The 66,205-nt window shown below is 44.3% G+C and overlaps 1 protein-coding gene across 1 annotated transcript; it reads left to right on the top strand.

Annotated features, from left to right (window-relative positions):
- Positions 1 to 12,856: 12,856 nt before the first annotated feature.
- Positions 12,857 to 59,211, top strand: LOC142592662 (uncharacterized). The gene is made up of 6 exons (XM_075704229.1): positions 12,857 to 13,003; positions 30,588 to 30,725; positions 36,704 to 36,889; positions 44,407 to 44,868; positions 56,959 to 57,210; positions 58,774 to 59,211. The coding sequence occupies exons 1-6, from the start codon at positions 12,877 to 12,879 to the stop codon at positions 58,782 to 58,784; spliced, it is 1,176 nt and encodes a 391-aa protein (XP_075560344.1). The 5' UTR covers positions 12,857 to 12,876; the 3' UTR covers positions 58,785 to 59,211.
- The last annotated feature ends 6,994 nt before the right edge of the window (positions 59,212 to 66,205 follow it).

Here is a 66,205-nt window from a genome sequence, read left to right as displayed (position 1 = left end):
ATGAAACCACAGTTCACTGCACTGGTACCCTGTGTGAAAATTTTGAAATAAAATGTGTTGACTGATGTGCTTAAACATAGCGTAAGTGAAGATGTTTTTGCAGAGGCAAGCAAGACTGCCTTCTCGAAGGTCTGCAAGCCAAGATTTGGTGTATCCTGATAGTCTTGAAGGATTGAACTAGCTATCTTCTGAGAAGCTAATGAGCTTTTCAGCTAATTGGTTATGTGTAGAAATTTATCTTTGTCTGCCGGTATTCTAGCCTTTGTTATGACTATATGCGCATTGCTGCTCTTTAATGCATTGTTTTTCATCTTGTACGTTCAGTATTTACAGGGATTAACAGTTATAGAACAATGAATGTGGTTGAAAACAATGTTTTGAAAAGCGAACTCGTCATTTTTAGGGCAGCAATTACTTTCCTTAGTAGTGTTAATGTACGTGCTGCTCACTATCACCACTCTTATGGGGGTAGGAGGAGGAGGAATTTAGTCATCATTATCAGCCTTATTATGTCCACTGCACAATGAACCTTTCTCTCAGTGACCTTCACTTATTCCTATCTTGTAGGAGCTGGTACCATCTTATTTTATAAATTTTCTGATTTCATCACACCGCCTAGTTTTCTGCTGTCACTGACTGCACTTTTCATGTAATCTTAGTATCGCGAGCAACAAGTACAGCTTGGCTTGAATAAGTTGTCGAAATGGGCAGATGAGAATGGTTTTCATCTAAACCCTCAAAAAAGTATGTGCATCCTTTTTTTGAGCTACAGAGGTGCAATACCAGACCCAGTTATTGATATTAATAGAGAATGGCTATCTGTGAGCCATGAACATAAATTTTTAGGTCTCATTTTGACCCAGTTATTGATAGGTAATAGAGAATGGCTATCTGTGAGCCATCAGCATAAATATTTAGGTCTCCTTTTAGACTCTAAATTAACTTTTATCCCACATTTGAAATATTTTAACACGGCGGCCACATTTCGGTGGGGGTGAAATGCGAAAACACCCATGTATTAGATCTAGGTGTACGTTAAAGAACCCCAGGTGGTCAAAATTTTCGGAGTCTTCTACTACGGCATGCCTCATAATCAGAAAGTGGTTTTGGCATGTAAAACCCCATAATTACATTTTTTTTGAAATATTTTAATGAGAATGAATCTACATAAGCTCTTGTCCCGCACAGCTTGGTGAGGTGACAGAAGGTGCCTCTTGAGCTTGTACAAAAGTCTCATACAGTCACGCCTTGACTACAGAGCCATTGTCTACTATAACTCTGCTATGCCTAGGGCTTTGAAGATGCTTGATTCCATCCATCACTTAGGTATTCGCCTTGCTACAGGTGCATTTAGGACTATTGCTGTAGAAATCATGCATGTTGAATACAACGAATAATCTCTACATCTCCTAAGGACATATTTAAGTTTCTCCTATGCCATGAAGGTGAAATCAGATGTACATCATCTATGCCATTAATTATCCACAGCTTGTCCATGGCAAGGCTAGTCCACAACCACCCATCCACTAGGCCTCCTCTGTCCCTCTGGTTGGGTGCACTGTCAGAAGAAATAGGCATCCCTCTTCTAGAGAATGTCCTCATTTCTTCTACTCGGCTTCCACTGCCTTGTCAGTGGCAGACTATCCAGTGTGACATCTCTTTCATAGAAATATCAAAGTGAGCACCTGGAGCAGATATGCATTCACATTTCCTTGAACTTCAGGAGAAGTATTCCTGTGCTGAATTTTATACCGGTGCTTTGAATTGTCCTGCTGGTGTGCCTTACTCAGCTCTGGGACTATTGTTTTCAATATCCAGTGCATTGAATCCACCCACGTGTATTTTTACAGCGGAAGCATATGCAATACTCTGCAGTTACACACATCAAGCAAACAAATCTTACTAGGGCTATTGTGTTCACGGACTCATTGAGTGTAGTCTGAGCCCTAATGAGTTTACAAAAACATAAAAATTCTGTCTTTAATGAACTATATACATTGCTGTTTTGAGCTTATATGGTAAACATGTCATTGTCCTGTGCTGGATACCTGGCCACAGTGGCATAAAAGGCATTGAGGCTGCTGATGAGAAGGCTACCTCAGTAGCTTGCAGTGACAGCAGCAAACATACCCATTCCAGTCACAAACACTAAACCATACTTATGGCATATGTTGAAGAAACACTGGCAGTAACAGTGGGATACCCAGGTATCCAGTAAACTACACTTGATTAAACCTAAGCTATGGTAGTGGATATCGGAGGAAATAGCGCAATACAAGGAAGTGATTGCTTGCAGATTAAGAATAGGACATACTTGCGGTACTCGCTCTCACCTCTTGACAGGCAGCAATCCTCCGATATTTGGTAAGTGTGGCAACAGTTATTCATGTCCTTCTACTTTTTTAAAGAATTTATGCCTACTGTTCAGCACATTATAGCCTTAAGGTTATGTGCTATTGAACTCAAGTCATGTTCTCCAATGCCCTGCTATATAATCAGAGAGGAAAAAGTTTTTCTTTTCCGCATATTGCGAGCACATCTCTCTGCGCCTAGCATTTTTTTTTTGTAATAAACTGCCTTTTAACTTGAAAACTGTTTTAAACTTTTTAAGCAAAGCAAACATCCTGGAAATCATTTGGCCAGGAGAATATTCGTAGCACATGCCTATCAGCCCTTGGCATTTAGGTACTCTTAGGGCACTGTTGCTACTGTCACTTATGTGTTTTATTACATGACCTATTAATGAAATTCGATTTGTCATAGCCACATCAGTCACTGTCATTATTTTAGTAGTTATGCATCTTAGGAAATTTACAGTGACTGATTTTAAGGCATTTTTATGTGAATGTTACTCCAGCCATTAGCACTTGATTTTCCATTTCATTCAGCATTCATTGACAACACATAATTTTATGTCATGGCGCTGTTAGTCATGTCTGGACCTTGTGCCATTAAATACCACACATCATCAATAGCATATCTTATTTCCTGTTTTGTAGGAAGACTGGGCATGCTGTATTGTCAGTGCCGCGGGGTGTCTACCAACCGGGAAAACTGGAAATTCTCAGGGATTTTGAATAGTACGGAAATACTCAGGGAAAACTCAGGGAATTCTTGCTTCTATCAGGGAAAATAACCTTTAATTTTATTGAAAGGGAATGAAAGTCGCGCAAATGCTGGCTCGAGTAACAAAGAGGTATCGTAAGGAATCGTCTTTGATTCCATGTCGTCGGCTGGAGGAGCTGCCATTGTACAGTCAACGACCGATTTTCGGGACGCCTGAGTTTTGGGACATGGCCGATAATTGGGACAGATTCGCGGTACCACCAACGTACCCCACAGAGTCAGTGTAGAAGAGCGTCTGAAATTTCAGATGCAAAAACCCTTCGCCATCCGATTTTCCAGACTTCTTGCCGCGACCGCAGGTCCGAAGTGGCACTAATCAAAGCCACCACTTCCGCCGTTTTGATTACCTCGCCGCCTGGAACCAACACTCTCGCACGCAGATCCGCTGGCAGCGGTAGCCACTACTGCTTCAAACGCTAGGTGGTTTGACGTTGGCTATTAAGCTTCTAGCCGTTTGGTGCCGCGTTTTCCATTGAAAGCATTCGCGCTGTTAGCAATGGCACTGACTCCGCCTTTGTAATCCTCGTGATTGGCTTCGAAGCTGGGAAATGCCGTTGCATAATGCCGGTTTTCGAAAGTCAGCTTCGCCTCAATACAACAATGTCATGCGGCGAAGATACGCGAAGTATTGCGGTGAAGCTTAAGCATGAGAAGGGGCAACTGTGATGGGACACAATATGTATTCCTTAACTATACACACGTGCACTCGCCGTCTCCTGTCACAGCACAAGCACCGATATGCCTGATAAGTGTACTGGCAGGCCTTCAGAGCTTTTTCGGACGTGCCTGTGGCGATTTGAACTCTTAAGGGCAGTAAAAAACATGCATTAATTTTTTTTGATGTTTTCGCGGCCCCTAGGGAGTCTGAAAAATCGGATGTTGACTACAGCTGACCAAGAGAATGCTACATATGGTCCATGGGGCAAACGTGGGGCAGAAAGAGGATAAGAACAGAAAGGACCGACGCTTTCAGGAATGAACGGGCAAGGGAGTGCGCCGCCCCTTCTTTGAAGGAGCTTGAACTCGGAAAACGGAAGTGTTGGCTGATGCAGAGATGCAGGTGTCCCTCATCCAAACCAAAATAAACTCTTTAAAGCAGAGAACTGCAACACTGAGGCGTTGTGCGCAGGCTGAGTATGTCAGGACAGTTGATGCTGACTTTCCAGCTGCTTAGAAAGAATCTTACTTGTGACAAAGTTCGGGCTTCATACCAATGAGCTTGCTATCACTTGATAGAAAAAGCTGACATTCGAAAACATTTGCTTCTGTATGCATCTCTTTTTATTCATATTTGAAAAGTTCAACTAGATTTGCAATGGGCCTTACCATATTTATAAAGATATTCGCTGTGCATTTTGCTAACCCCTCCCTTCTGTTTTCTTTTTGAATGAAATAAACACTACTGCTTACTATTCAAACTGGATTGTCATTTATTATTTTTTAACATGCTTACTAGAGATTTACAACATTAGGTGACATGGTGTCAGCTCATCTTGACATAAAACATAGTTCTGTGTCACTCAAGGAACTTTGCAAAGGCACTCGAGGGAAAAACCTGGAAAACTTGGGGAATTCGGAAATGTCATCTTGGTAGACACCCTAGACTGCCTGCTTGCACCTGTGCATATGTTTCAGATTCTGTCTGACCAGCCTCTAAACCAGCAGCAGAACCCCTACATACTGTCTCTAACAACTAGACATACAGCCTTTTTTATTTTTTATTGAGACCTTCCTTCCCCTTTTTTGAACACTTTGACTTCCCTTATGTCATTCTCGGCACTGAGTTGTTTTTCTCCTCCATTGAGGGAATGGGGAAGGGGAGGAGAATGAGCTATGCATACATAGATAAAAAAGGTGCTAAAGAAAGCAGTTGCTGCCCTGATGAAGGCAAGTCTCCTTGCTAAACATTTTCGGCAACATTGTTTGTTCACCACTGTTGACTATTCAACCTGCCATCATTGTGGATGGAGTATTTGCAGCGTGATGTGTGGAAAATATGTGGATGCTCATGTGTGTGAGGGCCACTAAAGAAGCTGCTGTGAGTTAACTTCATTGAGTGGCGATTCTTTTGCGGTTTTTGTGCAGTAGCTTTGCTTGCCATGCAGTTGGAATATTACAGGAGCTTTGGAAACTTTACATACCTTTACTGACATTGTTTGTAGATGTGTGACTTTGTACTTGTGTTGTTGAGGCATCCCTTGTCAACTATTTGGAAAAATTTATTAAGCATAGTAATGTGCTTAACTTCAGTACGTTGACAATGTTGCTACGGGTGCCAAATTTAAAGCACTTCTCAAAACTTTAAAAAAAAAAAGAAAAGAAAAAAAAGCTGGACATTGAAGGGTCACTTTTGTGGCTTGCTTCTGACAGGGAGCACATTCTTTTTTTAGGAGCTTCATTGGGATGAGTTCCTTTGTTAAAATGAATATTTGCTTCTTTTACAGCGGAGGCAAAAGAACACTAAAGACTCTCTGCAATGGCATCTTTGCATTTGTACACTGCTTTTTGTTCTTTTTTTATTGTATTGTGCTGAAAACCATTGGATGCTTCTGTTATTCATCACTGCAGTGGCTGTCCTTGTATCTGCCTTTCATATTTAAAAACACTAAAGCTGCACTGTTTGTTGCAGAAGAGCATAAAAGTGAGGCGCTTAAAGACCAACTACAACCTAATTTCATTATGCTAAATTGGTTATATGCAGTATGGGGTCATTCCATGCTAAACAAGCCAGTCAGTTCAATTTCAGTTGAAAACATTCTCATGCATTTATGGCACTGTGAAACACCATATAAGTTTATTTTCATTAAAAAATTATCTTTTTTGGTGTACTTTTAAAAATATGTTTAATTTTATTTATTTTTAAGAGGAAAATGTCAGTTTTCTTACTAGGATGAATAATTTAGTTGTGCTTTATAAGTGTTTCTAGCATCTAGGTCATTCGACACAAGATGTCCCAGGCCCCAAAAGTGACCATTGCCAATTATTTTGGGAAACATCGAGGTAGTTTGTGACTGTGTGAATGAGGTTTTGCTGAAGTAATCTTCACAAAAAAAAATTTTTTTGGTGACCTTTTTGATGACACATTTACCAGCTATATTGCTCATTAGCATTATTTTTGGGAATATGGTAGAAAATAAATATTCCAGCAGTTTTTACTAGAGGAGTGACGGTGGGGCCAGCTCAGTTGAGCTAATGACAAGGGCGGCATCAAAGGGTGCTTATGTCAGCAAAAACATTTAATGAAGAATACTTTGGTGGAACCTCTTCTACACAATAGCCAACTAGCCCAATTTTTTCCAAAAGAATCGGTGACGGTCACATTTAGAATCTGGGATGTTTCACGTGGTATGACCTATCTCGGAGTCGATCTGGTCACCGAGGTAAATTGTGTTTTAAAATTAAAATACAGTCGAGCCCTGCAATAACGAAAGCTCGAGACAAAAAAATTCTTGCAACAACGATCCCCCTAGGATTCAATGCATTTCGTATATACCACAAAAAAAGCCACTAATGTTCAGAGCTATGCTTCCCTCTAAACTGGGACCTCTTATTTAGTGCAACCAGAAAAAAAATGTGCACAGCAACCTTGTTGAGTTTTCTTTTTTTTAATAAGCACTTCCGACATACCTAGCCTTATCACTGCAGTGTCAAAATTTTGCTGCATTGTGGTACCTCGATAATGTCGATTACACTAAGTGTGGCATTTTGACACTAACCTTATGACTGAACTAAATAAAATGTCTTATGTTTCTTAACCCTCATACTTAGTGTCATGCTTTTACGTGCAAGAAGCATGCGGCAGAGTTTCTATCAATTTAATTTTTGGCAGTACTCTCCTGAAGGAGTGTGCTTTTTGTTGTTTCTTCTTTCTTTAATAACTGCATGCCAATGGACATGACTTATTGAGTGTAGTGGTTGAACAAGGTATGTCTCAGCATGCAGACAATGTTTCGTTCCTTTGTTAAAAACGTGGTTGCAGCTCGAGTCATTCCTGGTTCAACCACTGCTCATGATTTCAAATTTTCATTTTCTTGTAAGCCTCTCCCTTTCAGCAATCACAAAAGCCAAGAAGCAGTTCTTATGACCTTGTGTCTTGTTTGGAATCTTAATGAACCTTGTAATTGGCTGTTCTTTCAGTTGTAAGGCTAACTGCAAATTTTTGCTGTTGATATCTGAATTGGAAACAACCGCTGCTTCTTCCTGTGCACATTCAATACTGGCATGCACCAGTGGGCCACCATGAGAAGTGAAACTGTGTTGCTTTTATTCGTAGGTGCTCCTCATCGGTTGTGTTGTACTGTTTCTCTTCAAGAAGCACTTTTTTCAAGCTCAATTTTATGCTTGTTAGAAAGTATATGATTGAGAAATGCTCACAATCCTTACTGCCAGTTACGTGAGATGTAGGGTTTGAGGGTGTTGCTAAATTTTGTTGACATCTATGCGCTGGTGGACCCAAATCCTTGGCTGAGAATACTCAGCATGCAGCGAGCCTCCCTCCCCTGGCCTTGATTTTGTATGTTTCAATGAGGACTCTCCCTTGGAGATTATGTTAATCCTCTCCTGCATTCATGCTGTTTGCAGTGGAAAGCCAAGAACTACTGAGAGCGCTTATCAGCAGTGTTGCCATGCTTTTTTGACCTCGTGTAGGACAAGAAGATTAAATGTTTAAACAAGAGACTGCAGAAACATAGCAACTATGTGTTTAATTGCTCCTCAACTCCTCGCAGTTAGCACCTTTCCACTGCAAACACTAATGTAAATCGCTAGTGGAATCAACAACTATCACTGACAGTGGCCCAGGGGAGATGTGAAAACTGATCAAGGCAGGAGAAATAGTGAGACTATGTGACCTTGTCTGAGAATGAGCTCTGCTATCTTTCATGTGTGCGATACATTGCAGCCACTGGGCGTCCTGCATTGATCTGGTTGCTTACATTGTTGATTTTTTAGTTTCTTTTGTTTTGTCTCGATTCGTTTTATTGGACACGACATAAGATACTGCATACATATATTGTGCTCAATCATTAATAAAATTTAGCGGTTGTTCACCACAGGTCTGAGTGTACCTGTGGTTTTTCCATATTATTGCACATCTATTTACCTCAACCCGGAATTCAGGACGTTATTGATTAAACTGTTAATTCCAGGTACTTGTAAAGGTAATCACAAAACACAGGAGCTATTCATAGAGGCTTCATTTTGTACTGTATCTTTAATGGGAAAAGAATCAAGCTGATTAGCTCATTTCAGCATGTGCAGCTTACTTTAGGACTAATGAGTTGTCTTGTGGTTCTCATTGCCATTAGTATTGTTTGTTATATGATCAGATTGAGAACTATTTCTCTAAAAAAAAGAAATTCAAGAGGGTAAAAGCTAATGTTTCTAAATGGTGACACGATGTAAAAATCTGGGGCACCAAATAACAGCTTTTCCAAAAAGGAAAAGCTGACACTAACCTGCATGCTAGCGTAAAGCTGTAAAAGCAGCTTGTACAGGTTATAAAAAAATATCTACAACTGAAAAATGTACCTTTTTCCAATGATTGAACACAGTTCTGCTACATGATTCGGCTCCATCAGTAAGCTAATGAGACGTGGAAGGGGCTTTAAATGCAATGGTAAATTGATTGAAAAAATGTGCAGGAATAAATATTCATTAGGTTGTTGAGTTATGCAGTGTATCCAGGTAGGTGGCACTCTTGCCTTTTGCGATTCCTGTGTAGTCTTTTAAAACCCATTTGGCAGTGAAAAAAATGTTCAACATTTTTTATAGAAATCGCTTTGAAATCATTGTCAAAGAAAGTGTACAGTTCACTTTCACTTATTTGGCACTGGCGGGACTGTGGAACTTTAATTTTCTGTGAGTTCAAATGAAAGTTAATCAGTTTTAGAGCCCCTTTTGAGACTTTTGAATACAGTTGAATGAAATGGTGAGAGTCGTATTATCTGGCATCAAGTTAATGGAAGTCTACTGCATTCTTTTTCTTGCTTGCAGTGCATTTATTTTCTGTTGAACAAAATTTTCATTTTTTATTAATCAGGCTTTCCTTTAACTTATTTGTATTTCTTTTATTGCAGGAGCCCAAGGCATGTTTGTTGCTGAATGTGCGGTTGCCTTGTTGAATCTTGGACACAGTGCTGCATTGTGACAGCAGCCAAATGCCGAATGATTTACTTTGATTAAGATGCATGATAAAGGGCTTGAGGAGGCCAGAACTAGATTGGGACCTGCCACCCAAAGCATTCCTTTTAGCCCATTATTCAACTTTTGGATGTCAATCCTCACCTGTAATATACTCATAGTTTGCTGGTGTAGGAAGCAAGCACCATCAAGATATTACGGCCTGGCCTGCAAAGTGTAGAAGAAAATCTAAAGCATTGAAATTGCTCTTAGTTTGGTGTTCATCAGCTCTTTCTTACTAATGTATGCCATTTGATTCGTTGCTTACTTAACAGTATTGGGAAAACTTAGGACAAGAGGTGCTTGCTTTAGTTCCTCAGGGACATCTGTGGTGAAGAGGTTCTTCGGCGTCTCTTTTATGTGCTGTTTTTGAGGGATCAGGTCACACACCATATCACTGTTTTAGTGTGTTCACATTTTCAGACTTTCTGAAGCTTGCTCAGTGCACGAACTCTTGGCATTTGTGTCGTGCACGGGCACTAAGTGTACGAGGCTTGTTCAATAAATACAAAGACTGAATTATTGAAATTTATTCACCCGCACTTCTATCCATTTCTACATGCTTCCCAGAAAGCTAAATGCATGTGTCCCGCCATTTCTACCAAGCCTAGATAACATGAGTGAAGCCATCTTTTGACACCTTCAAAATTGCCTCCATTGTTTTAACTACACCTTGTTCCATGTCAAAGCCATTTATTTATTTATTTATTTATTTATTTATTTATACAATAATATATTGATTTATTTATACTGCAGCCCTTTAGGGCTATGGCAGGAGTGGGTGTACATGCGAGGAAAGCTGGTTATGATATGCAGAAACAAGAACATAGAAATATAAAAATGTGAAGGAGCAGCAATAGCATTTAAAAATTGAGAAATGGGTAACAAACGAACTTCGGCAGGCAACAAATTCCACTTTACAATCATGCGGGGGAAAAAACTGTATTTGAAAGTGTTAGTGCGTGGATGGAGCGGTCTGATATTAGAGGCATGATGAGCTCTAGATGAAGTCGGGCAAACGGGCATTAAAAAGGAGGGATCTGATAGGTGACAAAGAAAGTTCTTAAAATCTTAAAATAATAGATAATCTTTAGAGATTCTATGTACCGTCATCTAGAAAGAAACTGGAGGTTTAACTCCGCAAGAGCAGCTGACGGTGAAAAGTCTCAGTCGAAGCGACGGTAAACAAAACGAATAGCATTCTTCTGGATTGATTCAATACAATTAATTTCACATTGTTTATATGGGTTCCATACGGAGGAAGCATATTCTAAAATTGAGCGAATCGGTGTTTTGTATGCTACTAATTTAGTGTCCCTCGGAGCAGCAGACAATGTCCGGCAGATGTAACCAAGTTTCTTTAATGCTTTACTACAAATGTAATCTATATGTTTAGACCAAGACAAGGTGGGTGTAAATATGACGCCTAAATATTTGTATTGAAAAACTTGTGTTAGTGGTACACCGTTGCATATATAATAATTACATACGGGCATGTGTCTGTTAGCAAAAGACATTATAACAGTTTTATCAAAATTTATGCTCATTTTACAAGTAGCACACCAGTCACAGAATGAAACAAAGGCATCCTTAAGGCACCGATGATCAGCAAGTGAGTCAACTGGGCTGTACATAACACAATCATCTGCATAGAGGTGTATTTTTGAAGTAACATGGTTTGGAAGGTCGTTAATAAACAATAAAAATAGTAGAGGGCCAATTACGGAACCCTGTGGGACTCCTGAGGTGACGTCGACTACAGACGAATCCGCAGAATCATAGCATACAAATTGGGAACGCAAAGAAAGGAAACTGGAAATCCAAGACACTAACTGAGGGTTATTTAGAATATTATGGAGTTTCAAAATCAATTTAGAGTGTATTACTGTGTTGAAAGCTTTGCTAAAAATCAATGAAAATGGTGTCAATCTGATTACCTAAGTCGATGTAATGGGAAAGGTCATAAGTGAACTCTGTAAGTTGGGTTAGAGTACTAAAACCGCGCCTGAAGCCGTGCTGAAAGCTGTTCAATAGATTATTATTTTCAAAGAACAGTATTATATGTTTATAGATTATGTTTCTAGTATGTTACATGAGGTTGCAGTTAAAGAAATAGGCCTATAGTTAGATAAAAGCTGTCTGTCACCAGATATATATAAAGGTAGTACTTTAGCTCTTTTCCAGGAAGAATGCAGAATGCCACTATTAAGGGACTTCTGACATATAATGAACAGATATTTATATATCCATAGCGAGAATCGTACTAGAAAGGAATTCGGAATTCCATCAGGGCCGGCTGGTTTTTTAGTATCTGTTTTAGTAGTAGCCATGTCCCTTCTTACCCTGAGGTACATAAAGAAGCTGAAGTGTGCCGCTATGAACTGTAAAATGGGTAGCAGTATTGTTGCAATGCTTTGAAAAACTGAAAACAAAAGTGATATTGCTTTGACATGGAACAAGATATGGAACCAGGGGTAATTCACATATTGGAGGGGTTGTTAAGAAGGTGTCAAAAGGTGTCTTCACTCATGTTGTCTAGGCTTGATTGAAATGGTGGGACATGTGCATTTAGCTTTCTGGGAAACACCTAGAAATGTATGAAGGTGCCTATGTACAAATTTCAGTAATTAAGATTTCAGAGCACCAGTCTCAGTCTTTACTGAACAACCCTCATATTGTTTCTTTTCATGGCTTTGACGGGCATTTTTAAAGAAACCTCTGAATTGTTCTACACGGATTCTGGTTACACAAGCCTGACAGTCGCCATGTTTCTGTAAATATAGGGGATAAAGCAGTCCTACAATCACAGGCTCAGAAACATGTGCAAATGCCTTTTTTTATGAATGCATGTTTGCTCTTTGAATTTCTTTGAATTGCATTCTCAATGGGCTGTTTTATCACTGAATATTCACATCTTGTTGTCGATGTCCTGCATATTCATTGTAACAAGTTGTGATATTTTTATAAATGCCAAGGTTTGATACAACAACATTGCAAAATTGGTATAGATATCAGTAAAATATTTTCAGTGTAAGTGAGCTATCTAGCTTTAGTGTGGCAAGCGTTTTTGAGTTGCAGTGAATATAAATATAATTGTGAGCTACTTGATGCTTACTGCTTGTTGCTTCCTGCTTTGCTTTTTGCGTGTCATTTCTCTCTCTTTATCATACCTGTGCTTTTTGGAAATGATGCAGAGAATGTTTTGGAATCAACGGGCCACCAGGTTTTACAGCGAAGTGATCACTTTATCCACATGTGATTTTCTGTGACCCATTGAAGCAGTTGCTGCCACAAGGTGCCTAGGAAAGATGGTGCTGTGACGTTTGCTTTCTTGCTTTTAGGTGATCTATGCACTGAGTGCAGCAAGTGTTCCCTTCTCATGCCTGAAAGAATACCGTTCCAATACCAATAGGATTCCTATGGGCATAGGAATCCTATTGCCACAATCCAAAAGTGCCACAATCCAGTGTGCGTGGATTGTGGCACTTTCAAATCTCCAGCTTGTCAATCGTTTGTGTAAAGAGTTCTGATATTGTAGTGCTTGCAAACCAGATCTTCAAGGTGATATTTATGGTTTGTTGTATGATTGATGCAGTCAAGGCTGAATGTGAACTCACTGTGGACGTGAACGACGAATATCATGGCCTGTGCGAGATTGACGGCATGGAAGTTGAGCTTTCTGACTGCTCCGGGAATGGTATGCAATAATTCGTCTTTCTCTCTTTGTACAGTTGATCTGTTCAATTTTACCTGTGCCAGCAATGGATCTGTACACCTTGCCTAATATGATCGCGCCTGTGTAGGGAGCACTGCATCAGTCGAACTTGTTCATCACAGGTGGCAGCAGTGTGCCATTGGTAGAATAATTCCGGAGAAAATATTGGCAGGACACTGCTCTTTCATGTTGCAGAACACTGGTGCAACATTGCAAACCAGTGTGATAGATGTATTTAACATGCAGAAAAGAAGCTGTGCTTATGTGCATTGCTGCTCTAATAATAAATTGAAATTTAGCACTTGCCAGTCAAAAACCAAGCAACACTGTAGCAAAAAACAGTTTTTATTTAATTATTTTATTCCTAAAACACTATTGTGTTTCATCACCTCTGGCTTGTAGCCAGTGTTGGCTTAATGTGTTGCAAGTAATGGTATTACTCGTAATGTGTTACTTTTTTTCGGTAAATTAGTAACATATTTGTTACGTTTTCTGAACTGTAATAGGTAGCATACATTACCATTTGTTAGGGTGTTTCTTGGCCAGAACTGGCCCTTGTGCCATTAAAATCTAATAATCAATCAAGCAACCTTTTTAGTAATGTGAAGGGTCATATTACTGGCTACATGTTATTCCACTACTTTCCCCCACTCCTAACAAAGTACAGAAACTGAGAATTGTCTGCTAATGGGTAGGCATTTTATCACTCGACTGTTACTTTGATTTTGCTTACTTGCTTTTTCTAGCTTATGCATGCCTACCCATTGCTTTTCCGGTGCCAAAGAAATGAAATCCATGTACTGAAAAGTGTGGATATCAGTTGCCAGGAAGCAGCATGGCCCCTTGAGAGGACTTGTATCAAATGAGTCGGAACGCAGTCACAACCAGTTTCACCACAGTTGTTTTTCCACCCTATATTCTAGGCCTAGATGTAGAAAAGGCCTTTGATCGCATCAAGCACAGGGCCATATTGGATATCCTCTCGGAGATGGGATTGGGTAAGCGATTGCACAATATAGTCAAAGCCTTTCTCGGTGGCCGTTCTGCTTGTCTCAGGTTAGGCGAACTCCAATCGACAACCCTGGAACTTGGGAATCGTGGGACACCACAAGGGTCTGTCCTATCTCCCATGTTATTTAATTTGGCAATGTCAAAAGTGGCTCGAGGTCTCGCGCAGATTGAGGGTATCCACTTTGCTATATATGCAGATGATGTAACAATCTGGAGTGCCGAAGGTAATATGGGACAAACAGAGATCAAACTACAGGAAAGCATTAATGTGGTAGAAACAACACTTGAGGGTATGGGACTGAACTGCTCTGCTAAAAAATCAGAACTATTGGTATTACGGAGCAGTAAGCGTGGGCGCAGGCCGAACGGATATATCCCAGAGGAAGAACCCCGCATTGACATATGCGCCAAGAATGGAGAACCAATCAGGCAGGTGGAGACTATTAGAGTTGTTAGGACTTCTCCTGCAAGCGAACGGATCTAATTGCAGGATGATAGAATACATCTCTAACAAGTCAGAAGAAGTCATTAGGCTTCTGCGTAGAGTTACCAACAAGCATAAGGGGCTAGGAGAAGACAGTGCCATAAGATTAGTACATGCATTCGCCTTTTGCCACTTCTCGTACGTGGCTGGCATGCTACAATGGACACAGGCTGATAAGAACAAGCTAAACGCTTTAATCAGACGACTTATAAAGACTTCACTAGGACTTCCCATCAGCACGGCCAATGATAGCTTATTGCGCCTAGGGCTGCATAACACACTAGAGGAGATAGCTGAGGCTCAACAGGTGGCCCACCAGGAGAGACTAATGGGGACACGCCCTGGGAGGGCGCTACTTGAAGAAATTGGCGTAGAAATTAACAACCACACCAACGAAGGAGAATTATTAACACAATTGCAAGCGGGACTACGAGAAACAATAAAGACGACCCCGTTCCCTAGGAACATGCACCCGACACATAACCTCGAGAGACGGAAGGCAAGGGCGAAGGCACTCCTTCAAGACATAGATCAACATAAGCAGCAGGCGGTGTTCGTTAACGCTGCCTGGGTTAAAAATAAGGATGCGTATACCTCCGTTGTCGTAGACACTCAAGGTAACATACAGGATGCCATCACCGTCTATACCAAGGACCCCACAGTAGCAGAACAAGTAGCAATCGCCTTAGCCATCCGGGCTAATCGGTGGACACATATTTACAGCGACTCTAGAACAGCCATACGCAACTTTACCAACGGATATGTGACACGGATAGCAACAAAATTATTAGAGAAGGTCAAGAGTGAGAGGATCGAAATCCGCTGGTTTCCTGCACATCTGGGGGTGGTGGACGGAGCTCGGAGAAACCTCAATGAGGTGGCAAATGAAGCAGCACGAGGACTTTCTAGCCGTGCTCTTCAAGACCGAGCAACTTACACTTCACCCGGGGAACACAGGGATCTATTATTAACATGTAACGAAATCACGAAGCATTATTATTTAAGCAGAAGGGAATACCCATTGCCACACGGTAAGCTTTGCAGAGCCCAAGCGGTCACATTACGTTTGCTACAGACAAGAACATACCCAAGTCCATATTTTATTAACAGGATCTATCCGGAGAGGGAAATTCAAACCAACTGTAATAAGTGCAATGGCATCATTACTCTTGACCACATGCTTTGGCAGTGCCCCGCGGTCTTCACAGACCGTGACAAGGAACAAGAATGGTGGCAGCAAATGCTACACAGTGAATCACTCTCTGACCAATTACGGGCAGTCCAGAAGGCCCGCGATGTGGCTGAAGGGCTCGGCCTGACAGTCCCAACGTGGGAGCGGCCCGCGTCAACGTATGGTTGACCTTCAGGACCCAATAAAGTTCTCCATACCATACCATACCTTTTTTATTTGACCTTGACATGGCAATGTAACCAAAATTTAATTTTTTTTTCGTTTTTGACGTCACTAATAATTTATTATTATTATTATTATTATTATTATTATTATTATTATTATTATTATCATCATCATCATCATAATCATCATCACATGTACCAATCGGTTATTTTTATATCCGGCAGCCCCACAGCAAGCTTTTCTGCACACACACCTATAATGCAGGAAAGTAAGCTTTCAAGGCGGCCTGGCGGGAATGGTTTTCTGTCTGATCAATTCTTTTTGTTTCAATTGTTCCTTATTGCTTATAAAGCTACCAATAATCTACATTTACACTATCATATTGAATAAATGCCCTAACTTTGCAGATTATGCATATTTGTGCAGATACAAGGTATAACACTTTTCGCTTGACAGGCAGGTTTTGCTGGGTTACTCACCAAAGAATGCTTATGCATTAAAAAGTTGTAGAGTACATGGGAGTCGTGTGGCATGAATGAAAAATGTATGAACCCTCTCGATAGCCTTTCTCTCGGCTCAGATGCGTTCAGAAGAACTTCACTTTGGCCTAGTTGGTATTTACTGCATAACATATTGACCGCAAAAAAGACGGGGACAGAGGGAGAGAACACATAAACAGATGCGTTCCTCAAGACGTTTCCTTGACAATGCAAGCAGCAGTCTTTTAATTTAAAAAAATGTACAGAGTATTCATCAAACTTTAAGACGTACACGCCACTCCCGTACAACCACTCTCGCTTTATTTCCGTCTCACATGCACATGTGCAGGCACATCTATGAACTGTGGGGATGCGTGACTCTCACGCCTCCCCTGAGATCTAGTTTTCCCGCATGGCTCATCTCCTGCAGGGCGGCTTCGCCCGTCGCGTGGCCTGGCGCCCGCGGCGGTCGGGTGGTACAAGCGCGGTGCGAGAGATGGCGCGAGCGTCGCGCCGCTGCGGGGTTACTCGGGCGCCGGGAGACAAGGCGCTCTGTCGCTGTTGGGTTGGAGACAGCAAGCGGGACGGTCGTGCCGCACGTGCAGCGACCCTCTTGCCCGGTCGGCGCGCGGCGGGGACGTCTCCCGCGTGCGCGCCGACCCATGCTTCTGCGAGACCGCCTCGCGTGGCCGCCCTCGAACGCGCCACGATTCGCGTGACCATACACGCGAACGACCAGGCCTTGGGATCCAGCATGGGGCGAACATATTCGCTCGCTTCCGGTCGCGGTGAGTCAAGACTTCTAGATTTGTCGCGCGCCCATCGGCATGTGTTGTGGATAGCAACTCGGCTAGCAGGCATTGATTTATGAAAGGTGCAATAAATGCCCTTGTGATTGTTTGCACTACTGTGTTGTCGTTCCTTTGTCCCAAGAGCACGGGTGTGAGAGACCCCACATCTGGCTGCCCAACGTGGGACTCTTGGGGCATCGGACGATAGTTTTAACAGTTTGCTTCGTTCGAGACCTTTGTTTGAACCGAAGCGTAGGCCTAGCGTGAATTTTGATCGCTAGCGTCGGTGGCGGTAGTGTGTTTGAACATGTCAACATGCTAAGCCTTTTCGCAAGTGTTTTTTTCTTAATGGCATTCGTCGGTACGAGAGCCACGTGGTCTGCATCCTGGGAGAGCGAGGCTGAGCGCCCGCAGAGCAGTGGCAAGCCTGAAGCGAGTGAGTACGGAAGCCTCGTGGGTGATCCGAATTTCTTATGTAAATAGCTTCTTCTATCTCTTTGACTCGGATGAAGTCGCGGCTCTGGGAGCCGGGTGGCCGCGGGCCACGGGTGCCACTACGGGCTGACTGGTATTGCGGCCTGGCACCGGGCGCTCCGACACCGTCTGGGACGGTGGGCGCCGTCAACTCGGATGCTGCGTGCACCGAGCGGAGTAGGACCACCTCACAGAGCTAACGTCTCCTCGCGGCTGCCTGTTTTGCGCCTATTTTGGGTGTTGTTTTTGGATGCCGGTTGTTGTCAGGGTAGCGACGCTTTAGGCCTAAGGCTTTACGAAGCTGCCTGTCGCACGTGGAGGGACACAACCTGGTGGACCGTGGCGTTGAGGTGTTGCAATTCGCTTCCCTCATTCTATTTAGCCTCGCACGAATTGAAATTACTCGTTCGACTCAAGAAAGCGAGCTTCGTTCACGTGAACTTAGCATCTGAGTAGTTGCCCGATCTTTTGCTAGCCGAGTTGAACATCGTACCACGTGGGCGATGCGCATGCATAATTCCTCTCCCTTGCACTACTTTAGTGTTTGCCGAGTGTGTTAAGTTTACGCAGCGTGATTGGAGTCACCCCTGGTTTGCCGTCACCTGCACATCGTCTGCTGCTGCCCCGGACTACGATCGAGCCACCCCGGGCGATGGTGATGCTGTGGCCAGTTCGGCGCAGCGACTTCGGCGGCCTCCTGCATCCAGCTCACAACCCTCGGCGGCGGACAAAAGGGCCGGCGGTCACCGACAGCTACGGCGGCTCTTCCCAGCAGGGCGCGTCGGCGCGAGCGACGCTTGTTCGTACCGACTATTGCGTCGTCGTCTCCGGAGTCCTGGCCTGGCATCGTGCCGTCGAGTCTGCAAAGCTGCCGCTGTGACCGGCGGACGCCCGCGGTGCACCCAAGGACAATGTCGGCTCGCATGTTAGTGACAGCGTGTGGACATTTCTTCGGCGCGACCACTGTTTAATGTTCTACCTTGTTTGCGAAGCACAGTTTGATGTTAGACCGTGTCACATGTCTCGCCGGAATATGTAGTGATTTAAGGTTGGGGGGATGTGGGGATGCGTGACTCTCACGCCTCCCCTGAGATCTAGTTTTCCCGCATGGCTCGTCTCCTGCAGGGCGGCTTCGCCCGCCGCGTGGCCTGGCGCCCGCGGCGGTCGGGTGGTACAAGCGCGGTGCGAGAGATGGCGCGAGCGTCGCGCCGCTGCGGGGTTACTCGGGCGCCGGGAGACAAGGCGCTCTGTCGCTGTTGGGTTGGAGACAGCAAGCGGGACGGTCGTGCCGCACGTGCAGCGACCCTCTTGCCCGGTCGGCGCGCGGCGGGGACGTCTCCCGCGTGCGCGCCGACCCATGCTTCTGCGAGACCGCCTCGCGTGGCCGCCCTCGAACGCGCCACGATTCGCGTGACCATACACGCGAACGACCAGGCCTTGGGATCCAGCATGGGGCGAACATATTCGCTCGCTTCCGGTCGCGGTGAGTCAAGACTTCTAGATTTGTCGCGCGCCCATCGGCATGTGTTGTGGATAGCAACTCGGCTAGCAGGCATTGATTTATGAAAGGTGCAATAAATGCCCTTGTGATTGTTTGCACTACTGTGTTGTCGTTCCTTTGTCCCAAGAGCACGGGTGTGAGAGACCCCACAGAACTAAATACTGAATCAGCTCCAAAATTGGTGCGTGAATGTGTGAGAGGAGCAAAAAGGTTAAGACTTGTGAGTGTCACTTCAGTACCAACTTCCAGCAACAAAGAAGATCTTTGAGTACCTAGACATTTGAAGTAACCTCTTTAGGACAACTTCTTGAACTGTCACTTCTTGTTGCCAACTCAGCTTTCTAGGTGCCTTTTGGTGCAATGTAACGTTGCTCTGAGTGAGCTCAAAGAAAATTTTTTACCAGTTCAGCTCTTTCTGGAACTGAACACAGCTGTTGTATCCTGTCCATCTGCTGAGTGCTTATTTATTCAGTCTAGGCACAGACATACCGTATTTGCACAATTCTACTGTGCCACCGATTGTAACGAGCAGGTGTATTGCCACCCAAATATCCAACAAAATAACTTGGTGCCAATGCTATCGTGCACATCAAATAGCAAAACCTGAGTCAGTGTATACCGTGTTGAACCGATATTATAAAGCATACAAAGGCACACAGACATGCACACAGCTGAATCTTAGTGGCTAGTGGGTGTCAGAGTCTGGCGACACCTCCTTTTCGCTGTCTACTGACCATAGAAAGTCATCTTCAGTTCCATTTAATGCATTGTCTGCAACCGCTGTCTGCGGGAGGGCATCCAATTCACCATGAACCCACCTCGCGATGTCTTCGAGTGCCGCTTTCTTCAGACAATTCGTTCTATGGCACTGTGGCTAGCCACCTTGCATTGAGAATAAGTTACGATTGTAAGGCGCATGCATATTTGGACACGCCTTTTATTAAAAAAAGTGTGCATTAGAATCGTCCAAATACAGTATTTACTGAGAAGCAGGAAAGCTGTCTGATGCAAATTTTGAAATGTAGCTATTGCTCGAGTTCAACAGCAGGTTGTATTTGTTGGAATGCTGTTCATTTAATACTTTAGGCACTTTTAATAAATTTTTATTCTGTCTACAACTGTGAGATGGCATTCCTAGTTAATCCTGAGTGAAGCAAGGCTGACTGTGAAGCATGTTAGAATAAGAATAAAATTCTATTATTATCACATGTCGTCATTACATGTGAAATACCAGAAGAGGCTTCAGAGTCAGACTGAATTGGGATCTCCTGTGGAAAGTAAACATTAAAGTTATGCATGCTTAGAAACACAAAACTATACAATGTGCAGAAATACAAGGATGCATCTAATAATAAATTTGAATGCACAGTAAAAAATAACATGTTTATAAATTATACACATGCAGGATCCTAAATAAATGAAAAATTCGCATTAGTGCAGAGTTTAAGTGCATATTTGCATTGGTTGTACATACGTAAAAAAGAAAAGCTGCATGATGGAACAGAATAATAATTTGATTTAGGCACATAAAAGATGTCTTAGTTCTTGAATAAATCTGTGTGCTTTTTGAAGCTTAACATGTTCGCTGCGGCACAATTTACATGCGGTGTGACCCACCAGTGGGTCGCACTGCTCTGTGTCTTTCTCAGGCTCTAAAGAGATGGCACTACCACTTTTGCTGCTTGCATTTGGCGTCTCCACATGAAAGATGTGAAGTTATTTTTGGCCTTTATCGTGTGCTCCTGTGGTGAACCACAAAGTGTTAGCCATCAGAAAACAGAGGAAGTCAGCTTTCTTTTTATAAAAGGTTTCATTTGTTAAATAATTAGATGAAGTCAAAGTAAGCGAAGCTTGGCAGCTTGATACAATGTCTGGAAGTTTATCCTAAGATGCTACTTAGGTTATTGTTGAAGTTTGCTCACTTCAGGTTTCACTTTTGTGCAAAATTGACACACGACAAATGCATGAGCATCTTGCCAGGGCATTCTCCACAGATGTTGATCACTTTCCTCAATTTCACTTTTGCGTGATTTGGGCTAGTGCTGGTTCTGATAAACGCTAACAGCCAGTCTTGCTTGATGACCTATCATTTTTCTCCTGTGTGTGGGTACATTAATTGAGGTCATAGCACTGGATTCACATAGACAAAGAAGACGACAGAATGTGCGCTGTCCTTGTGAATCCAGTACTGTGACCCCAGTTAATGCAACGAACCAACTAGCCCAAAAATCCTACACGTGTGGGTACACTTTTTTCTATGAGTGCTGAATAGTGATTGAGCCACTTCCTCTCGAAATTTTATAATTGGCTTCCTTTTGCATCCGTAAACGCCATAAAACCCAGATGCTTTAGTAAGCCTTATTGCAACACAAAAACAGCATATACTAAACTACCAGGTATTTTGTGACCTGCAGCAAAATTCGCAGCTCAACACACCTTCAACTGATGACACAGCCCCATTGTTTCAACAATGCCAGCCCCCCCCCCCCCCCAATTGATACAAAAAGATGGTTGTAATAGCAGCAGCTTAGAATCATAAGTGATAGCCCAGCGTACAAGAGCTTTTAGTGTGTGGGTCACCGATGGGTCATGCCACACACAATACAAACATTTTCATTGAGTGCATTGTGGGTCACCTGTGGGTAATAGCATTTCAGCTCAGCCATATGTTCTCCTCGCTGTTTGTAACCTCATACAACAAAAATTAACATTTGTATTCTACCTTTGTACACGTTTGTACGCTACCTCACCGCCTCGAACCGGCGTTCGCGCACGCAGACCCGCTGGCAGTTGTAGACAGCACCGCGGCAGCGCTAGGCCTAGCTATTTCGACGTTCGCTCTTAAGCTTCTCGCCATTCGGTGCCGTGTTTTGCAGTGAAAGAATTCGCCGCTGTCAGCAATAGCGCCAACACCGTCTTTGTGGTCTTTGCGATTGGCTTCGAAGCTCGGAAAGCATGGCACGTTGTACAGTGCCGGCCCCTGAAAGTCTGCTTCGCCTCATTACAGAAATTGTACTCGGTGAAGCATGCGTGGAAGTATTGCGGTGAAGCATAATAAGTATGGGAAGGGGCAATTGTCACGGCACACAGTATGTATTCCTTAATTATACACGCGTGCGCCCGCATCTCCTGTCACAGCACGAGCACCGATTGCCCAAGTGTGCTGGACGGCCTTCAGAGCTTTTCTGCATGCGCCTCTGGTGATTTGAGCCCTTAAGAACCGTAAAAGACACTCATTATTTTTTTTACAGAGAAGTTGTTCAGGATTAGTTTTCCCGCGATCATGTCCATGTGTAGACACAAGATCCCGAACGAAGATAGAGAAATGCTGGACCGACCCGCGGCAAAAGTGAAGGAAGCGTTAAGCACTCCCCATACATTCGCCGATCTCGAAGATAGTGCAATACCGGGCTGACCTGCTGCAGAGGTGAAGCAGGCATTAAGCACTCCCCATACGTGTGCCGATCCCGAAGATAGTGCAACAACGGGCCGACCTGCGGTGGAGGTGCAGTTCACCAAGGCCCGCATATACAGCTTCGCTGGTCATCCTTCTTCACAGAGTAGAAGGGCACTGATTTTGCGAACTGCCCGATTTTCTAACATTCTCGCGGCCCCTAGGGAGTCCGGAAAATCGGACGTTGATTGTACAACTGACCAAGAAGATGCTTCAAATGGTCCATGGGGCGAACGCGCAGCAGAAGGACGACAAAAACAGAAAGGACCTACACATTGAGGAATGAATTGGAAAGGAGGCATGGCGCCACTTTTTTGAAGAAGCTTGAGCTCAAAAAACAGTGTTGACTGATGCCAAGATGCAGGTGTCCCTCATCGAAACCAAAAACAACTCTTTCAAGCAGTGACGCAACGCAGGGGTTGTGCGGGGGCTGAGAGTACGTCAGGACAGTTGAGGTTGACTTTACAGCTGCTGAGAAAGAATCTCACTTTTGACAAAGTTCGGGCCTCATAATACCAGTGAGCTTGCTATACCTTTATAGAATGGTCATATTCGAAAATATTTGCTTCTCTATGCATCTCTTTCTATCCATATTTGAAAATGTACGACTTGATTTGCAATGGACTTTACCATTTGTGTTGAAGTTATTTTGTTCGCTGTGCATTTTACTAACCTCTCCCTTCCTTTTATTTTTTGAATAAAATAAATGCTACATACTATTAAAACTGGATTAAGTCATTTTTTATTTTTTAGCTTACTCGAGAGTGACAACGTCGGTCGATGTGGTGTCAGCTCATCTTGACCTAAAGCGAAGCCCGGGTTCACTCAGGGAAAACCTGAAAAACTCGGGGAAATTGAAAATGTCAACTAGATAGACACCCTGCCAGAGATGGTGCTGTAAACCAGAGAAGGTGCTGTAAAAATTTGTGAAATTGAGACAAACTAGTTCCGGAACTTGTGGATGGAGTCACCAGCTGCCTTTTATTTTTGTAGCCTTTCTGGCTTTTTAAACCTCCTCTCATGGAGTGATTGGCTGCTTCGCTGTTGCAGAACTACTTTGTAGCGTAACTCTAAATTGATGTGCCTAGTTAATGTTTCTTTATAGATTCTGAAGCACACAATTATTGAACACTCTAAGAAAACATTCTCGATCTGTAAACAATGGTGAATTACACTTGCGAGCCAATTATTGTTCTGCTACATGCAGCAAGTGATCTTGCATGCAAGCAACATCTCTTGCTCTTTTGAGTGGCTTTTGAGGCCCCAGCTTTTTTTTTACCCTATATAATATCAACGATCACGTTACAATGAGAGTGCTACAGTGACTTCATGGCACGAAAACAGCCAAATTTGAATCCCTTGCTACGCAATTAGACTAGCTTTGCAATTATATAACTTAGACACCACAGAAAAGAAGGGACAAGCACAGTGCTGATTTTCAGCTGGTTTATTCTTTTCAAAGTAAGTGGTTTTATATAATTTATGGAAAAAGTACAAAAGTATGTGTAACAACTGAAAAAAGAGAAAATGTAAATAAAGAAATGAAAAAATGAAAAAGTCGCATTTTCCCCGAAAGGCTAAGCATCGATTGCGATAGCAAAATAATAGAGAGCCATACAAAGTAAAAATAGTAGTTTTATCCGCCGTGTAAACTTGCAAACATTCGCTTAATAAGTAAATTAACAAGTATGGATTCAGCGCGCACAGGCAAACATGAACACATCACACTCAATAAGCGCGGACACTTGCTGTCAAAACGGTGGTGCGAGGAAGCGTGGCAGCAGCAGCGAGCTAAGCGACCTTCATGCTCTCTACCACTTCAATGTAAACTGAGTGGCAAGAACGCAGCACACACGAGCAAGCGAGCCTACACTCTGCCGTCAATACAAATTGCTTTCTAGATAGGGTGCGTGCTGCCGCAAAATATACAGTGCAAGGCCGCTCCCCCTGCCTCCCCTCCCCTCAGAACCTAGCACGCCGCCTTCCGTCGTGTACTTCCTTCCCGCTTTCTTCCATTGCACGTGTGAGATTGAGCTGCTATCATTGGCTCCTCCTGCATGCCTTCACTCGCATATAGAGCATACAGCGCGCGGCGATGGTGTTATTGCCTGTGAACTTATTCGACTGCAGACTGTGGCCTGTATGTGTTATATAGCTGAATAGACCACTTAGTTCAGTGATCCCATATCTATTTATCAGTTATGACAGTTAAATCTGGCTGCTGGGTGCATGTGCTGAAAAAGTAACAATTGAAAAAAAGAAATGCTCAAGCTGCCACGCCCACCTGCACATCTTTGCCAACCCCACTTCTATCCCGTGCACCCCACACTTTGTAATATTCCCCTACACACCACCTCACATCACGTGCCTCTTTCCTGTCTCCCCTACACCCCTCCAACATCACCAGCACAATCAACTGGTGTATTGGAGGGGTGGTAGAAAGACGGGAGATGGGGCACTGGAAGCCAGCGATGCGTAGGGCGATACAATGAAGGCGTGTCATGCGGTATGTGTAGCACACACATGGTTCAGTGGCTCGAATATTTTTCTTTTCCTTGATTTTGTCTTCCTTTTGTTTGGACCGAACACCCACTATACGCGGATTTGTTATAGTTAATAATGCAGCTTGAGAACATTGTACTAAGTAATTTTACCATTGAACACTATAAAATTCACCGTGCCACATCTGCTAATTGTTACATCCAAGTAATGTTAACACTGGTAATGCTATAAGTGGGTTCGACTGTACTTTTTTCTGTCTAAATAAATTTTTCGAATGTTTGTCTCTTCTGTTCTTTCATCCAACCCAGTTATAACAATTATCAGATATAATGGGATTTTCTTAGCACTTGAACATTGTTATCAGTAAGTTTGACTGTATAAGGTGGTCACTATTATAATGTAAAGGTGCAGTTGGGGAACCTGAGAAAAAGAACTTCAGTATGCACACTAATTAAGCCGATAAGAATAGTCAACAGATTATTCATGCTCAGTCATGATTGTTTGAAATATGGAATATTTGGAGATCTTGGGAAAAATTTATGCATTTTATAGTATGCGAATTTCACCTCGAGGCCTGACTTCACGATAGCTCGAAGTTCACTTTGAAGTGTGATCTTATGTAGGCGTGGTGCGGGCTGCCTTAAAGCACACATAAGGCAAAATTCGCACTGTCGTGAAGTCGCACCTCAAGGTGATATTCACATATAACCTGCGACATGCCTTAAATTTTTTAAGTTAACTCCTAAATTTTTCGAGTTCTCGGTACAGGTTATATGCACAAAAGTATGGTACTGCTTCATTTGCCAAAGCTTATTATAAGTTGCAAAAGGTTGTGCTACCATATAAAGTCTTGACAGCTGGAAACCTGGCACTGCTGCCATTATATTGAAATGGTAACTGGATCTATTAGTCTCCCATATAAGGCGGCGGTCGACCTTGAGGTTGACCTTGAGACCAGTGTTGCAGCGGTGGCATAGGAGTAGAGTATCCGCCTCGCGTGCAAGAGGACCGTGGTTTGAATCCCGGTGCCAAGCAATTTTCCACTGGATTAAAAAAAAAAACGTGTATTGATTAAATTGCATACACAGGCATGGAGTGTGGCCTGATCCCGGTGACCAGAACCAGTAACGCAGTGCCTCACCAGAGCAGGATTGGCCACCCTGGTGCAGTACTTGCCCACAACCTCCTATATGAATACAACAATCAAAGTCCCTCAGTCGCCAGCAGCTGCGAAACAACTGACCACGGCGGTGGTCAGACCTGCAACGCAGCAGAGGGTGCTAAGAATCCCTGGATCCGGACAGGTCGCCATTGGAATCTGAACGTTACAACATTTGATGCTAGAACATTATCTAGTGAGGCGAGTCTAGCAGTGCTGTTGGCAGAATTAGGGAGCAGTAAATGAGATACAACAAGGCTCAGTGAAGTTGGGAGAACAAAAGAAGCACATACAGTGCTAAAAAGCGGGCACATCCTGTGCTACCAGGGCTTAGCAGAGAGACGAGAACTAGGAGTCGGATTTCTGAGTAATAAGGATATAGCTGGTAACATACAGGAATTCTATAGCATTAACGAGAGGGTGGCAGGATAATTGGAAAACTTAATAAAAGGTACAAATTGAAGGTCGTACAGGTCTACGCCCCTATATCCAGTTATGGTGACTAGGAAGTCGAAAGCTTCTATGAAGACGTGGAATCGGCGATGGGTAAAGTCAAAACAAAATACACCATACTGATGGGCGACTCCAATGCCAAGGTAGGCAAGAAGGAGGCTGGAGACAAGGCAGTGGGGGAATATGGCATAGGCACTAGGAAAAGCGGAGGAGAGTTATTAGTAGAGTTTGCGGAACAGAATAATATGCGGATAATGAATACCTTCTTCCGCAAACGGGATAGCCGAAAGTGGACGTGGAGGAGCCAGAACGGCGAGACTAGAAATGAAATAGACTTCATACTCTGCGCTAACCCTGGCATCATACAAGATGTGGACGTGCTCAGCAAGGTGCGCTGCAGTGACCATAGGATGGTAAGAACTCGAATTAGCCTAGGCCTGAGGAGGGCACGGAAGAAACTCAGTGAGTTTCTTCCGTGCTCCATGATCAATGAGTTAGCGGTAAGAGGGAAAATAGAGGAATTCCAGATCAAGCTACAGAACAGGTATTCGGCTTTAACTCAGGAAGAGGACCTTAATGTTGAAGTAATGAACGACAATCTTGTGGGCATCATTAAGGAGTGTGCAATAGAAGTCGGTGGTAACTCCGCTAGACAGGATACCAGTAAGCTATCGCAGGAGATGAAAGACCTGATCAAGAAACGCCAATGTATGAAAGCCTCTAACCCTACTGCTAGAATAGAACTGGCAGAACTTTCGAAGTTAATCAACAAGCATAAGACAGCTGACATAAGGAAGTATAATATGGATAGAATTGAACATGCTCTCAGGAATGGAGGAAGCCTAAAAGCAGTGAAGAAGTAACTAGGAATAGGCAAGAATCAGATGTATGCGTTAAGAGACAAAGCCGGCAATATCATTACTAATATGGATGAGATAGTTCAAGTGGCTGAGGAGTTCTATAGAGATTTATGCAGTACCAGTGGCACACACGATGATAATGGAAGAGAGAATAGTGTAGAGGAATTCGAAATCCCACAGGTAACGCCAGAAGAAGTAAAGAAAGCCTTGGGGGAGCTATTCCAAGGGGGAAGGCAGCTGGGGAGGATCAGGTAACAGCAGATTTGTTAAAGGACGGTGGGCAGATTGTTCTGGAAAAGCTGGCCACCCTGTATACGCCATGCCTCATGACTTCGAGCGTACCAGAATATTGGAAGAACGCTAACATAATCCTAATCCATAAGAAAGGGGACGCCAAAGACTTCAAAAGTTATAGACCGATTGGCTTACTGTCCATTGCCCTACAAAGTATTTCCTAAGGTAATCGCAAATGGAATCAGGAACACTTTAGCCTTCTGTCAACCAAAGGACCAGGCAGGATTCCATAAAGGCTACTCAACAATAGACCATATTCACACTATCAATCAGGTGATAGAGAAATGTGCGAAATATAACCAACCTTTATATATAGCTTTCATTGATTATGAGAAAGTGTTTAATTCAATCGAAACCACAGCAGTCATGGAGGCATTATGGAATCAGGATGTAGATGAGCTGTAAGTAAAAATAAGACTGCGGTGGCTCCACAGCCACCGTAGTCTTCCATAAAGAAAGCAACAAAATTCCAATAAAGAAAGGTGTCAGGCAGGGAGATATGATCTCTCCAATGCTATTCACAGCGTGTTTACAGGAGGTATTCAGAGACCTAGATTGGAAAGAATTGGGAATAAGAGTTAATGGAGAATGCTTTTGGAAACTTGCGATTCGGTGATGATATTGCCTTGCTTAGTAACTCAGGGGACCAATTGCAATGCATGCTCACTAACCTGGAGAGGCAAAGCTTGCTTGCTTTGTCCTAATAAAAGCTAGAAAGTTCTTCTCGCTTCGCACATTAAAAATTTTGTATTATTGCCTTTTTCAAAACAATATGACTTACTGCGTGGAGTCCTGGGGAGTTACGTATAACACGTACTTAAATCAAATAGTAATTTTACAAAAAAGAGCACTTCGAATAATAACACATAGCAAACACACAGATAGATCCGCTCCGCTCTTTCGTCACTTAGATATTACACCTTTCTTTGCTATGCGGGATTTCAAACTAGCTTGTGTGGTTATACATATACTAAACCATAACATCCCACTATCATCATCTGTTTTTGTATATCCATCTCGTCCAACTAGAAATTTTTTCACTTGTCGTTTTAACCTTCCAGCTGTTAATAATGTGTACGGTAAAAGAACTATCGCCTATCCCACTGCTAAAATTTGGAACCAACTGCCTGCTAACTTAAAAATAGGTCAATTCTCAATCGCCGATATAAAAAAATCTTTCCGAAGCCAGCAATATTCGACTCCACTATAAGTCTGTGTTTTTTCTTTGATGCATTCTTCCTTTTTTATTTTATTTATTTTTTATATATTGTTTTATGTTGTCCTCCGAACTATTGTATAATTTCTTGAGCATTTCGCCTGCCTTTGTGTATAACTGTAGTATAACTGCTGTTACATGAATCCTGTGTAAAATACTGAGTTGTCTCGCTATAATAATTTTTTCGCACTTCCTGCATGGGCCCAAGTCTAGCCGAGAAGGCTAAGGGCCCAGATGATTCACATGTATTTCTTATTAGTCGTTTGAATAAACTGATTTTTGAATTGAAAAAAATGGAAGGGTCGGTCTAAAAATTAATCTGCAGAAAACTAAAGTAATGTTTAACAGTCTCGGAAGAGAAGAGCAATTTACAATAGGTAGCGAGGCACTGGAAGTGGTAAGGGAATACATCTACTTAGGGCAGGTAGTGACTGCGGATCCAAATCGTGAGATTGAAATAATCAGAAGAATAAAAATGGGTTAGGGTGCGTTTGGCAGGCATTCTCAGATCATGAACAGCACGATGCCATTATTCCTCAAAAGAGAAATCTGTAACAGCTGTCTTACCAGTACTCGCGTACGGGGCAGAAACCTGGAGGCTTACGAAAAGGATTCTACTTAAATTGAGGACGACGCAACGAGCTATGGAAAGAAGAATGGTGGGTGTAACGTTAAGGGATAAGAAGAGAGCAGATTGGGTGAGGGAACAAACGCGAGTTAATGATATCTTAATTGAAATTAAGAAAAAGAAATGGGGGGGCATGGGCAGGACATGTAATGAGGAGGGAAGATAACTGATGGTCATTAAGGGTTATGGGCTGTATTCCAAGGGGAGGGCAGCGTAGCAGGGGGCGGCAGAAAGTTAGGTGGGCGGATGAGATTAAGAAGTTTGCAGGAACAACATGGCCAGAATTAGTAGATAACCGGGGTAGTTGGAGAAGTATGGGAGAGGCCTTTTGCCCTGCAGTGGGCGCAACCAGGCTGATGATGATGACCTTGAGGCTAAGGATTCTGAGAAAAAAGCCTTGCTTTACATTTGAATAAATTTGGTACATGGTTGAGCCACTAGTGTAGACAATGCATGCATGAAAAGCTCCAGAGAATGTGGCAAACCTTAATTGAACACCATGTGTTTTGTTTTTATAAGAATGAAAACAAAAACAAGAAATTATAGTGAAATCAAGTGTTCGACGAAAACTCGTCTGGTTGGGATTGCTCATAGTCAAGGGTAAAACTGATGCCAACCAATGCAACCAACCAGCTGAGCTAACTGATTTTAACAAGGCCCCCGTATGGGAGCAGAAAGATCTTGGTTTCCTATTCTTTTAATGTTTTTGGTTGGCATCTGTTTTACCCTTGACTAAAATATCAGTTTTTAATTGGTCTAATTGTCAAAAAAATTTTCTGTTCAGTTTTAGTTTATGCACTGTTTCAACCACCTCATTAGCTGACGTAAAGGTTCAGGGTCTGTAGGATCTCAGTATTGTGACTGCTGTAGGTAAACTAGCGTACTTCTAAAAATTTTTTGCAGTAAAAGTGGAGCCAGGACCTGAGACTCAGCTTGCATACCAAGCTCGCCTCATTAAGTCTGAGCTGTCTGAGACTGACTATTCTGAGACGGCTAGTTCTCAGGACACAGTAGCTGCTAACACTGAATGGTTCAGGAACGGTAAGTATTTTTGAACACTACCTCATGGCTTCTGTGCCAGCATAATTTGTCATTTGTGATTTGTACTGCTGAGTCTCATATTGAAATTTCTAGAGTGACATGTGGTGCTAGTGAGATCATTCAGCAACCGTATGAGCCTTGTTTTCATAATGTTTTCCATGGCATTGTTAAGAAAGCACTTCTTGTTCATTGGGGTCAAAATGCAAGATTGCTTGTACAGTTTAGATGCACATTGAAAAGCTCCAGGTGGTCAAAATCAATCCAAAGCCTTTCACTACAGCTTTCTTCATAAACTACTTTGGTAATTTCAGGATGTTGAACCCCATAATTTAATTTAAACTTAATAAGCATTTTTAATTCACTTAAAGGTTTCATCACATTCTTTACTTGCATTGTGGCACCTTCACTTCAGAACAGCAAGTTGTTTTATTATCGCAGACAATTATTCTTGCATTTAATATTTAGCCAATATTTATTGTAGCACTATGTCATATGTCAATCACAAGATCTAAGTGAAGTTTGCACAGCAGCATTCATGATGGACAAATAATTTCTCATGTTCAGTGCCATTCTTTCTAATTATTTTTCTGAGGTCTTGAAAACTGTTGAATGGTACTTATTAGAGCTTAATGATACAAATCATTGCAGTTGAGAAAATCAGGAAAGACATATTAATTTGTAGAAAGTGAATAACAATGATCTGCATGATAGTTTGAAGACAGAAGGGCGTAGTTTAGGTAAATTCTATAGGCAAACTCTCACTACATGCAGCTATTAGTCACCTAGTTTTCATGATGTTCATAGTACAAAGTTTTTACATGCTGTATCAGTTTATGATACTGTGCCTGTCTGCCATCACTATACCGATTATAATTCGATATGAGTGCTAACTGAGCATGTGTTAGCCCACTGAAGTGCTTAGGAAAAGAGTAGTTTAAGGCTGCTAGCACCTTAGTGATGGAAATGGTTTTCCATCAGTGCTTTCCAGTGACATATTGTTTTTGCGACTAGGGAATATCGTACGACTGCTATGCCCGGGAAGCGCTGCATTGCAGATTGTGCCCCGGCAGCCACATTTCTGCGTGGGTGAAGTTCGAAAACACCCATGTGCTGAGATATAGGTGCACGTTAAGGAACCCCTGGTGGTGCAAATAATTCCAGAGTCCCCCACTACAGCATGCCTCACAATCAAATCATGGTTTTGGCAGATAAGTTTTGTAGATTGTGCATTTGCCCCCATGGTCATGCAAGCTAACATATTGTACAGAATCTGCAAACCGTTCGTGCATATAATTGCAGGAGCTAGCATGGATCACTAGTCTTAGTCATGGCTAGGTCAGCATGCTTTTTGTATGATTTCAAATGAGGCAAAGCAAAAAGCTGACCTGCTTTTGCAGATGCGTGTTGTGCAAGTGTGCTGAATAGTTACAATGCATCTGGTTGTCCTTGCTCTTATCATGTTTGTTTTTGTTTGATATCCATCTGCTGTTATGACCTGGCAACTATAGCATCCTTCCATAAAACACATTTCTGTGCGGCCTCTATGTTGACAACTCATGTCGATGTCTATGCCGATGCATGTCCATGTCTCATGCTTCAACAATTCTCGGCAAGTGAGCTCATCAGAACTTCCTGCCAAAAAGCTCCACGCAAAGAAGCAGCTGATTCAGGTCGTATTCAAGGAGTGCGAATGAGAGCTTGTCGAAAAAATAATGCATGTTTTGGGCAACTTGGATCCTGCCAGATCTGCCTGCGTTGGTGTCTCATGCTGCAATGATTCATGCAGTACTTTGCATTACATAGCTTTCAACTACATTTGAGTCTGCCATACCTTTTGGTGACTTCGTATCATACAGTTTCCCGGTTAGTAAGTTCTTCTTGTGTATTGTTTACGAAAAGGTATGTACAAGTTTCTACTGTATATCTTGCTAATTGTCAATTACTGCATCATTCGCATAGCAGGGAATGCAACAGCACCTGTTTGGCTGCTCTACCCCACTCTGGTCTGTCTGTGTGACCTTGATAAGAGGGCTGCAAAAAAAAAAAAAAATCTCTAGCCCTGCACCTACAGCTTTATAAGCGAGCACCTAATCTCGGTGATATGCCAACAGTTGAGAAAGGGCACGGAATACGTGGGACAGTAGAGTGGAAAAGCACCACCACAATCATGCTGCTGTGATATCGATGCGTGTACGCGGCTCGCGTGGAGCGTTGGAAAGTCTTCAGAGATGTTCAGTGCATGCAAAAGCAGCAAAGCCAGTTGGATAAACCATCAGCCCCACTCACTTGCCTGTAATGGAAGTCGAATAACGTATATGTGCTGTGCGAATGGCTCTCGTATAACTTAGGGACAAGAAAAAAAAAACGCACAATGAAAAGCAAGAGAGCATGTACATTGCCGAAACCCTCTCCACTTTTAACTTGAGCATTGCTCGTTAGCTCCACCAGCTTGATGAGGAAGTGCTACAGTGACAATGTGCATGTTGCAGTTTGTACTGAACACAGTGGTACATCAATATTGTTGCCTTTACTCGTAGAGAAATTGGTCAGCATTCTTGTTAAAAAAGGTAGACCATAATTTGTTTCTTTTTTTTATGTGAGCCTGTATGTGAGAACAAGTGCATGCATTCTCATTAATGCTAGTCATACAATTTGTGGTGTTGTCTTTGATATATTTATACTTATACAGTAAAACCTCATTACCACGAACACTAAATTAACAAACTTTTCAGGAATGCCCTGCTGACGGCTTATGGTTTCAGCGTAAAACTATTTCAGTGCTACAAACTTCGGAATACCGTACTTTTCAAAATAACGATCATTATACAGTTTCTGTGTCATGTAAACAATGCCTCAATACTACGAATTAATATTTCGCAATCGGGGGGTTCTTAGATTTCCTAGGCTAGCAGATGACAAGGTGCAGAAAGGAGATGCTGCTGCGCATGAGTTTGGAAAACCCGAGATAGTGCCAGAGGAGAAAAATGCGGGAGGGGACTTCATTTTTTTTTTATTGCGGAGGTGACTTCGCATCAGGTTTTGTGAGTGCGGGCTCCGGCCAGACAAGAGTCACCAACAATGGAGGCATGTCTCTTCCTTCTTTTGCCCTTCTTTCTGTGCTCGCCTCTTCTTTCTTTCGCATGGCCATACCAGCTACGCGCGCGGGGAAATGTAACTATACGCTTGCGGGGATGCCACGCAGTGGGTCGGCCCTTCTGGATGGTGTCGTTTACAGGTGCTTGCGCATTGGAATAGTTCAGGTGTTCGCCTCTTGCGAGACAGTTGTGTATACAGCAAGGAATGTGAAAAACAAACAGACAAAAGGAAACATTGTGATTTGGAAGTGACAGGGAGCTTCGTTGTTGTCAGTAGTTTTTCTTGGCATCAGTGTCTCTTTTGCACATGCCACTCTTACTATAGGGTGCTTTGGTCGTGCACGGCGGTGGCGAAATCTATGAAAAGGGAAACAGTGTGGGCCAAGAGCCAGCAGCGATGCTTTTATGGATAGCTCATATGGCGATAACTGATAAACTGATGGATTGAAAGGCAGAATGGGTAATTTTAGGGCTTTCACTATAGCAACCTTTCAGAATAACAAACAATTTTCTCTGGTTGCCTGAAGTTTATCAGATCAAGATTTCACTGTATTGCTTGTTTGGTCATGGTATAAAGTAGTAATGTGACTACTTTTGTTTCTCTATAACTGACATTAGCATTCCTTTATTTATTGGCTTTTCTAATACATTTGAATAATTTTATATGCTATATGCTATTTTCTGGAAATATGTCATTTCTTTTCCTAGGCACTGACTGTTAGGCTGTTACAAAGGTCCTTCAAGCACATTTAAAGCGTTTGCATACAGCTGTTGATGTGATTAGCATCGTTAAGCTGCAATACAGACTTTAGGGGTCTACGTGGCTGTTGGTCTGTCTGCCTATCCATGTCTCTAACCAGTTTCCCTCTAACTTGTGTCACTAGTTACTCTATCGTCCAATGAGCAAAGTATCAGGCGAGTTGTGCTCAGGGAAAAGGGTTCAAAACCAATCGTGGTGTCAGCTTGGTTCAGTGCATATGGGGCACTGGGTTTATGTTACTCTTCAGTGGACCTCTTTGATGACGAATTTGGTCACTGAATATGTGCCGCCCTTCAGTTAAGCTCTTTCATGCAAACGTGGGTATGTGGGCATGTGTCATGAACCTCTTTGACATCAACTTGGATCGCCAGGGAAGTGCCATGGGTATGTGCACACACTCTTGAGTTACATAAATATCATTCAACATGTATCCAGGCTTGTGCAGAATCGAGCCCACATCATAAATAATCGGAAAATCTTGTCTGGATATGTATACCTGCACACATCAGGTGTGAGCTGCATGGTGCAGCTGCTAGATGGTGCAGCATGTCCAGAGGAAAGCACAAGAGAAGAATCGGGCTGCACACACACCTGATACATGATGCATCTCTTCTTTTGGAAGTATGGTGTGTAGCTACATTGCCTCAGTACTAATCATATTAACATCGACATCCATCGTAAGATGAATTCTGCAGGAAAATATTTTTGTGGGGGAAGAAATCTGGCTGAACCCATCTCACAATGAATGCCAATGTTGCTGTGATTAGCATTGAAGGAATGTAGTGACACAGGGGTGCCGCACTTCCAGCCAGATAGTCGAGATCACACATGCAAAGGCCTCGACGTAAGAGGCTCTTCCTGTGACACTGCCAATTATAGCATGTGACCTGAGTAAATAGAATGCTGAGCACGCAATACTGCAACTGTTAGTGCACTGTGCAGCTAAAATTGAAAAAGAATAAGAATAAAAGGAAGCAGGTCTTGCGACGTAGGTGTCCTTCAGCTTCAGTATGGAAGCAGGCAGGGAAGAGAAGTCACTTGTGGACGTTTGTTGAGGCAGAAGGAGAAATTGTTTGTGGAGGCTCTGAAGTTTGCCTTCTAGCAGCAAAGCAACATGGTATTTTGATTTTTGCTATCTGCCGTAATAATGAACCGATTTGAAATCTTGTGGCAAGACGCCTTTGGCTTCTAGTGTAACTGCATCACACAAAAGAAGAGGCCTGAAGTTGTGCTGTATTGCCACAGAGTAGCTCACAATCTAAAGAATATCGCCACTCGATACCAAATTCCGGTAGTGTTTTCCGCTCCTCAGAAACTGTCAATGTTGTGCAGCCGTATTTCTAAAACAAGTAAAAAACCTGATTGTGAAAAGAACCACGTGAAGTTTATAAATTGCAGCGTCGGTGTGGTTTATGATTCCCTTGTCATGTGGCAAAGTGTATGTAGGGCAGTCAGGCCACTGTGTTAACGAGCGCCTTAGAGAACATGAGCGATCCATACCAACAGGCACAGGTTCCCATTTGGCTCAGCATTGTAAAACATGCAAGTGCAAACCCATGTTTCGTGATACCACGATTTTGAATAAGAGCCGTGACAGCACCGCCCGAGAGTTATCGGAAGCATTTTTCATTCAGTCATTGGGGTCACAGTGCCTTAGTGTGCCTTCCTTAACCTTATACAGCGCTGAATTTGGTTTTTTGGATTCTGTCGCATGAGTGCGCTCTTGGGATCGGATGTTGTTGGTAGCTCCACCGCATGGTGCTCACTGCGCATGTTCCTCTGGTTTGAGCTGTCTATAAAGGAGTGACGCAATAAAATGATGTCAGCTGAGAGTAGCGCCTTGTCCTGGTCGTCTTTCTTGTGTGTGTCGTTTTGTGCTAAACAAAGTATTCATGGATTCGCACCAACTAGTCCGCCAACGCATTGTGCTGTATAAACAAAATTTGCAATTGGGCCTGGTGAAGGGCTTTAGTGTCCTATGCTTCAATTAAAATTTGGATTTATAAAAAATGAGTTTATGAAAATTTTACTTTGGGCATTGTGGCATTGTGGACAAAGCTTGTGATAGCGCAACAAGCTACGGTTGCAAATCATTTGTAATTTCTTTTCTTATCCATTGAAAGAGGGAAGCGATCTTGATACAAGCACAGAGGAGGACAGTCCCATCAAGCCCACTGCCATGCGACCTCCACCCGCTAAGTGTGGCACGAAACGCGGCAGAAAGGTCACAAGGTTCAGCTGCACCCTGTGTCACTTTGTCACAAAACGGAAAGCAGGAATGGTGCTTCACTTGAAGAAGCACAAGCGGGGTGAGTAACTTTTTTGGTGTCTCACTCCCGTGGCATATAACCCTTTCAGTGTCGGGTTTTTTCAGAGCGGATGCGCTCCCAGCATCGGGATTTTTTTCTCGGGCATTATAAAATGAATGGAGTGGTTTGTTTTCAATTATGCAGACGAAAAAAGTTACATGGATAATAGCAAATGCAGTCTTAGCATGGTTGTCACATTCCTATCTTGGTTTTGTATCTCCGACTTAGTTTCATTCTAATGCTCACACTTTCACACTAGCGCCCCCGTGTCAGGATAACAAAAGAAAAAAAGCTTATGGATCGTCAAAAAAAGCATACTCATTAAAGTGACGGACGGACGGACGAACGAACGAATGAACGAACGAACGGGCGGGCGGGCGGGCGGGCGGGCGGACGGACGGACGGACGGACGGACGGACGGACGGACGGACGGACGGACGGACGGACGGACGGACGGACGAGTGGGTGGGTGGGTGGGTGGGTGGGTGGGTGGGTGGATAGGTGGGTGGGTGGTGATGAGCGTCCCCTTTGGAACGGGGCGGTGGGTTGCGCCACCAAGCTCTTGCTATTATGCTGCCTAATATCCTACCTAGGTTAACCAATGAAAAAAGAGAAAAAAAAACACTATGAACTACCACATCTAAATTTTCTGATCCCCTATTGCGAACTGTGCCTTTGTGCGTCTCCGTCTTTTGTCGTTTCCCTACTTTTCTTCCACCAATCCTCCAATCGCCTCTTACTAATGTCTATTGTGGACCTGTTTGCTTTACCACTGCTCCCGCTGAACCCATGGGCTTCAAGGAAGCCAGTGGTGCCTAAATCGACCGCTGGGTCTTCACATTCTAATAAAATATGCTCCGTCATTTCCCTAGCTTTACCGCAGCAAGCACATGCTTCTTCTTCCTTATATCTCGCTTTATAGGTGCGTTTCTAAGGCATCCCGATCTTGCTTCGAAAAGTAATGAGCTTCTCTTTGAGTTATCATAAATGGTTTCTTTCCTGATTTCGTTTTTTCCTCTTAAGTAGTAACTCATGGCAAGTTTGTTTTCCATTGCCGCCACCCATGAGATTAATTCAGCCTCTCTGACTTTCCGCTTGACCTTCTTTGTTGCTGTGTTGCCCACCCCACAGGCCGCATACTTGCTGGTAAGCTTCCTAGTTCTTTTCCTCCAATGTGAATCAATGTTTTGCCTGTACAGATACCTGAACACTCTCCCAGCCCATTTACTTTCTTCCATATTCCTCAGCCGTTCTTCATACTCAATTTTACTGCGAGCTTCCCTCACTTCAAAACTAGTCCAGCCCATATCCCCCTGCACAGCTTCATTTGTAGTCTTCCCGTGAGCGCCCAATGCGAGGCGACCCACTGACCTTTGGTTCCCGTCGAGTCCTGATTGTACCCCTGATTTAAAGCAAACAACCGCATTTCCAAAAGTAAGTCCTAGAACCATTACCCCTTTCCACATACCTCGGAGGACCTCGTACCTATTGTATCCCCATAGCGCTCTGTGCTTCAGTATGGCTGCATTTCTCTTCCCCTTGACTGTTATGGTTTTTTCCTGTGTTTCCATATATCCATTGCCTTCGTTTATCCATATACCAAGGTATTTATATTCTGTTACTCGAGGTATTTCTTGGCCCTGTATCTCCACTGTCTGTTCACTGTTTTCATTGAATACCATAACACCTGATTTTCTAACACTAAATTTCAAACCTAAATTGTTGCCTCCCTGCCCACAGATATTTGCCAGACGTTGCAAATCACTTTGCTTGTTAGCGAGCAACACAATGCCATCCGCATAAAATAAACCTGGGAGTTGCTGCTCTATTACTGTACCTGCCTGTTTGTATGAGAGATTAAACCCGATATTACTTCCTTCTAGCGCCCTCTCCATCTTCACCATGTACATCATAAACAGCAGCGGGGATAAAGGGCACCCCTGCCTCAGTCCCTTGTTGATATGAACTTTCTCCGCGCTCCTCATCCCTTCCCATTCAATGCAAACGGTATTTTCTAGGTAAATCTCTCTCAAAAGCTGTAGACAATCGTTACCTAAGCCTTCCAGAATATCCCACAAAATGTTGCGGTCTACGTTGTCGTAGGCTCCTGTAATGTCCAAAAAGGCCACATACAATGGTCTGCTTTCTGCTTTTGATATTTCAATACACTGAGTAAGAACAAGCAAGTTGTCATCCAAACGCCTACCTATTCTAAAGCCATTCTGAAGCTCTCCCAAAATGCCATTATTCTCTGCCCATGCTTGAAGCTTTAATTTGATTGCCTGCATTGCTAGACTGTATATTACCGATGTAATGGTCAACGGTCTATACGAGTGAATTCTGTCTTTCTCCCCCTTTCCTTTATAAATTGCATTCATTCTACTTTGTCGCCAACTGTCTGGTATTCGTCTATCTTTTAAAGTTTTTTCCACTGCTTTCACCAGAGCTTCCTTACTTTTTGGTCCCAGTTCATTTATCAGCCTAACGAGAACCTTGTCTAGCCCTGTGGCTGTGCGCTTAAGAATTTTCTCTTCCGCTTTCTTCCAGTCTAAATTTGTCAGCACCAGCTCCTTTTCCACTTGGGTCTCTTTCATGCTCTTTTTTTCTTCAAGTACAACGTCGTCCTTGCCTTGGAAAGATTCGGCTGTTACTTTTTGGATGTAATTTATTGCCGCGTCTCCTTCCAGTCTGTTTTCATCTTCATCTAGGATATGTTGTTGTATTGTTGTTGACTTCCTGCCTAATAATCTTATGTGATTCCAAAATATTCTAGGTGCGGCCTTCTTTTTCTCTCGTATTTCTGACAACCAACGTTCACTTTCACCTTTTAATTTTGCTTGCACCAGTATTTGAACCATAGACTTTTTCTCCCGGTATATTTCCCATTTACTGGTTACTTCATCCTGTGGCAACTGCGCCTTCTTTGCCTGCCTGTGCTCTCGAGATGCTTTCTGTCGTTTGGCGATCGCTTCTCGTATCTCCTTGTTCCACCAGCTTTTCGGTTTCTTTTTTCCTTTCCAACGAACATGTTGTTTCTCTTTAAGTATTTCTGTCGTTATTATTCTTAGAAGCTCACCATATTCCCACTCCTTACTTGGCCACTTGCCACGTTCTTCCTCAACTCTAGTGACTATATTTGCTATTTGTTCAGCTTTCAAATTTGGACTGGCCATTCATCACATGCTGCTGTAGCAAGCATGTGACGCCCCCCAGGCATAATGTTCGTTCGCTGCCAGGCTCGGTGGCCTGCTAAAGCTCGGCAGGCGATATTGGTCACCGCACCACAATAAACACCGACGAGCACGGCTGCTCGCCGGTCAGTCATCGTTCAGCGCCACCCCGCTGTGGAGCGTCCGTCTATCGGAGGGTGCCACAAGCCCTCCCTTGTTCACGACCCGGGGTGGATCGTGACACTGGCGACGACGATGGGGACGAGTACCCACGGATCGTCCCACGCCGCCGCGAGCGGCGAAACACCGCCCCCCGTTGTTGCCGCCATGCCGCTGTACGTAAGGCGCGAGCCGTTCGAGGGAGATGGGTCCGCCTGACAAATTTACGAGGAGCAAGTCCACGTGTTCTTCCGGGCAAACGACACACCCGAGGCCAAACAGCGGGACATTTTCCTGGCCAGCTGCGGGACCCGCGTCTTCAGCCTCTTGCTCGACCTTCTCAAGCCAGCCACGCCGCACGTTAAGATGCTGGGTGAGCTGCTTGCCATACTGCGCTCGCATTTTAACCCAGCACCGTCCACTCTAATGGAGCGTTTCCGCTTCAACAACTGGAGCCGCCGGGAGGTAGAGATACTGGGGCAATTCGTTGCTGCGCTACGAGGGTTAGCGAGTGCCTGCGCCTTCGGGGACCAACTGGACTCGCTGCTCCGGGACCGTTTCGTCTGTGGCATCAACAAACCCGCCATGCAGACCCGACTCCTGGAGCTTCCCGACCCCTCGCTGGACGACGCCGTGAAGTCAGCACTGGCAATGGAAGTGGCGGTCAACGAGTTCGCGACAAAGGGCAGTACCTGCGGTCGCTGTGGTGGTGCCCACTCCCCCTCACAGTGCCAGTTCTCTCGAGCACAATGCTTTACGTGCGGGAAAACTGGGCACCTGGCACGTGTATGCCGAAGGGAGAGGACGAACAGCAAACAGCAGCAACAGCCTCATTCAGGCCCAGGTACCACACAAGCCCGCGGCCAGGGTAGCCGTCGCAAGGGTATGCGGCGTGCGGCAGCAGGCTCAAGTTCTTCCACGGCCAGGCTCCACGTCGTGGCCCATGTGGTACACATGGGCCACGACATGTGGCACATGTGGCACACAGGCTTTGTACCGTCGTCTGTGCCGCCGTACATGCTGACCGTCGAAATCTGCGGGCACCCCATTTCCATGGAGCTGGACACAGGAGCCAGCGTGTCAGTAATGGCTGGGAAACTCTTCAAGCGTGCTTTCCCCGGCGTGTCCGTCGAGGCTTCGGGCGTGATGATGCGCAGCTCCTCCGGGCAACTCTCCCAGGCCCAAAGTCAGGCTCAGGCCAGCGTTCGCTTTGGCGACAGGGAGGCAACCCTTCCCCTTTACTTAACAAAGGGGTCGTCGCAGACGCTGCTGGGCTGAAACTGGATTCATGCACTGGGCGGTCGTCTGCCAGAGTACCCGGAAGCCAGCCTGCATGTGGTGCAGAGCTGCCAAACCTGCCAGGAGCATCAGCGAGCCTCGCGTCATGTGGAAAGCACCCCCTGGCCGTTCCCACAGTCCCTGGTCCCAAGTACATGTGGATTTTGGGGGCTCCTCAAGGGCCATTACTTGCTGGTGGTGGTGGACGGCTTTTCGAAATGGGTGGAGGTTCTACCTGTCACCACTCCATCAGCAGGCGCGACCATTTCAGCGCTACGACAGGTCTTTACCGCCCAGGCGTTGCCGGATGTCATCGTGTCCGACAATGGTCCTGCTTTCGCCAGTGCAGAGTACCTGGCCTGGCTGACGAAAAACGGAATCCGCTGGATGATGGTTCCGCCGTACCACCCTGCTTCAAATGGTGCAGCCGAGCGGGTGGTGCAAACCATCAATGACAAGTTCAAGAAGAGCCAGACTGGGGTTTTCCAGACGCAGATTGCCCAGTTACAGTTTCAATACCGCACCACGCCTCACGATGTCACTGGCCGTGCCCCCTGTGCGCTCTTGCTGGGTCGGATGGTCAAGACACCCTTGGACGTCTTGCATCCGGACCTCCGATCCACAGTGCTCTTGAAGCAGCTGAAGCAGAAGCTGGCTGCTGACCAAGGGTGCCGTCCCGGGCCTTTGCCGGAGTCGGGAGCTCCAGTTTTCGCCAGGAACTTCCGTCCTGGCCCACCCTGGTCTGCCAGACAGGTGGTGTCTCCTGCCAGCGCCTCATCACTGCTCGTCCACATGCCAGATGGGGCCATGTGGCACGGACACGCCGACCATGTCAGGCCTCGCCTCGGAACCTGGCCAGCACCCTCGACTGCCACTCCCGAGTTCCAGCCCGCAGGAGGACTAGCGGCAGCACCAGTCACTTCCAGCGGAGCACCACCTACCCGGAGGTGGCAACCGTAGCCAGTGGTGCGGCACCCGTTGGACCGGTGTCGAGCCCGGCACCACTCGCAAGGCCGACTACTACGAACCCTCCAGATGGAGCAAGGCTGGCTCAGGCAGCACCCTGCGTTGCCACACCCGACCCATCAACACCAGTGCCCAGGCGGAGTACTCGACGGCGGAGGCCACCGGACCGTTACTCGCCTGGTTAGCGGGCACCGTCGACCCAGCTAGGGTGGAGGCAGAGCCTCGTATTTAAAACATCGATGTTTGCTTTTCTTTAACAAAGTGGGGGTAAGGGGGTGTAGCAAGCATGTGATGCCCCCCAGGCATAATGTTCGTTCGCCGCCAGGCTCGGTGGCCTGCTAAAGCTCGGCAAGCAACATTGGTCACCGCACCACAATAAACCGACGAGCACGGCTGCTCGCCAGTCAGTCATCGTTCAGGACCACCACGGTGTGGAGCGTCAGTCTATCGGAGGGTGCCACAAGCCCTCCCTTGTTCACGCCCTGGGGTGGATCGTGACAAGTGCACTTCCATTAATTCAACTACGGGTAATTTGATTTTTCAGTTAATTTGATCCCAGCCGATGGTACAGGCCGGTGCTCATGCATTCTATGGACCCAAACTTTCAATATTTTGATGCTAAAAGTGCCCTTTTCTGGATAAATCAAACTTGACCAGTCAAAATGCACGCTCCTGATCCCTATGATGACCGATAGCAACCCCTCTAGGGGCAGCGTCTGTCTCGGCAGAGCTTAGGGAACAGTGAATGCCTTTAGTATACGTCATCTCTCGTAAAAAACGCCTATTTTCGGCCCGCTGAAGGCAGCTTTTCAAGCAGTAACCATAGCTCACAATATTTCATTATAGTATTTATGTTATTCTAACGTGCGCCTATTTTTTAAATGAAAATTGCCTGCGTGGTGCAATCAGACACGAAACAACTGCATTCGCGATGCTTGCATGCTTTGCAGCTTACCACGTATGTATTTCGGCAAAGTGGACTGTAACAACTATGTGGCGAAGTTGACTTTAAGAAATCGGCCGCCATTGTGCAACAATGTTTCTCGCTAAAAAGTTAGTAGCTCGTTCAATTTATACTTTGTTTTTGGAGTTTTAATGACATTTCTACGTTAGCTTATAAAGTGGCCGCGTGTTTGATTCGGGGGGAGGGTTACAAATCAGCAGTGTGTTCTGGCATTCTTTTTTTTCCATCCCGATTCCACCCACTGGATAATTCGATCATTTTTGTTGGTCCCGTGAGGGTCGAATAAACGGAAGTTGAGTGTATAAAAAACATGTGAATAACTCATGTCCATTGCTGCCCAGGGTCATCGATGTATCGCTGATACAAATGTACTGTTTCTTTCTGATGTAATAAGACTTTATTAATCCGCATGCTAGGCGTCCTCACTTTCGCCATGCGTGTTCGGGCTGAATTGCTTAAAAACATTCTTCCTCTATTCTTAATTGAGGGAATGCAAATGTGTTTTTGGCATTCTATTTCTCTTGGCATTGCTACTCAACTTGGTCAGGGAATATGAAAATAGAACCAAATGCAGAAAAGATGCTCAAATGCTTTGGGTCGTTGTGCTTGGTTGAATTTGTTGAATACAAATAAAACTTACATGAACAAGTTTATAGCATGAACTGTATATGAAAAAATTTAATGTAAGTGGGAGTTGTGTCGTATTCAGCTCACTGGCAAGGATGAAAGATAAAAAAAAAAACTGCACTGAATGTACTCTTCACTGAACCAGTCAGGCATGAAAGGACTGTTTTTGGTTTTATCATCACTGTCCAATACGCATGCATGGTTGTCCTCCACCATGCTGTGTAACCCAATGCCTGGTCTTCTTGCATATAGTTTTCATGTCTTCTACATTTTCCTGCCTCTTTATATGTTATCAGTGCGACTAAATGTTTAGTGGTGGTAACTGGTAGTGCATATTATAATGCCTTTTCCAGCTGCATCTTTGCCACAAGCTGCACCAAGCCAGACAGAGGAAAGAAACAAGAGTGGGAATGATTCCAGTGAAGATGAAATGGCAAGCAAAGATGTGGATGCCAGTCCAAATGCTACAGCCACTCCAGAGAAGAATTTAGAGAAAAGTAATGGCCAACGTGACCTGAGTGAAAATAAAACAGCTGTGGACTCTGCAACATCGAAGGAAACTGCACCATTCCAAAGCCAGAAAGGAGACGGGAGTGATGAAAACACTGGCTCATTAACATCTGCCTGTGGCAGCAATGAATCCCTGCACAAAGACAAGGATAGGAAATTGCCTCAATCTGCACGGCACAGTTACAAGTCGCGTGGGGATCTACGCACCTCCACCATCAAAGAGCCGCTTCTGCTGAGATGCCACGTGTGCCCATTTACGACCAAGTACCAGGCAACATTGTTTCTCCACATCAAAGCACATGCAAGTGAGACACTTCTTAACTTTCTTGTTGCATTGAGTTATCTCTGGTTTAGTTGCTAAGATGTGACAAAGGTTGGCTACAGGAACCAGACAGCACAACTTTTTCCAGAGTCTTAGCTAGGTTTAAATTAGACAGCTTGAGCCTCTTCTTGCACAGCATTGGTATGATAGAAGTGATTGGTTGCCACAGTGAAGCGATACACTACAACCTCGTTAAAAGAAGTTATATAAGGGTACCTAAAGTTACTTGGTTATATCTATTTTATTATATTCGTAACTGCCCTTTACAGTAGAATCTTATGTATTTCATGGGAAGTGGGAAATGAAATATAATATATTCTCACGTTGTAGTGACAGTGAAGAAAGCAGCAAGACTGTGAATGAGTAAACTGGCGTTTTATTGGGTGAACGGTTGCCCTCAAAAACAGGCTACACTCAAAGAACGATAGCAGCAAACACAGTCGGCGATAAGCAAAAAAAATCTGATCTGTGGGGCAAGCGCATCGGCTTTTATACATGTCATTGAAGCTTCCAGAATAATCGCTGATTGCCATGTGTCTTACGGAAAGTACTATACAATTCGCATTGTGCGTACAGTCGGATTACACAAGGTTCGGCGACAACAGACAATGAATAGAACCATTGATAACATTTGAGAAACTTCCAATATAATATATGCAGATGCATCCTGTGCTGAGAAAGAACATTTAACATCTGTTATTCGGTGCAAAGCTGTCACTCGAGAAAGATTGAAAAATTGACGTGTCAATGCCCCCCTCTCAAAATGTATCCTCACAATGCTACAAACATTACAGGAAAGCAAAAAACAAAAGCACACTTAATAAAGAAAAGGTAACAAAGCAACAAAGAAGCAAAGTCCAAAAGAAAGAAAGTCTGAAGTTCAGCTACGCAAAGTCCCAAAGTTCGCTAGCGCTGGCGGAAAGGCTTAAGTTGCATAACATGAACTATTTCAGGTCGTGAGTGGCACTGCTGTGATAGCAAAATGCTGTCTCGCACGACCTCACAGTCCAGTTTGTTTCCAGGTATTGATGTCAGAAAGGGCCCCGGCAAATCCATCCCAATCTGCTGAAACAGCCGGCAAAGAGACTTGATCGGCTGTAGTAATCCCAGCAGCCTTGTCGGTAGTATCTTGTGTCTCTGGCAGTCTCAACATGTCTTGATATAATGGACGACGTCAGTGGTCAGGCTCAGCCAATAGTTTTTCTCTTGCATTCTTGTGAGCGTACTGGAAAACCAGAGGTGCCCGGCTGGCTTATCATCGTGCAGGACTTCTGATCGGAGTGCTGCCGGCACAATGAGAAGGTAGTTTTGTGCAGGCTGGTGAAAAGTTCTTCACCAGCACATCATTTTTTAAGAAACACGAAGACAAATGCCTTCGGGACAAAGTTGGTCTTGCCTTGCAAGTACTCGGCAAGTCTTCTGAGCTCCGAGTTTGCTCACTTGCAGCTTGGCAAAGTTGTCTGCACTTGTACTTAAAAGGCGTCCTCACCTTGGTCGTCTTGGTACAGCGGGTCCACAGGACCGTGAGACGGCAGCCAGCATCAGAATGTTTTCGCACAGCCTTGTAGATTAAAGCGATGTCATAATCTTGCACTCTGAGGCTCCACTGCACCGGGCATCCTGGAGGGCCTTTTAATTTCGCCAGCCAACACAACGGTTGATAGTCGCTGACGACTTACCTATATTACCTATATGGCCTGCCATATAGGTAATGGCGGAATTTTGCTGTTGCCCAAATGATGGCGAGGCATTTCTTTTCGATCGTAGAATAATTGCCTTCCGCTTTTGACAACAAATGGCAAGCATAAGCTATAACGCGTTCAAGTCCATCTTTACATTGGATTAGGATGGCACCCAGGCTTAGGCTATTCGTGTCAGTGTGAATTTCTGTATTGGCGCCCTCATCGAAGTGTGCAATTGCTGATGGCGACTGCGTGCATCATTTGAGTTCTTTAAATGCGTCGGCCTATTTCCTTTCCCACTTGAACTTGACCTCACATTGAGTTATATGTGTCAGCGGCTCAGCGATGCGTGAAAAGTCATTGACAAAGCGCCTGTAGTAGGCACACATGCCAAGGAATCTATGCACTGCCTTTTTGTTGATGGGCTGTTGGAACTTTGCGATGGCAGCTGTCTTCTGCGGGTTGGGGCAGACTCCAGATTTACTGCTGACAGAGCCCAGGAACAGAAGCTCATTGTAAGCAAAGCGACACTTTACCGGCTTCAGAGGGAGCCCAGATGACTTGATGGCCTCTAGCACTGTCACAAGCCGCCTGAGGTGATCATCGAAATTTCTGGCGAAGACGACGTCTTCCAAGTAAACAACACAGGTCTGCAACTTCACTCCTGCTAACACTGTATCCATCACGCCCTGGAACGTTGCAGACACCTAGCACAGTCCAAATGGCATGACCTTGAATTCATAGAGGCCCTCTAGCATGACGAAGCAGTCTTTTCTGGATCCCTCTTGACTTCTATTTGCCAGTAGCCAGTCTTGAGATCCATTGACGACAGGGGCGTAGCCAGGGGGGGGGGGGGGCTTATGGGGCTTCAGCCCCCCCCCCCCCGAAATTTTTTCGTGCTGTCCATGCGCCGCCTGCCAAAACAACCCCCGACGCCAGAAATCATGCTCGATTTTGCCTAGAATGTCCTTTTCACGCTCGAAAAAAACATTTTAGCATGAACATTGTGAAATCAGGCTGGATTTCGCGGCAACACCCATGCATCGGGAGTCACATATCGTAACGCAAGGAGCTCCATCCGAGCACAAAGTTCCAACGGCGTGGCAGGCGGGCTCGTCGCGGCATCTCGAAGAGGCCGCGGAATCGGGAGCGCTTGGATTTCAATTCTGACACTTTATGGGTATAAAGTTCTTATAAACTTTTGATGCGAAAGGTGCATTGATATTACCAAAGTCGTCCTTTAGATTTTCAATTCCAGAACTTTGTGGGCTTAATGTTGTTATAAACATTTTACGCCTAAGGTGCATTGACTTTTCTAAAGTCTTAGATCAGAACATGCAACAAGACAAGCCAAATCAACACACTATCAGACAATTTGACAAAACACGCAGCAAGATACGATGAGACGAAGCGTTGTGGTGGTTCATTTGTGCCGTCATGTTGCATAAAAAATATAATTTTTTTTTTCACCTACGCTAAAGCGCTCATGTCAAGACACTAAAGCCAGCCAAGGTAACTACGTTCTTATTTATTTTTCTACTTTGACTTTTATTCGTACGGACACATTGGGCCTCCTAAATTTTTTTATTCTCACTACTCTACCCGCGGGCTGCCAGAGCCAGCCACAGCGCATGCGTTTTTCTTGTGTTGCCCCGCGCGGCGTACTTCGGTGCGCGTGTGGTTTTCTCTGGCCGAGTGAATTTTTGCCTGGCAGTTTTGGACGCCTTCTGGCTAGCACACGAGAAAAAGAAACAGTGGTTGCTCACCGCCGTCACTGTGAAGACTTGACGAATTACACCGTGTTCGCTTGAGCACAACCTCTCCGGAAAGTTTTGTCTCGCCAGTGTAAAATACCGAGCACTATGCGTATGTTTCTTGGTGGACCAAGCATCTCACGTTTTCTTCGATATTCATTCGGTAGCCACATTAGGTGCCCAAAGTAGGTATTGAATTGTGTAGATACTTTCCTTTATGTTTTTCTTCATTTTGGAGCCCCTGCCCCACAAAAGGGGAAAAAAAGATACACTGTTGCGGCGCAGCGAATTGTCACATGGTGACAGTTGGTTACTTCTTTTTCGAAAAGAAGGCACGCTTCGGTTGCCGGATACTATTATTATATTATTGTTATTGCAATTATATGAAGACTCCAGGCGCATTCTTGCTGTCGCCGTCGCCCTCACGTTTCTTATGAAGTCTCAGAGCAATAACGTGACTGCGCACCGCATGCTGTATGTGCGAATGAAAGCAAAGGGGTGGAGGGTGGAATGGGTGAACTGACGATGGTGCCTCAGTTTTTCGTGTGCAGAGGAGAAAAGCGGGGAGCAAACGCGCCGACTTCCGTCGCACGCGATACATCGGATGGAGTAGGTGGAACGGGGGCGGGATCTAGGATTCTGTGATTGCGCTACATGTTTATTTGCCTTCTTTGATGCATTATTTACAGTGACTTTTTCTTAGATACGTGGATTTATTAGAGACTTATACGTGTATTTCAGTATCTTGTTGTGAGGTTTTGTGTATACGTGTAGTGAACTTTCTTTCCAGTGACACTTTTTTGCCCTTTATCAAGCATTTGTGTATTCCATTGTATCTTTGCATTTCTAGTGAACGAGGGCGAGTTAAATGAAAGTGAGCCTACCCACCCCGCACAATAATGGTTCTGTTCATTATCTGCGAGGCATGCGCGTAGCACACAGCCATCTTTCATTTACAAAAGTGACACGCAGATGTGAGGGTAAATGTTCTTTAATGCTCTCATACACTGGATTGAACATGGTTGCGTGACGTAATGGACACTTCAGAAGTTGAACAGCGGGGTGCCATGAATGTTTTGACAGCTGAAGGTGTTTTCCAAAAGGAAATTATTCGCCGTAAGGCTGCCGTGTACGTTGAACATTGCACTTCATTGGCCACTCTGAAGCATTCGAGCAAACGCTTGAAAAAGGACGTGAAAGTTGCAAAGACGATCCAAGACCGGGCCAAAGCCATCATGCAATTACCCCCAACACAAGTGCAAAAGTTGATGAGCTGATGAGACAAGAACGGAGGATAAACATAGATGAACTGGCAGAGCGTGTGAACATCAGTCGTAGTTCAGTTCACACCATAATTCATTAACATCTCAGTCATCGGCTCTTGTATGCGCAATGGATGCCCAAGATTTTGAACCACCACCGCCAGAAGAAGGTTCTGCGCTGCCTTGACTCATCTGATCCGGTATCGCAATGAGGGTGACGACTTCTTGTCTGCAATTGTGATCGGGGACAAACCATGGTGCCACTACTAAGAGCCTGAAACACGGCGGCAAAGCTTACAGTGGAAACATTCAAATTCACCGCCCCCAAAGAAAGCAAAGGCCGTCATTTCTCCCGGAAAGGTGTTGTTTACTTTTTTTTTTTCGATCGTCAGGGGCAATTACTGATATAATTTTCTAAAGCCAGAGAGACTATCAATCGTTTCCGATATGGTGAAACGCCGGATCGTCTGTGTGCCGCAATCAAGAACAAACAACGTGGAAAATTGATGAATGGGGTCATCTTGTTCCACGACCTGGCTATGGTGTTGGGCTGCTGAGCACGAGATCGCGGAATCGAATCCCGGCCACGGCGGCCGCATTTCGATGGGGGCGAAATGCGAAAACAACCGTGTACTTAGATTTAGGTGCACGTTAAAGAACCCCAGGTGCTCGAAATTTCCAGAGTCCTCCACTACAGCGTGCCTCATAATCAGAAAGTGCTTTTGATATGTAAAACCCATTTAATTTTTCCACAATGCCCGTCCCCACATCGCTGATGTGGTTAATACAAAACTGGCAAAGTTCAAGTGGGAAACGCTGCAACATCCGCCATACAGCTAAGACCTGTCGCATTGCGACTTCCACCTTTTGGGGCAAATGAAAAAAACAGCTTAAGGGAAACAGATTCGTGTCGGACGATGACGTGAAAGAGTCAGTTGCAGATTCCTTGAAGCAGCAACCTAAGGAATTTTATGAGACGGGAATCATCTGACTCATTAGTCAATGGGATAAATGTCTAAATGCTCATGGAGATTACTTTAAAATAAATACTCCGTTTTCCGTTTGTCATATGTTTGCATTGGCTCACTTTCATTTGACTCGCCCTCATATATTTTGCAGAACAGCTTTATATAGGTGCTCTCTGTTGGGACAATAATTTCGGTGCATTTACTCACGATACACGACCGGTGACAGATGCTCCTGCATAATACATTGGAATAAATAACAGCATCATTGAGATTTTTCACTGGCCGTTGCATATGTACAAATATTTAAACAAGGTTGTTGAATGACAAAATTTTATTAACATATTTGTCCTCGACTTGTTCATTTCATGGCCTTTACATTTTTCATATCAGTGGCATGCACTGCTTTGCTGGTTTCGAACTGATATAGTTCTAAGAATCGTGTGATATTTTCTTTACTTACTAAATAGACAAAAACATGGAAGTATTGATATCAGTTATTTTGAGTACAATTTCTTGCACATATAAGTATATCTTTTTATTAAAAAATACATATACTTGTTTTGACAGTGCATAGCGTTGAAGAATTTGTTTGCAGCATTTTTGGCAATGGCAATGCAGTTATTATTCATGTATTTGATCTCTCGACAAATTGTTCAAGAGAGAGCTTTAGCTCGGGCCGAACTCTGACGCGGTCTATTCAAATAAATGTAAAATGCATAAACACTTTTCTGAGATAACCCCTGGATCACTTATAATGGAATTTGTTAAATTTGAAAAAGTTAACTTCTATATCTGTTGGAAGCGGAAGTTCGATTTAGGGCCTGAATTTTGTTTAAAATATATTGAAAATTTTGAAAGTGCGAAAAAAATAGAAGCACGACATTTACAATGTAAAAGCTCTTCATCAAAAACAGATATTCTGGTTCTTCAAACATCTATTATAAGAGTAAAGCGGACAAATTCGGTATGTCAATTTGTACCTTACGTGAATTATTTGCATGGTGCACAAGGGTTCTGCAAAAGCCGTATTTCGATAACACTAAGTTGTTTAAGATTCATTTGTAACATATCAATTTTGTCCGCTGTATATGTACTATTAGATGTGATTCACAGAATTGTGATATTTTTTTCATTGTTGAGTTACAGAGTTTTAAACGTGATAGTTTCATTTTCTGAAAATTTGAGATTTGTGCCAATTTTTAATAAAAAAATTCGCAACCTAAATGAAAAATTCAAAACCAGAAGACAGTAGAATTTAAGTTTTTCTTTTAAATCTAACAAACATCATCAAATTTTGTGCAGTGGTTGCCGAGAAAAACTAATTCACCTTCTACATGCATTTAGATGGAAGCGTCCGAGATAAAGCTTCCTCTTAAGGAGGAGGCCAAGCTGCATTAGCGCCCCCGAACGAAATTTCTGGCTACGTCACTGATTGACGAAAAATATTTAGCATTGCAGAGCTGATCCACTGCGTTTTCTCTCTGGGGAGAGGGTTACGTCCTTCTTCATGATCTTATTTATCTATTATTATTTATTTATTTATACTGCAGGCCAACATACTGGCCCATGCAGGAGGGGTAATACAGTTGACAAGGTAATAACAATGCAACAAAGATAATAAAAAAATGTATATATAAACAGTGCATGAAAATGGTGCATCCCATAGCCACGTTACAAAAATCACAATGCTTCCCTTAGCACAGTAACTACAACAAAATAATCGCACATTTGAATTTATATGTGGATCAAAACGCTGTGCCAAACAACAATTGGACACTAAACATAACTAAATACAGGACATTTCACATATGAAAACGAGAAAAAGAGTGAAAAAAAATTGTGTTTATGGTTGTGTTATTTTATGTGAAAAATAGTTTTCCAACGCATTTGTGAAGTTCCCCGATTGAAGTACTTCAACAGGGAGAGAATTCCATTCGTTTATAGTACACGGATAAAAACTGTTCATGTGAGATTTTGTTTTAGCAAATAATGGCGTAAGGGAAAAGTTGTGCCTATGTCTTGTTTTTCGTGCATTAAGAGGCGTTACATATTGAGGTATTTGAAGCCCGATTTTTCCATTTATGATATTTAAAAACTGGAGACGACTAACTTTATGCCTGTGTTCTAGTGAAGAGATTTTATTCCTAAGCATTAGTAAGGACGGGGAATCCTCTCTTTTATATTTTCCAAAGATAAATCTAACGGCCTTCCTTTGTACACGTTCCAAATTCATGATGTCCTTTTTGGTATGAGGATCCCATACAACCGCTGTGTATTCAAGTTTCGATCACACGAATGTGTTATATGCTAAAATTCTTGTGTTTACCGGTGCCTTTTTAAGTTTCCTTTTCAACAACCATAATTTCTGCAAAGCTGCTGAACATGTAAGGGAAATATGGTCTGACCAGGAGAATCTGTTAGTGAATGTGACGCCTAAGTATTTGTACTGTTCAACTTCAGTTATTTTTGTGTCGTTTAGAACATAGGCAAATATACTAGGTTCCTTTTTCCTTGTTACTCGCAGCAAGACTGTTTTATGTACATTTAATGCCATTCCTCAAAGTTTGCACCAATTGGAAATTTCCATGGCCGATTTCTGCAAGCGTGCATGATCGTTTCGTGTAGCGATTTTTTAAAATGACACAGTCATCCGCAAATAGATTGACATGCACATCATCGGGGATTGCGTCTATTATATCATTAATATAGATCAAAAATAAAAGGGGTCCTAATACGCTGCCTTGCGGTACGCTTGAAGTTACCTGACTGACACTTGAGGAACATTTATTAATTTCTACGGACTGCTGCCTGTGTCGGAGATAGGCTTTTGTGGAGCATTTGAAATGAAATCAGCAAGACTATGACTGAAGAATCTTTCTCGCGCAGCGTCCACTTTTCCCAATAATTCATTTTTTAATTGTGTGACTTGCGAACTCCTTGTTGTTCTTTGTTTTCGTTTCATTCTTTTCAGCTTCCGCCTAGTTTGGATGATATCTCTGTTGATCCAAGGGTTTGATGGATGTTTCTTGACCTCCTTCAATGGAATAAATCTTTCAATACAATAAGTAACAGTCTCCCTGAACCTTTGCCATGAAAGCTCGACATCATCCTGGACAACGTTAAGGTGCAGGTCCAAGTATTCAATAATCGATTCATCTGCTTTAGCATAATCCCTAATCTGCATGTATTTTCGAGGTAGTCTGACATTATTCACGGTCATCGATGACGAAAAAGAAATCAGTTTGTGGTCTGAAATGCCACTTTCAATTTCGACGGTTCCTTCACCAAAAACTTCGCTCACGAATAAGAGGTCAAGAATATTTCCTTCCCGAGTACATACACTGACAACCTGCTGAAGACTGAAAGTTAGCATGATATCAATGAGTAAGCCAGAGGAAAGACTCCGTCCATAACTCCAATTTTGCCATTCTATTTGTGGGAGATTAATATCACCAGTAATTATTAAGTTTTTTCCTCTATTTCAAAAGGTGATCATATAACTGCTGCATAAAGTAGTCATCAGCATTTGGTGTCCGATACACAGAACATAATATGAATGGCACATCTCAAATGGAGACACTCAAAAACAAACTTTCATGATTATCTATCTGATCTAATTCCCTTACAACAACACTATTCTTTGCAATAACTGCGACGCCACCACCTCGGGAGGATCTATCTTTTCTAAACAGCTGGTGGTTTGGCGAAACGAGTTCATCATCGTGTACCCCTTCGTGCAACCAAGTTTCTGATATAACACACACACATGAGGATCGTATACTAGTAAGATATCTTGCAGTTTCTCTATTTTGTTGACTATACTTTGGGCATTTAGTGAAAGCAGCCGAAACTACTTCGACTGTGACTGCTAGTTGGTGTGGTTTGGTCGCAATTCTGTGCTCTCTTTTTTTCTTTGCAATGAGTTTCTGTGTGTGCTGTACGTCATCCCAAAAGAACAAGTAGTCATCAACGCGAATCTTATCATGAATAAGCCTAACTTTTCTTCCGTTGTCTTTTTCTTCTTTCGCACTGCTCCAAAGCAGACTGCGCTTGCGCAGCGTGTCTGCACAATAATCGTTTTGCAACGATATGCCTGTTCCCTTCAGTTTGCGTGCGTTTTTCAAGAACGCTTGTTTTTCAGAATAATCCTGTAAGAACGCAATGACTGGCCTTCGTGTGGGTGCATTCCCAAGTCTGTGAATTCGCGCCACAGATGTACAGTTTATTCCTAACTTATTTTGAAAGACATCCCGGACAACCTTATTCCGCAGTACCGCTTCTGTTTCATTCTGATCCTCATAAATTCCAAAAACTACCAAATTCGAACGGCGGCTGCAGTTTTCCAAATCAATAAGTTTTTCTTGTTGCATTTTAAGTATTTCCTGTACTGCAGTCAGTCGCATTTGCTTCTTCGTTCTCGTGTTTTTTTGCTTTTAATTCAATCATACTGCCTTCGAAGTTGTTTAAACGCTTTTCAAAACCATGTATCGCTTTCTCCGTTGACTCAAGGCGTTCTTTCAAAGAAGCAATGTCTTCTCTAATTGCCTGTTGGCCACATATTAATGACTGGAACATTTCCTCGACGGTTGGAACCGGGTTCTCTTCTATATCGCCACATACTAAGAGCTTGCAAGAATTCAAACACTCGTATGCAATACTCATACACACAAGTGGGCATGGCAGTACAATCAGAAATTATCATCACTGCGTATTGTATTATTGTAACTAACCTGTACAAGAAGAACGAGACGCATAGTCAGTGATGTGCACCTTGCGCTTTCGCCGTGCCCACTGGCAAGTCCATCATTTGGTGCTGCCTTTATAGGAGTTGAATCCGCTGACGTCAGGAACCCGTGACTTGTAATCGCTGCATCATCCGTGTATGAATGGACGCATGCAGCTTCACCATCGATGTCGCATATTGTCTCTGTTGTACGCGGCTTGACTGAAGGCGCAGTAAGGGAGCTGGCGGATGACAGGAACAAAGCCTGTACAAGAAGAACGAGACGCATAGTCAGCGATGTGCGCCTTGCGCTTTCGCCGTGCCCACTCTTGTTCACTCGACGATAATTGACGCAGAAACATAGGACTCCATCCTTTTTCCTTTTTCTTCACCAGTACTACAGGAGATGCCCACGGGTTTTTCGACAGTTGGAATATGTCATCATGCAGCATTTTGCCGACTTGTCGCCTTATAGCTTCATGTTCGCTTGTCGAAACTTGGTAAGGGCTGTGGTGGAGAGGTCAAGCACACTTTTCGGTTAATATGCGATGCTTTGCGACTGGTATTTGTCGAATCCTCAATGAAAATCTTGCCAAAGTCAAGATTGTGGGGTAAAAGTCAGCAAAGGTTGTAAAAATGTGCTTGTATCTACTAAGAAAAACAATGTATAAAAAATTATGAGATATACAAACTGTCTTGCCGTCTACCAGGTGCTATTTCCGAAAAAAAAAAACAATTTTTTTGAACAGTTATTGCACTACAAAAATTTAAGTGCAAGCACTACAGTTTGGCGTGCCGGGCTGCGGCCACTGATGTTCCGGGCTGGCTTGCATCGTCGTCTCTCTCACAGTCAAAGTCTGACAAAAAGGCAGCATCTTCAGACTTGCTGCTGCTCGATCCATTGATGAAATAAGCCGCAGATGCATCAGGATTGCGAGATCTGCGTTATTTCGAAGCACACGTGCCGCTCCCGGAGGCGGCCATTTTTGCTTTCTACTTTGATGATCGCGAAAACTTCGGAGCACATTCAAACATCTCCGCCTGGGGGGGAAAAAGGGAACAGCTTAGAAAACTAAAACATTGTTCTCCTCCTTCATGTCCGATAGCGCAGCGTGTTTGTGACCGGTGCAGAAGTCTCGAAAGGGGCGTTTGAAACCATCGTTGGTGGGCTAACGATGCCCAGTGGGTGCAATACGGAAGGAATTAATAGACTCTTGGCTATCATTTCCAGGTTTGGCTACATAACACCAAATTGGCTACATTTGAAAGCTTGTGTCAGACAATATTCTGGTTGGCAGCTTTTTAAACCATTATTTGTTTACCATAGCATAGTCTTTCATTTATCCTATATTTTCCCTGTAAAAATGCTTTAATACCATGTGTTTAAGTTGTCTCATACAATAAGTACGCTGTTGTTCTTACGTCTGTTTTGTTATTGAACCTCAAACTAGCTGCCAAGGCTGTAGGTTCAAACGGTATTGTATATTGTGTGTATGCAATGAATTAAATAAAGAAGAAATAGAGCAACGATACTGTTGATGCTGGACTGCTCTCTAATTAAGTTTAGGAACATACCTAGCCTTTATGATATTGCTTTAAACTTTTCAAGAAGATTACATCGAAATGAGATAGAGGCCCATGTGCGTGCTCATTTTGCTGAAACCTTGTTTCTTTTGTTTTGCAGACAATAAGGAGAAAACGCTTTTGAGTTGCCAGTTCTGCTCCTACACAACCAGATTGAAGAATGACCTGGTTAGCCACGCCAGGTCACACACGAGCAAAACGCCTTACAGATCTACTGTGGGCACAAGTGCATATGGCGATAAGGACCATATTGTTGCTCATGTGCATATACGTGCTACTAATATACCGTTCAAGTGCGATATCTGTCCACGTGAATTCAAGCAGAAGCCACTGCTGAGGCAGCATATGCACAGTGAGCACGCTGGTTCTGAGAAAGTACAAACCCCCTGAACTCTGCAATTTCATACTATTTCATGTTTCTTTTATAATGCTAATAGTCAGTTTGTCTTACTGTGCTCATATTGTGCTTCATTATGTGTATCTGCTCCATTACATATTGACACAAAGATGTGGGGCTCCCGCACCGCAGAACGGCATTGCGCAAAGTTCGGCGCCATGAAAGATGATGACGGGTGTAAGCTGCACGCTCTTTTCGAACAAGCCTAATGAGCTCCTGCAAGGCGTCGGTATTGTCCAAGGGCATAGCGAGAGGGTCACACGATAGGGACGACACGTCGCGGTTGTAGTACTGCCGTGTTCGCTGCTGCAGTGCCTTTTCCATTGATATGGCTTCCGCAAGAAACTCTGCAACGGTCTTTGGTGGATTGCGTATTAGGCCACCGAATAACTCTTGCTTGACACCGCGCATCGAGCTCCTGAGCTTCTTTTCTTCCGGCATGGAGGGATCCGCGCGTCGGAAAAGTCGGCATATTTCTTCAACAAACATTGCGACACTTTCGTTCGGCCGCTGTACTCTCGCTTGAATTGCAGATTCAGCTCGCTCCTTGCGATCGAGGCTGGCCTATGTGCCGATTAGCTGCGATCGGAATTCGTCCCATGTCGATAGGGCTGCCTCATGGTTCTCGAACCATGTCCGCGCATAGTCCTCGAGGGCAAAGTAGGTGTTGCGTAGCTTGCGCTCTGGAGTCCAGCCGTTGTATTCTGCGACACGCTCAAAGTGATCGAGCCAGTCCTCTACATCCTCGAAGGTGTCCCCATGGAAGGACGTGAGGATTCACGGCTGGTTGAGGGCGAGCTCGGTTGTGGAAGATGATGGAACCGACGTACTCATCCTTCTGATTTGGTTGGGTAGCGGCTCGTGTTCAGGTGGCAGTCCTTGAAGTCGGCAGCTTGTCCGTACGTGCACAGGAGTCAGCGCGACCGAATTCGTATTGGGCTTGTAGATGGTGTTTGATCTGGGAGTGGTAGCATGTACCCCACACCTCCACCAGAAAAATGTAACGTAGGTTGGAGACGGAGTTTTACAAAAGAGACGTTTCTCTTTAATGGCGGGCCAGAAGAGCGTGCAGCTTGTGCCCTTCGTCTTTCCTGGCGCCGACCTTTTCGCGCGCCGTTCTGCGGTGCGGGAGCCCCACAACTTTGTGTCAATATACATTATTGTGCTTCATTATAGTGCTCCACCATATTTTGCTCCATTTCTCTGAATCTATTGTGCAACTTGCTAAATTTGCAGTTGCTGTATATGAAGTTTTCAGTTTCCCTTTGCACTTCAATCTCCATTTGCACGACAAAATTTATCAGAGAATCACTGAACCATGTGCTCAGTCAGTAAGCCAAAAATAAATTCAAGACCAGAGCTGCTATGAATTGGCTGACAGACTAAAACAGTGCCTGAAGGTAGGTTGCTTCTCAAAAAGTGAAAAACAAAGTATTGCTATTTTGTGACTACATATTGTTATTGCTAAGTTTATTTTTAATGTGACAGTATCATACCATATTTTATTTGTCTTTGCAGTTTACATGTAAAGGAGAGTTCGATGGAAGCCCGTCCGATTGGGATGAAACATGACAAAGAAAGACGTACACCAACCAAATAAAACTAAAAAATAACATGTTGTGAACAAGGCTTCTGTATGGAAGCCAGAATGTCTTGTCTTTTAAAGTTTTATTTGGTTGGCGTATGCCTTTCTCTGTCATTAAATTTATGTGTGCCTTTATGCATGTTAGTACTTTTTATCTTTCCTACTTCACTGTTTTCAAACTTTGTCATAGGCTGTGTGTATTGTTTTCTGCACATAAGTTGCTGTGTATACTGGCTTAGGTTTGACCCCAGGCACCGTGTGTATTGAGTATGGGGCTCAAGCACCCTCCCTATCTCAAAGCTATCTTTGGCCATTTTTCACACTAGTGTCTCTAAAGAGTCATGTGGAAAATATATATTTTTATTGATGAATTATTGAGTGAAATTTTGATGCACACTGACGTGCTTGTGTCACCCAGCAATCATTCCATGCTATAATGGTAGAACATTTTACGGAAACAGAGTACTTGATCACTAATCAAAAATGCATCTATCTTGAAAACTTAAGACAGCGTGAGGAAGTCTGTTTATTTGAGATATATAAATGTTATCCTAAAGGTAAACCCGCCGTGGTTGCTCAGTGGCTATGGTGTTGGGCTGCTGAGCACGAGGTCGCAGGATCGAATCCAGGCCACGGCGGCCACATTTCGATGGGGGCGAAATGCGGTGAAATTTAGGTGCACGTTAAAGGACCCCAGGTGGTCGAAATTTGTGGAGTCCTCCGCTACGGTGTGCCTCATAATCAGAAAGTGGTTTTGGCATGTAAAACCTCATAATTAAAAAATATTATTAATCTCAAAGGTAAAAACAAGTTGAAGAAAAAGATCATTTACGTCTCCGCAATAGACAATATGCGAAATGCATGACACCATCTCATGCACAAGTTGAGAGTTAGGTCCGCCATCTTGGCTGTGGCCAGGAAGTGGCATAACTATATCATAACTCTATCAGAAGTGGGGAATGTATGCGCAAGCCGCAGATCGACCCACATCGTATAGTGAAAATGCCAACGCACTGCTGTGTCCTTCGGTGAAAAAGCGAGGACCCAAGAATCTAGGTGGGAACAAGGTGTGTGGTTTTTACTTTCACACCCGTGTAATCTGTGCCCGAGAGGCATGGTAAACATCGGACGTACCCTTATTAATAGTCGTCTCGTTGAAAAAAAGAGAAATAACCTTGAGTGACTTGCAAATGACAATACCTGTTAGAGAAGTAATGTGTTGTACCTTACCCGATGTTAGTGAAAGTTTCAAAAGGCTTCCTTTTCACGTCAACCCTGTGGTGTTCATCTGCGTATACAGCAGCATGACCTTTTTCTTTTTATCCAGCGGCCATGACAGCAGCCTTGTCGTTAGAGCAAAGGCTGTAAATATTAGCGTACATGGCGCTCGCTCTTGTAAGCTCGTGGTCACAAGGACATTAATGCTTAGCTTTGCTCAGGTACATGCCAACCTTCACGCTGCGATATAGATGCCAGATAGTGCGGATAAAGCGATGGGCGCACATGCTCGTGCCGGTGTCGCACGAGCACCTGCGATCGTGATCAATTATCACTCTCCCATGGTCCAACTAACCGCATTGAGTTTGCTGTGCTCTAGCGCCCCACATGACCGCTTACAATTGCGGCTGATCGCAATTTGTTTAATCAGTATTGAGAAGAATCACGATCAGAAGTGGCCTCGTGACAGATGTGCATATCAACCACAATAGCCCGGTAACAAATGCTTGCACGATTGTGGTATAACTACGTTTATTATCAGGCGAAGTATTTTGAAATGTCACCCACAGGTCACTGTTCATGTATTGCACATCAGGTTATTGATGAATGATTTGATGATGCAGGTTTTAACTACATATATGAGGGATCGGCGTTGGGCTAGTTGGTGCTGCATAATTGAACAGGGTAAACAGCGAATAAGACGACATGTGAAAGAATGGCAGCAGAAGCACTAACATTGTCTATTGCAACAAGGCAATATACAGAAACCAGGTATAGCTTCCCTGCATGGGCCGAGCATATCCTCAAGGATATCGGTAAACTTTAATCCATGCCTTTTATCCTTGACGATATGCTCAGCGCATATGGGGGTTAGCTGTGCCTGGTTTCTATATATTGCGTTGTTGCAATAAAGACAACATTGTTAGTGCTGTGTTGTTATTTGACGTGTCCTCGTCTTACGCACTGTTTACCCCATCCACTTAACTACATGTATATCTCTTGAAACTTGCAGGTTTTGTACGATTGTTCCCAAGAGACGGCACATTATACAAAAGGTGGATTATCGCCATCAAGCACGACAAAGGGAAATACTTCAAGGTGACAAAAAGCACAATGGGGTGTTCAAGGCACTTCCTGCCATCAGACTTTATTGCCGGTGTATCCTGCGACAACAACTTACTGTGACAAACAGCCTGCCCTAGTGAATTCAGCTTTGGAAAAACGCAACAGCTTCACAAGCCACCCAAGAAGCGAGCATTGAGTGCCTGTTTACAAGCACATCAGATTTCCGATCAAGTTGCTGCTCTATCGTTGACTGTAGAAGACAGTGAAGCAGGACTTTTTGATTACCACTCCACTGATCGATCATCTGCAGCAGCTCTAGAGTCTAATGCACCTGAAACAGAAGGAGACAGCATTAGCAGTTCACCTGCTGCCGGTACAACCGCTTTATTATGTGTTGGCGAGCCTGTCAGTGAAGTGGAACATCTCGAGGGTGTGGTTGCCACACAGGGTAATGAAATAGACTTAAATATGAATGTGAAGTCCTCCAGGAGCAGCTGCTCCAGACGAGGACAGAGATCCACCTTTATCTAAGGAAATCGCCATCTCACTGAAAGTCTTGAAGAAAAAAAAATTATAATCAGCTTTTATTGAGCATTTTAAACACTCAAATGAGGATTTGCTTGCCTACTGAGGAATGCCAACATACCAGCACTTTCTGGCGTTTATGGTTTACATCAGTCCCGGAAAGAATGGGAGTAGCGTGTTGAGGAATGCTGGCATCAAAGCAAGTGGAGGCCGATGGCGGAAGCTGACAGCAGAGAATGAGCTATTCCTCTTACTTGTGAGGCTTCATGTCGGCTTCGAGCATGGCAGGGCACGCATATTTGGGATCACTCAGTCAACAGTGTCGCGCATGTGTGCGTCATGGATTAACTTCATGTACATAAGACTGCAAACTACCACCCTGGGTATCAAGAGCTATAACAGACGCAACAATGCCTGCAGCATTAACAAGGGTTCGTTTTGGAAGCAACGGAGGTAAAGTGTGAGGTGCCTTCCTGTCTCTCCAGTTGAGCTCCTACTCTGCTTACAAGTCTCCAAATATCATTAAAGTCCTCAATTGTGTTTCACCAAATGGCTTAGTGAGCTTTGTGTTAGAACTCTGTAAAGGTTCTATCTCAGGCAAGAAGGCTTTACTCAATCAAAAGTGGATTTCTCAACCTCAAGTTTGACGGATGATTTCATCATGGCAGACTAGGGGGTGCTTGACTGAGGACCTTTTGGCAAGCAAAAATGTCAAGCTGAACATTCCACCAATTCTGCACAGGAGTGCCCTCACTGAACAAGTCAGGGAAGCAAAGAAGATTGCTTCATTGAGAATCCATGTAGAAAGGAGAATAAGAAGGGTCAAATTATTTCATATATTTGATCGGCCGATCCCACTCACATTGGCTCCCATAATCAATCAGATCTGGACTGTGGCTGCTATTCTCACAAGCTTTCAAAGTCCTTTAAGCAAATCACTACCAAGCAGGCAACAGCTGGTACCTCCGACAGAGCTAATGGATGAATAACTTAGAGGATGACCACTATTCATTGGCTCAAAGCATGGAGCAAGATAACACAGGAGCAGAAACTTACCTCATCCCTACAATCAGATGGTCGTGATTAGGCCACTCCACGCGCTCTGCGAACTGCCATAACTGACGAGTCATCTGTCGCCATATGCGTAACGCTAAGTCGCTACTTGCCTGCGCTGGCTTGTATCGGATCATTCCCCTCTTGCTAGGTGGCTCTAACTTCGAGACAAGATTTATGCTTAGCAGTGAACCGGACTGCTGGGCTTCCATGAAAAGTGCATAAGTGAAAATGTTTTCCTAGTAGGGATCGTGAAGAAAGCAGCAAAACTAGGGATGACGAAACTAGTGTTTTATTGGACGAACCTGTGCCCTCAAAAATAGCTTACGTTCAAAGAGTGGCAATAGTGGCAAACACAGTCGGCGATCGTCGAAAAATCTGATCTGTCGGTCGAGCACGTCGGTTTTTATACATGAATCATCAAAGGTACCAGAGTAATCGCTGGTGCCCATGTGTCTTCCAAAAAATTCTGCAAAATTCATGTCGCACGTGCAATCAGGTTACACAAGCTTCAGTGACAACAGACAGTGGGTAGAAACATAGATAATATTGGAGAGAGAGAGAGAGAGTGAAAACATTTAGACCATTGAGGCCATTGCTCTTGAGGTCTAGTGGGTAGTGTCCTCATTCTAGGACTCCACTGGCCATGGCTGCACGAAGCACTTGCTGAACGAGAGCTTCTTGTCCCGCCAGGGTATTGCCGGTCAGTTGTACCTCCCATTGCTCGAATGACGTGCTAGGCTTCTTTAAGTGCTGAGGTTTGCCCCCGCACCCCCACGAGATGTGAAAGAGTGTAGGGCGTGTGTCGCCACACCAGGGCAGATGCCGCGATCTGTATGTGGGCACATTTTGCTGTATCGTGTAGGTTTGGGAATGTGTTGGTCTGAATAAGTCTGATAGCTACTGCTTCTTCAGTGCTGAGCTTTCTGGGAGGGGGAGGGTAAATCCTGTGGTTGAGCTGCTGAATCTCGAGTTAGTCGCAGTAATTGAATGGCAGGGGCACGAAGGTAAAGGGTGGGGATTGATGAGACGATTTATTTTGCCCCACTCGGTTGATTAGTGCTCAAGCTAAGGCGTTCGCCCTTTTATTCCCCTCTAGTCCTGCGTGGTCCGGCGTCCACCTGATATAATGGGATTCCTGCAGCCTCGGGCCTAGAATCTGAGCCGCCCGCAGCGGTGTTCGTCCATTGGTAAAGTTACGGCAGGCCTGTTGCGAGTCAGTAACGACATGACGGAGGCCGCGAGGGTCAAGTTGTCTCCCGTTCACGGCGGCTACCGCGAAGAGGCCCCCTACAGGGTATGCCGCCACGTCCACGTACGTTAAGTACGGGTCACCCTTGAATTGTCAGCGCTGTCTGTCGATGCGAGCCTTGCGTCATCCTTCATGGAGTTCATGACTCATGTGCTTCGGTATGGGGTTCGCCTTGATCTTGCCTCTGACCTCAGGCGGGAGTGATCGTTGCCCATCAAGGGCATGGAGTTCCATTGCCGTTCCAGTCCGGTGGAAGATGGCTCTGCCCGCCTCCGTGTTCTGTAGTCTGGCTTTTTGGGAAGCCTAACCGCGTCCGACAGCTCAGCGAAGGTGTTGTCGATCCCGAGAGCTGCTAACTTCTCGTTTGAGGTGGTGACAGGGAGACCCAGGGTTGTTTTGTACACGCCTCTGATGATGGCATTGACTTGTTCTTGGTCGCGTTTGTTTAGCGAATGGTAGTGGTATGGAATGCTATACGTTACTCTGCTGATTACGAGAGCCTGGACGAGGCAAAGCGTGTCCGCTTCTCGCATGCCCTTGCGGCTTCTTGTTATTCGTTTGATAATCTGCGAGATCTGGTTGATGGCAGACCTTAGGGTTTGGATGCAGTGGAAGGCTTTCAGGTTGCTCTTGATCCAAGTACCTATAATCCTAGTCTTATTGCTTTCCGTGATCTTCTGGCCCTCTAGGTCGATGGGGCTGGGGACTTTTAGATTCCTCCTCCGTACACCCGGATCACCTCGGATTTCTCGGACGCGCAACGCATCCCGCTCGCTGCCGCGAATCTCTTCACGGCCGTCGCGGCCTCCTGAAGGCTCACCTCTTTTCACACGAGGGAGGCCTAGCTGCAAGCTTGGTGACCCAGAGCGTGATGTCGTCTGCGTACAGGGCGTAACCTAGGTCCGGGATCTTCCGCAGCTCTTTGGGCAACCCTAGCATCGCGACGTTGAAGAGAATCGGGGAGACTATCGCCCCTTGCGGCCTTCCTTTGTTCGGCACGTCGATCGTATCCGATCGAGTATGACCTATTCCGATGGTTGCCGTCCGGCCCGTCCGGAACGATTTGACGTAATTAAAGATGCGCTCCCCGCAGCTGATGTCGTTCAATCCCTTGAGAATAGCCTCGTGAGAGACGTTATCGAAGGCCCCTTTCAGGTTGAGTGCGAGCAGGAGGTGTTCTCCTCCCTTCGGGATGCCCTTGAGAACTTCTTCCCTTAAGATTAGGAAAGCATCTTGCGCAGAAAGTCGCGGCCTGAAGCCAAGCATGGTGTGCGGGAAGAGGTCACCGTCCTCTATGTAATGTTGGAGACGAGTTTCGATGACCCTCGTACAGCTTGCCGAGGCACGAAGTCAGCAAGATGGGACGCAGGGCGTCGATCGCGGGCTTGCCGGGTTTGGGAATGGTCACGATTTCCGCGTGTTTCCACTCGTTCGGCACGTGGCCCTTGCTCTAGAGTTCCTCGATTAGGTATTCGGTCAAGTCCTGGATGTGCGTCAGGCTCAGGTTGCTAATCATGGCATTGGTGATTTTGTCAACTCCGGGAGCAGTGTTGCGCTGTGAGGCGCTCGTGCCGCGGCATACACCTCTTCCTCCGTGATCGGAGCATCCAGTTCTGGTCTTGATACTCCTTCGTATTTTAGGAGGCAGGGTTGTATGGGGGTCACTATCCGGTTATCTGGTTTTTAGGGTGGCAATCAGATCCGGGTCGTTTCCGGGGAACTTGTGAGCGATTTCTAGAAGTGTCCGACTGGTTTTCGAGTTCGCCTTGTCTGGCTCGACCAGGCAACGTAGGATGGCCCACGTCTGCGCCGTACTCAGGGTACCCTTGATCGAGGTGCAAGACTGTACGCAATTTTGCTGCGTCAGCTCGTCTGCGTAATTTAATTCTGGCTTCGTCTCTTATATGCTCGATTCGTAGCCGTAGTTTCCGGTTTAACCGCTGTCGCTTCCACTGTTTGAGGAGGCCCTCCCCGGCTTCCCACAAGTGTAAGAGCCGGCCTTCGACTTCGGGCGTCTCGACCGTGTGCTGGGTGGTTTTGGTGGTTTGGATGTGGGGGTCCCGAAGGTGCTGCATCCGTTCCGCTATGTCCGTTGTACCGTTTTCAGTCGGGGAGGTATTGCCTGAACGCCTCCCAGTCCGTGAGCCTAATTTCGCGATTTGTTCTCTTGAGTTTTGGGGTGGATACCGAGATGCTGAGGATGTAGTGATCGCTGCCCAGTGTTTCGACCAGGTGCGTCCATGAATATTCCC

This window comes from Dermacentor variabilis, chromosome 9 (assembly GCF_050947875.1).
Source record: "Dermacentor variabilis isolate Ectoservices chromosome 9, ASM5094787v1, whole genome shotgun sequence".
NCBI classification, from domain to species: Eukaryota; Metazoa; Arthropoda; class Arachnida; order Ixodida; family Ixodidae; genus Dermacentor; species Dermacentor variabilis.
The sequence above is the reverse complement of the archived record's forward strand: the minus strand, read 5'-3'. Positions and strand labels throughout refer to the sequence as shown.

What these genes read in the sequence shown, in the direction of transcription:
- LOC142592662 (XM_075704229.1), top strand. Translation starts at nt 12,877, where the DNA reads ATGGTTTGTTGTATGATTGATGCAGTCAAGGCTGAATGTGAACTCACT. An exon ending in CACTGAATGGTTCAGGAACG is followed by an intron (nt 30,726 to 36,703) that starts GTAAGTATTTTT and finishes ATCCATTGAAAG; the next exon opens with AGGGAAGCGATCTTGATACA. An exon ending in CTTGAAGAAGCACAAGCGGG is followed by an intron (nt 36,890 to 44,406) that starts GTGAGTAACTTT and finishes TGCCTTTTCCAG; the next exon opens with CTGCATCTTTGCCACAAGCT.